The following is a 72,089-nucleotide window of genomic DNA, read 5'->3' on the forward strand; positions in this document are numbered from 1 at the left end:
TTGTGTTTGATTAAAGACTCGCTATTGTTTTAGCTTGAGTAAATCAAAACAAGTGAGAGATATTGACTCCTTGAGATACTTTAATCTAGATTGAGTCTGAATGTCTAGTTGATTCTCTAGCAAAGTATTTCGGAGTTAGTCCATACAGATTGCTAAGCGAAATATTGGGTGGTGTTGTTAGACCCCCGCTTTTCAGTATACATACTGTGATATATCCAGGTATTGGTAGTAGTTCTATAACTCTAATTCAATCATTGAAACATCCTTACAAGACAACAACAGTAATCTTACACATACAAAATTCCCAAGTTAACATCAAATGACTGTCTCACACAAATCATGTAAGATATTCAAGGTAATTTTCACATGATCATCTTTGACTTAATATTTAGTTTCCAACAAATAAATTGTCTCAAACTAAACTCATCAAGTATACTATGAACTTAGCTAAAGCTAAAAGCTTCCAACACATATTTCGAGAAATAGATAAACGAGATAAACTCAGATCAAAATATCAAATGTGTCTAATGTAAAAGTCTATATAGCTATACGACTTAGTCTCTATAAAATAGAATAGAATGGACTTCTGAGTGAGAAATAAGTTTCAGTCTCCACATACCTTTTGTTGATGAAGTTCCTCCAAGCTCTTCATTAGACCTTCTTCTTCAATTGGTGAACGCTGTGAAGTGTAAAGCTCAACTACACACTTCTATCCTAATCCGAGACATAGCTATAAGTAGACTATAAATCAAGTGTATATTTTTGATCAACTAAACTTGACAAACAAGCTTGAGATAACAATGTTTGCGAGTTCGACCGAGCAGTGCTCTAATAATCTCCCCTTTGTCAATTTTAGTAACAAAACTATCAATACATATGGATTACAAAATAAATAAACTTTGTAGCTTCTGATCCATCATGTTTGATTTCCTTGGCTCTTCAAATTCCTTGAATTATTCGTTACTTCAAGTCTTCATCGATTCTGAATATGTTCAACTCAGCATCATTGTTGTTGAAGATCCGTAGCAATAACAATATGTAACAATGCATAATTTTTCGTATTGTTATTCAGTGTCATAGTATTATTATATAGAATTAAAGTCCAATTGCATCACAACTTTTAAATAATACTATGGTGATATGTATCACTCCCCCTTAGTCAATACTTCCATCTTATAATGAAAACCACTCCCCCTTACATAATGATCCGTAAACCATATGTATGTAGTGTGAACTACTAAATAATTCTCCAATTTTTTGTCAATATAAATTAGCAAAGGTACGAAAACTATGGGGTCATAATGAAAATGGTAATGAATTGGTATTTATATGGGTTAGTTTTAAGAATTAATTTGGGGCTAAATTAATCTTTTTTATCAAGTTTGGCACCCTAGCCATTCCTGAAAGGTAGGAAAGGAATTTGATAGGCCCTAAATAAATGGCCTAGGCCCCAAACTAGGAAGGTTTTTTTAGAATCCTATTATAGAGGCTCCAAACATTTTCTTCTAAGGGCTCACAAGATGACGAAAGCGGATCATCAAATAACAATCAACAAAATTCCTAATCCTACTAATATTGTTAATGGCTAGAATACCATCAATTAATTAGTGCTAATGATTGATTAACTAAACTAAAATTAGTAATTAGATTAGACTAATAATTTGATTTATAATTAGTATTAGAAAATCAAAGATGAAAAAATTTTGATTTTTTTTTCTTCTGGAAAAGTGAACTTACATAAACCTAAACCGTAAATAAAAATATACGGTTGAGAGTTCATACTATCCCAACCGTAGACAAATCCAGAGTAACTTATAGTTGAGAAAATTTGAAAATTCATAATACGGTTGGGTTTCTTAACCGTAAACCATAAATACGGTTGGGAGTTCTTGTTTTCCCAACCGTAAAAAAATCCAGGAGAAAATTCAGATTTTTTTTTCCATAAGTTATAAATACGGTTAGGTTTTCTAACTATAAACTATAAATACTGGTAGGAAATATTGGTTTCCCAACCGTACCAAGTTCTGAAACAAATTTTTAAAACTGTAGTTTAATCAAATCTAACCTATCAATGCAATCAAAAGCAAAAAAGAAGTGTGGGTTTTTCAATTCTTACCCTATAATCATTATTGGCTAAGATAATAGTCGCTGAAGAAGAAAAAATAAAATAAAAGGAAGAAAAGGTGATGAAGGAGAAGAAGAGAGGAGGAAGAAAAAAAAAGAAGAATAGTCATTTTTTTAGGGTTTAGTTTCTGGTTTTAATTAGATTTAGGTTAGGCAATTAAATTAGTTGTTAAAGGGTACTTTTGTATTTTTTTTGTAAAATAGGTCCCTCTCATTCACATTTAAGACATCCAATCCGTAGGAGCCCTCAAAACCAAACCTTTGGAGCCCCTATACTTTTTTTTTATGCTCTAACTAGGGCTTTTACGACACAAGAATAATTTTTATTTGATATGCATTTTCCGGTGTTTGAATATTAGATTTAATACTTATTATTTATCGTGTTACCCTCCTTATTTCCGGTCTTCAGTCTACAAATCTTTTCACATATACCCATATATGATTTATTTCTATTTTGAAGCTTTCACATCTTCCCAAATATGTTAGAGTTGTATCCCCAAGCCACCAATTTATCATAATTAATTTTCACACTCTCTTTCCCAAAAGAAAAAGAAAACTATTATAGTGTTTTATAATTTACAAAGGCATCTTATGAGTCATTTGGAATGATGTTGCATTTCTATGTTTCCCTTATTTTAGTGAACGTGCAAAACCAAAACATTGAACTATGTTAGTCATTACATCATCTGAGTTCATTCTTCATGGATAGTTGGGTATGCCTTAAAAATGTCCATATCCTTGTTAAATTTTTTCCATTTAAAATAATCCAAGAAGATTAAAACCCAACATGGACTCAACAATAAATATCACTTTTTTTTATTCTTATGAATTCAATAACACAATAAGATCTCTAGTACCTCAAAACTTCTACACATTCTACGATATTGACCTTCCAAATTCACTGCATAAAAATGATGAAATCATGGTTAGCTAGACAGTCAAATGGTTAGCCGCTGAACGCGATAACAGTAAACTCACATTGAATTAAAATGATGTTAAAAAATTTAGCAAGGAATATTTTTGTGTGAAACTCCTTATGGAATCTCTGGATGCAATAACACTTACAACCAAATTTTGTTAGCTTTTAACTTCTATTGACTATAATATTATGACTCATCAATTGGCATTTTAATCTTGCGTTTGTTACCTGAAAATATAAAATCATGTAAGTGTGCCTAAGAAAACCTCTTAGTAAGGTAGAAAAACATTCTTGATGACAAACTTATAGCGGTAAACATGTGCACATTATCAATATCTTCTTTGCACTATCTTATAGTAGCAAACATGTGCGCAAAAGAAACATATGTTATATTTATAATAGTACTGTTGTAAAACCACGATATCGTTGTCACTGATCCACAAAAGACTAAAATTCTAAAAACCATTGACAACAAAGTTTAGATAAAATATTTAGCAGTGTGATCAAAGTTTGAGAATAAAGCGTAACTCATTCGAGGATAACAAATAGTAATAGGATAAAGACTAAGAATGAGAAGGTTACCTTGTTATTTGTGTGGTTAAATAAAATTAAACAGAAAGAAAAATTATGAGACATTATATCAGGGTGGTTGTTTGATCAAGCCATGTAACTTAGCATGTGAGTATAAAAATGAACTATTAAAGCATCTAAATTATATATAATCGAATTAAGAAACGGATGTTTCTAAACACATGAATATCGGAAGTTTTTTTTTTTTTTTGTAGAATCTTTTGGATGCAACGACTTAAATTAACATCATACGTTTGATATCGAGAAGGAAACAGACAGAACAACACTAACAAATTAGTTATCCGAAGATGGTGAGTCCCCTATCTGATTGGTAGGACAAAAGAATAAATCACATGAAAGTGCTATTGTGCTCCCTGCTGCTCTCCCTACGTTGATTTTAGGAACGCATGAAAATTATCAGAGCACGAATGAAATGGATGATTTGCAAAATATACAACACATTATAATTCATATAAAGAACAAAATACGTAGGTGGTTAATCGTAACATTAGTTGCTCATTTGGTATATGATATATGATTTAAAATTCTCAATATTCATCTCCTCCAGCATTAAGGAATCTTGTTTGGAGTAATCTGAAAATGAAGATGGGAAAACAATATGGAGAAAATAATAAGAATCATAAATGCAAGAGAGTATGAGTAAAAAGAATAAGTAAAACGATCAGACTAATAAAAAATGAATGAGTTTCAATTTTTCAAAGTTTAACCCAAAAGAAAAAAAAGTAAAAATAAATAAGATAGATAACCATGAAAAATAATGTTCAGGGAAGTGAACTTCATGAAAATAACATAATCCATTGAGGAATTGAGAAAAATCCCATCCACTCTCAATTGTGCTTGTCGAAAGCCTGGTGGAACATCTAAAATAAATTATACCATGTTCGATGAAATAACCATAATTTTCTGTTTTTAGTCGCTTGTTCTGATTGAGATTAAACGTTATATAAAAATAAGAAAAGTAAAAAAACATGACCTGGGAGCAAGCAAAAAAGTGATAGTGATGTAAGACTATGCAACTAACTCGATTTAGAAAAACAAAACTAAATTAATCAAATACATATACTATTATGGTTGAAGGACATGAAGGCATTTTATTTTTCACCGGCCACTGTTATTCACCAATAGTTACCACCACCACTCTTTCTAATGAAACAGCTTCCACCACCACTGTCCATAATGCCATAACATTTTTTCTATCACCACTGCTCACCAACTCCACCACAACCACCACTTCGTTATATAACTGTTAGCAAATCTAAGCATTAGTTATAAGAATATATTTATATAATCATTAATAGAGTAATTTATCTATTATAATTTTAATATGACATATTAAAATATTTGTTGTAAAAAAATAATGAGACATTAGTGATATGATAAGTAAATTTTGGCCTTTAGATGTATTTTTAATCTCAATCACAACCATCATTTGTGAGAAACAACCAATTAATAGTTTTCATTGATATAATAGTTTTTGGTAAAATTATTTATTAATGGAATTATTTATTTATTAAATTAATTAAGGAATCATTCATCATGAGCAATTAATGGGCTGACACACTAATAATACAATATTTAAGTTGAACAAACCACAATTGTTACATGGAGAAAAAAAAGTTGAACAAACCATAATCGTAGATTTATCGTTTCCCTATATAAATTCTGACCACTTTTTATCTAGAAACTGTGCTATGTGTTCCAGATTATTAGATTAATTAAAAAAGAATCATTCATCGTGAGCAATTAATGAGACACCAATTAAATAATAACATTTAAGACTAATGAGACACCAATTAAATAATAACATTTAAGACTAGAACGGTAGATTTATCATTTCCCTAAATTTTCGTTTTGGTATAGCAAATGAGAAACTGAATGGAAATGAAGATAAGCTCAGCCCTAGATTTATTTTGATGAAGACAAATCTGAACAGCCACTTACATAAACAAACGGAGCCAAACCGTGTGTTATTTTATTTTTTTTGAAAGAGGGTTCAGTATTATTAATCAACAATGAACTTCTCTGGGATACAGATGCCCCATCGAATCATTCATTACAATTACATTAAGAAAATCCGGACAGCAGTTGATAACTTAGGAATTTGTTTGACCCCTCTCAAATAGTAATAAGCGCCCGGACTCCCCAAACCCGACCTATTCTGCCTTCGGGAAATTAGGCTCAGGCCCAACCCATGGATAACCCATAATATGAGTCCCCTAGATAAAAGAGTTTTATTAGTAGGCCCTGAATTAAAAAATAAATTTAATAAAAGCGAAAAGACTAAATTAGCCTCAAGTATATAAGAGGCGTCACCTACCTTTCTCTCGTTCAGACGCCATTATTTCATTTCCAAGGAGAGAGAAAACAAATCTCACTCACCTGAAACAGAAAGAAATCTAGAAAAAAACCCAAAAAATCAAGAAATCTTCCTGAAATCTGTTCCAAAACAAAGATCGAGATCAAAAACTATTCATCATTTGCTAACCCCTAAATCAGAGAAACAGATCGAAAAAGTTTCAGATTCAAAAACCAAAAAAAATCAAAAGAAACAGTTTCAGATTCAAAACCTAAATCGCCGTTGTTACTGATTCCTGTTGATGAAATACTCCGACGATTAATCACTAGGTAAGTTTTGATTTGAAGCTGTTAGTTTTGATTCCTGTTGTTACTGATTCGTGGGTCGAAAATTTCTGAACTAGGGTTTGTAATGAGATTACAACAAACATAACTCATTCTGACTGATAATTTTACAGATCGGAGAAGGAGAACAATCGTTTGTGCATAAAATCCATGAAATAACTGATTAAATAGAAACAAAGGTAAGTCATGGATGTGATATAACTGATTGATTTAGTGGATTTCATTTCTGAGATGTTACTGTTTGAAAACCCTAGAAACTCTAAGTTGAATTGCAATCAACTAACTTGATTTTATTACTACATCAACTGCAGATTCAGAATCAAATTCTTTTGGAATAAAAATGGTGAAAGGAAAAATGAATCCCCCTAGAAAAGATGATACAATTACAGGTACTAAGTTGTGAAAACTATTGTTGTCATGGTCTCATGTTTATTTCTCATATAATGCTTGTGAATATGTAATTACACAGACAAGGACATGTGTAACTATAAGTTACACACTCAAAATGTAACCACTGACTGTGTTGTGGTTTGTATATTGATTGTGTAACTTATAGTTACACATACCAAGTGAGCCTGTCACCACTGACTTGCCTAGGGATGTGTAACTAGTAGTTGCACATAAAAAATTGGTTGTGTTTAGGATGTGTAACTTGTAGTTACACATAGAAAATTGGTTGTGTAAATTAAAGTTACTCATTAATATGCATGTGTAAGTTAAAGTTACACCTTGTAGAATGTCTAGGATTGAGTGTGTAACTTGTAGTTAAAATCTACTAACTGAAGAAATTTAAAAGTTTCTAATGTAAGTGATGCTTTTGAATGTATAACTACGCAAACAAGGGCCTGTGTAACTTTAAGTTACACATTCAAAATCTCACCACTATGTTGTGGTTTGTATATTGAGTGTGTAACTTGTAGTTACACATACAAATGAGCCTTGCAGAAGTGGCTGTGTAACTTGTAGTTACACATCTTAACTGTGAGTTACACATTCAAGATGTTACCAATGACTTGCAAAGTGGCTGTGTAACTATAAGATACACATTGAAAATCTAATCACTGACTTGCCAATTGACTGTGTAACTACAAGTTACACATGCATAATAACATAACTGATTTGGCAATTGCCTAGATAACTAAAAGTTACACATGCAAAAATATAACCTATGACTGTATTGTGTTTGTAAATTATAGTTGGACATAAAAAAATGACCCCTTTAAACCTTCATATGCATGTAAGTTAAGGTTACACAACACAGAATAGAATGATTCAGTTTGTGTACTTGGCAAATACACATAGTTTGTAACATGATTTTCATTTTGTAGTTAAAAACGAGTGTATTTGATAAGTACACAACATACTGACTCATGCTATTTTTGTGTGTGATGTGTACAGGAAACCTAAGGCAGTCGTTGAATGCAGTAAAGGATTTAGTAAAGGTGATAAAGCCTATAGGACTGACTGATAGGGCTCATAGATATCTTAGGAGAGCTGCTTACGGAGAACTCGTAATGATGTATTACGATGACTATGATACAACTGTACCAACTACAACAAGACAGATAACTACCAACAAACACGGCGTCTTGAAGCTCTTGAACTGCTTTGACATGGATTGTGAGACACCATGTTCATTCAAGTTTGCTGATGATAAGATTATAGAGTCTACACCGGCAAAGCTGGCTGGTATATTTTGCATGCAGAGGATTGGAAGCAGAAAGGGTCAGAAGCTGTTAAAGTACTATTGTCCTAGTGATTTGACTGACAATGTTTTATACAGCAAATACTTCACCGATATCAAATCTACAAAGCATCAGACGACGGTGACTAAGACAAACATTTTAGAGAAGATAAAACAACTTATGGCAAAAAGGAGAAAAAGTGGGAAAAGAAAGAAAGTTGATGAAAAGGATCTAGTTTGCCTGATAGGTCTTTATCTTTGCTGTGTATTGTTTTTTGGCGACAAAAATGCCAATGGAGTGAACGCGAAATATCTTAGTATCGTTGAAACTTATGATACGGTGCTCAAGGTGTCGTGGCCTGATTTAATACACGAGCACTTGTTTGAAGAGATTCATACTAATCTTAGTTGTTTGTCAAATGTGAAGGCTTGTGTGCAATACCTACTGGTAAAAAGCTTGTGTGTAATTTCTATTCCAGCAGTTTTAGTGTTACGTGATGGATATTTTTGTTCAATCGACTAATTAAAATTTATATGTTGCAGTTATTGTTTGCTGAACACACGCCAGCAGGATTAATCCCGAAAGTTGAGAACCACGAGGAAGATATCCCGAGGGTTGGGAGATGGGATATATACCAGATTTCTGATTACATTTGGAAAACAGACATGACACAGTTTTCGGTAAGTGTTATATGTCAGTTGGTTTAGGTTTTGTAAATTTATGGTAATGTAATTTAGATAAAACTTTGATGTAATCAAAATTGTCATGTGTAGCTATAAGTTACACATTTAAATGTGCTTGTGTAATTTATAGTTACACATGCAAAAGATAACACAAGTGAATGCAACTATAGGTTATGTAACATAATATCCTGTTTGTATATATATCCTGTGCTTATGTAACTATAGGTTACACATTTTATATGTATATCCACTTTACATTAGATATATGTGTAACCTTTAGTTACACATATCCACTTTACATTAGATATATCTAATGTGCTTATGTAACTATAGGTTACACATATAAAATGTGCTTATGTAACTTTAAGTTACACATACAACCGAAAAATGTATATTTAGAATGTTCAACTGTTTTTTGCAATCTCTTTTTAACCTCTCCATCTGTTAATTGCAGCCAACTCCTAGCTTTGTGGCTGAGTTTTCACAGCTTGAGAAGCAGCTGGGTATATCAACCGTGGTACCCAGCAAGGACGACCTGCAAAGTTGGCTGAAAGCGCAAACTATTGAGAATAGCCATCTGAAAGAGCAACTGCAAGAAAAGCAAGCAATGCTTAAAGCAGCAGTGTATGCAATTGCAAGAGAAGGGATATCAGAAGGGGACCTTTCAGGAACAGCGGAATTCAAGGTTCACAAATTTAGTTGCCAAATTATGCAAGCAATGGGTATTGATCCTTACAAAGTGACCCAGGAAGAGTTTATGCAACATGAAGATGATGTACATGGAGGTACTGAGCATGGAGCTACTGAGCATGAAGAAGAAGAGTTACAATTAGTTGAGACAGAGCAACAAGGAGATGGAAGTACTGAGCAAGAGAAAGAGAAAGATGACGCGGAAACTTCCTTCCATGAAGAATGTAAGTAGTTGTTCATTTTTAATATGCTTCTTTAACTTGATAGAGGTACCCAATTAGTTGACACTAAGGTCTTTGAACCTTTTTAATTTCATATTTTACTTGTTCATTTTTAACTTGCTTGTTTAACTTGATTAGACTTAATAAATGTTGAGTAAACTGATCATATGGATGTGTAATCCCTAGTTACACATGCCACATGCATGTGTAACTTCTGGTTACACTAGTTAGATGCATGTGTAACTCCATGTTACACTAGGTATCCATGCCATATTCATGTGTAACATGAAGTTACACATATTAGTTATCCAAGCCAGTCGATTACACATGATATATTCTTCTTGAAATTTTATTAAAAAAATTTAACATCATCATCATCATCCTAATTCTCGTTTCAATACTTGTGCAGTTCCATGTATGAGCCTTGCAGCTGGAAATACGCCAACAATTCTGCAAGCTCAAACTGCTGCAGAGGGGCACAAAAGACCACTCAGGACATATAGTTCGAGTATGAAGAGTGTGACAACTTGCAAGACTCCACCAAAGAAAAGGCCTGTCGCAAAGCAAAAGCCCACTCCTACAAATAATGATGAGGAGCAGAAGAAAGATGTTGAAGAGACACCTGTTACGGATGAGGCACAGAAGAAAGCTGCAGATGGTGGAGTTGTGGATGGGGCAGGTGATGATGTAGCTGCAAAAGCCGTAGGTGATGATGTTACTGCAAAAGTCAATGAGGATACACCTGCAACTGTTGGTGACGGTTTGGTTATGACTGCTCCAACTCAGCCAACTCCTGGAACTTTTGATGACAGTTCTGCTTCAACACAGTTTGAGGACTCCATGGTGATAACTGCTACAACACCGCAAACACAGCCTGACAATGCTCAGACCTACAGGTTGGTGCAACTAGGAGCTAACCCGATGATATGACGAATGTTGAAGTGAGTGAAATGATAGATGAGATCGTCAGCAACATTAACAAAACTGAACATGGACCCGCAGTGACGGAGAATGCAGAACCTACCTCAACTGGTAACCACTCTTCCGTTCTATGTTTTGTTTGTAATGGAAGTGTAACTTCAAGTTACACATTGTAAAAGGCATGTGTAGCTTGAGGTTACATACAGTGTGTTTTGTTTGTAATGGAAGTGTAACTTCAAGTTACACATTGTAAAAGGCATGTGTAGCTTGAGGTTACATACAGTACATTATTATTTTGGCTTGTGTAACTTTAAGTTACATACATGTGCTAATTTTACTGAGATTCTGCCTATATTTGTTTGCGCAGCTACAACGCAGGAAAACGTTTTTAGCCTTGGATTAGAAAAAACTCCAAAACCTGCAGGAGAGTTACTGAAGGAAGCTGCGAATACAATAAGAGAAAGGCAACCATCATTCATACAACAACGTGTGCTGAGGAATAGAAAAATCCCAACACAAGATCTGAAACAATATCAAAGAAATTCAAAGAGGATTAAGAAGACAGCTAATGAAGAAGAAATGGCCGCAGTTCCAGAAGTAGAAGAAGATAGAATGGCTGAGGTTGCTGAAGAAGATGATGGAACAATGAGAAACGATGTGAAAGGTTCAGAAGTTATCGAAAGGCTGGAAGGCGAGAAAAAGAATAAAGTGCTTGAATATTTCAATACTCATCCGAAAACGTAAGTAGCTTGACTCCAAGTAGGCTTGATTCTGTTATTGATTGTTGTATTTTACTACTTGATTCTGTTATCTTGATTGATAATAGTTTACTTCTTTGTAATGCAGAGACATTACTTGGATGGAACGCAAAGAAGATGGTAGCGAGCTGTTTGATATATCTGGAGAACTAATGATACAGCTTACAAAGAAAGAATCCTTCTTGGAGTCAGAATTCATCGACTTCTACATTAGCAGATTGAGGACGAAGATGAACTCTAACAGCAAGTATGACAAGGCGATATTCCTGTCGCCAAAAGCATACGTAAGTACTTCGATATATTTAAAATCTTATTGCATTTATAATGTGTAGTATATGTTGTAAGATTATGATAACATACTCAAGATTTTTTTCCAGTGTAAAACCCAAGGCCCTATGTGTAACTTCTGTTTACATAATCACTTGTTCATTTGTAACTTTTGATTAAAAATGTGAGTTTGACATTCCAAATGGTTTTTGCAGATCTCTTACTTGAAGGATTACGAAGAATTCAAGAAATTTTGGATTCCGAAGCTTGCGAAGGAGTATGTCAAGTACAAGAACGATGCAGTCAGACTTTTCGCCCCAATGTGCAACAACAACACACACTACAAACTGCTGGAGTATGACTTGAGGAGCTCTAATCCTTGGTCCTACATGAACTCGTCAAACGTTAAGGAACTCAAGGGTGAACACCTTCTTCAAGCCAAGAAATATGCATTTGCAATTACTACAGAACTGAGACTCCGCTGTCCTTTTGCTCTTGGGATGAATGAAAATGCCAAGAATCTCAATGCGCCCCCACAAGGTACAATTCCTGACTGTCTTCCATGTGTATGCAATTACATGAAGATCAGGATGAAGAATAAACCACTTGACAAAAAATTAACCTCAACTATGATGCTATGGTGGACTGACAAGCTGAACCGCATGAGAGGAAGCATGCTATACAAGATTCTTTCGGATCCATCTAGAGATGTGTAAAGCAGTCATTAGGATTAGAAAAAATTCTATACTCGCAAATATGTTGTTAGCCACAAACAGATGTTAGACTTGGAAAATATGTTGTTAGAAACTTTTAAATTTCGTCAGTTAGTAGATTTTAGCAGTTCTTAGTTTTGCAAAATATTTTTGGGTTGAAATTCTTTGAATTAAAAACTTTTATCTTGTTAGAACTACTACTGCTGTGTGTACAGGTTTCAGAAAGTATGCAACAGGTTAAGTAACTACACATCTTAATTTGATGCAGAAAGTGTAACCTGAGTTTACATATACATTTATCATGTGTAAGCTAATGTTACACATCCATATATTTGAGTGTAAACTGAAGTTACACAAGCCATTGATCGGATTGCCCAATAAATCAAAATAAAGTTACACCAGCATTTATCATGTGTAAGCTAATGTTACACATGCATTCACAGCAGTGTAACTTCCGGTTACACATCCATATATTTGAGTGTAAACAAAAGTTACAGAAAGCATTTGACCACTGATCAGACGTATACAATAAATCAAAAATAGAATAAAATGCATTTCAACTGTGAACTGACAAAATATAAAATCTGAATGAATCATCCTTACACATAATCAACGTTGAAGAAAAATAAAAACGTTTGGTCCATGAAAACCAACATGAAGAAAACTAAAAAAACAAATAATCAAAGATAAATAACAATCAAATCATTAGTTGCAGAAATGAATTTTGTTAGGCTCAAGCTAGTGGGGTGTGAACTTCCGAGGATTCCTGCAACCTGCCTTGTTGTGACCTGTTTCCTTGCAGTTGCTGCAATGAACTTTCCTCTTCACCTTCTTCTCGTGTTTACTTATAATCCTTTTCCCTGGTGGTCTACCTGGTTGCTTCTTCACGGTAGGTGGGTTGACGGTGTCGTCTGGATGATATTCAACAGGCCTGTTGTAGTTGGGAATCGGCTGGATGGCATGCATATAAGTCTTCCTAAAATAGTCGCTTGTAAAATACGGTGAAATGAAATCAATAGCCTCACGTTTAATCTTGCGTATGGCTGCAAGAGCATGAGCACAAGGAAAACCATATACGCGCCACCTGGAAGAAAACAAAAAACAAATCAAAAATCAGTTAGTTGCACATACAAATCATAAAACACTCAAAATTAGCTAGCTACAGGTGCATGTACAGGATGTGTATCTTTAAGTTACACTTGCAAAATAAATTTGTAACTATTATTAACACATGCATATATCTAATGTAAAGTGGATATACACATTCTTAAAAAAAAGAACATACAAAGAGAAGAAAAAAGCATAAGAAACCAAACCTTTGACAGGTGCAAGTCTCGTGTTCGAGGTCCACCATGTGAGACCTTTCACTAATAACTTCAAACACGGTAGGACTAGCAACCAATACTTCCCAAGCCAAACCTTCATCTTGAAGAGCCACAAGCTTTTCTTCATACTCAGGGGTTAATGGAGTCATCATATTAGCACCAATTTCACGACGCTCCGCCATCAAACACATTATTTTCCTCCTAATCTGAAAAGGAGAAAAAAACTCATCAATGCATAAAGTGACAAAACATGAAATAAAAAGACAACAAAACAACAAAACACACACACACACACTCAATTAACCTGATCAAGAAGAGCAGATGCAGGCATCTTCTTGTGAACCAGAACCCAGCTATTGACTGATTCTGCTAGAGTACTAGATGTTCGTCCATACCGACAACCTTTGAAATAGGCATTCGCATATGCTTCAGGTGGGATTGTCTCGATGTAATCAGCCACCCAATCGCAGTTCAAATCTCTAATCTTCTGTATGGCTTTCGCATGGTTTTCAGGTGAGAGTGCGTATGTCGCCTCTCGGAAATGGTCCATCACAAGTGAGTACCTAGGATCTGTTGCAGTGATGGGTATATTCTTCGTCAAATGATAGTAGCAGAAGCTGTGGAACCCATCTGGATAAACAAGTGGAACACCTTGCAAGAGTCCTTCATGGCGATCCGAAAGGAAGGTGATTGGCCTCCCATCACCAACAACTTCTTTCAAATTCCTTAAAAACCACTCCCAGTTGTCGATCGTCTCAGAATCGACTAGTGCAAAAGCAAGGGGGAAAAATCCTACAAAAAAATTGTGCAGAATCGAAAGAATAATAAGTTTCACACATGCTAAAACAAATATGTAACTTAAGGTTACACATGCTAAAACAAATATGTAACTTAAGGTTACAGATGCTGTTTTCTTAGTTACACACTGAGTAAAGTAATGTGTAACTGAGAGTTACACATGTGTAACTGTTAGTTATTTGTCAACTGAAGTTGTTCATAAAAAAAAAACACATAGAAAAAACATACCTTTACCACCATTGATCCCAGTAGCTGCCATCAAGCAACCTTTGAATGTACCAGTAAGGAAAGTAGTATCCAAGTATACCATTGGACGACAAAACCGGTACCCTTTGATGCATGCAGCAAATGCGATGAAAATCCGCTGGAACTGTTTATTTTCACGTTCAAACTTTATCACACTACCAGGGTTGGTTTCCCTTATAGCATCAATATACCATACCAAGTGCGAGTAGGACTTGACATCGTCGCCATAAATCGTATCATAAACCTTTTCCCTAGCATTATATGCCTGGTAGTACTCCATGTTGATCCCATAGTTGGTCTGGAAATCAGCAGCAATTTGCTTGGGCTTCTTGTGAGGATTTTTGCGAACTTCTTCCTCAATCAAACTAGACGAGAAGCTGGTGGAGTAAGTTTGGTTCAAGTTGCGTCCACCAGCACCACAAATGTGCTCAGGGTTATAAGACCTGACCTGAAGAGATTCATACAAAATATAAACAATTCAACCAAAACACAATATGGTGCCAAAAACATCATGTGTAAACCAAAGTTACACATACTGTAACAAAACATAACATATGCTAAGCATTAGCATGACAAACACGGAAAACCTACCTGAAACATTTCGTTCCTTTCATCGATAGAAGCTGCATGGAATTTCCAGCCGCATTTTTCATCTGCACACTTAGCCGTGAACCTAGAACGCTCATTGTGAGTTACAATCATTTGGAAACCAGTGCGAAGACGATACTTGGTAAAAGCAACCCTGACTTGCTTAACTCCTTCAACAAACACATGGCCAATATCACCAAGAACCTTGGGCCAACCATCCGATAACAAAGGTTTCGCTGGCTTACTTTTATCTTCCAAATACATTGCAACAGTAAGATTGTTTGTGGACGAAGACGTACTACTAGACCCATTAGAAATAGAAGAATCTGCCCTAGAGCTAGAGGAAGAGGCCACACGAGGAACATTTTGCAAGAAAATATCAACACTGGTCTTCTGTTTACTATTTGTGATAGATATAAGAGCTTGCAAAGAAAAATCACAGTCAAGCGGAAAATCTTTCCCACTTTCTCGAAAGAAGAAAGTAATACCAAGTGGAGTAACTGCTTCCATTCCTTGCAAACTTGTTCCTTAAACTCATCAAGTTTGATATCAGTATTAACACGCAGGGTAATGAAATCAGAAAAGTAGCGAACAACAGCAATGCAACTAACAGCAGCGCAACTAACAACAGCCATGACAACCTGAAAATATCAAATACACAATAAGAATATCAAAATTTGAAAACGAACGCAATTCACTCGGGGGCGTTGCCCCCTCGTGAGAAGTATATTCTATGCGGCAAGCTAAATATAAGTAAAAGATACAGATGATACAATTGTTTACAAATAAAACATGTTACAGGACATATATATGTAACTTCAACTTACACATTCTTAAAATACAACAGGATATATATGTGTAAACTAAAATTACACATGTTGTAACTAAAAAAACATCTGCATCTTCCTCACACATGCTTAAAAATACAAAGAGGATATATATGTGTAAAATAAATTTACACATGCTGCAACTAAAAAACATCTGCATCTTCTTTAAGCATGCTTAAAATACAACATGATATATATGTGTAACCTCAAGTTACACATACTGTAACAAAAAAAAACAGCATGTATACAAATCAATTTGAAGTTGTTTTTTTGAAACAAAATTGTTTCTTCATACTTCTCTCAGTATCAACAAAAAGTAAAACAACAAATTAACAGATCGCACATGAAAGAACAACAAAATAATTCAAAAAAAAAAATTGAAAACAGATCTGAAATAAAAAACAACATAAAATTCTTACCTAGATTTGTTGTTTTCTTTCTTCTCAAACAATGTTTATTTTGTTCCTCTTCTCAGTATCAAACAAACATGTGTAAGCATCAACAAAAACATGTGTAAGTATCAAAAGTGACAAAAATAGATCGAAACGGTAAAAACAAAATCAATTGAATTTGAAAACTAAATCGAAATCACAATTCGTACCTATTTTGATTTATGTATTCCCAACTGTCTTCTTCCTCTTCTCAGACTCAACAAATTCGAAACAGAACAAAAATCGTAATCAGTAGAAGATCGAGATTCAAAAAATCGATGAGAAAACTAGTGAATCAAGCAACAGAAAAGCTAAAATCGAACAAACCTATTTGTTGTTCATCAATGCAGCTTCACTATCTCGTCAGATCTGAAAAACAGACGAATACACCTCAACGAATTGAGAGAAAATTCGTTTTCTTCTTCTTCTCGTTTATGTTGTTCTTCTTCTCGTTTTCTTCCTATCAAATTAACGAAAATCAGTATGAAACTATCAAAATTCACGAATTCGTCTGAAGAAAAATCTCCAATTCTGTTTCTGAACGAGAGCGGAGAGAAGAAAGAGCTGAATCTGATTTGGTTTTCAGTTTCTGGTAGGTATAAAACGTCTATAAATAGGGAAGGTTAATTTCGGTATTTTTACTTTTATTAAAAATCCTGATGACGTCAGCAATCCGGGAAAATTGAAAACCAGGCCCCAAAAAAAATTTTTCTGGGTCTAGAAATATCAAAAACGGAAAGTGTGGAGTTGAGGGTGTAAGATCCATTTTGTGGGGCTTATATATGGTTGAACCCATATAGTAGGGGTTCTAGTATTTTTCACTTCTGCCTTCACATCGCCACAATGCAAAATGGGATGAAATGTAGGATATGCGTTATCACGAAGGACAAATACTATTGGTAAAGTAGAGAGCGTGGCGAAACATGAGTGATACAGAAAATGACTCTAAAGGGTGTAGAGACGAGGATGATGAACTGGTAGAGACTAGATAGACTAGAGAGAGCAGAAAGAAAGAAAAAGCAACTTAAAGAGTTGTTCATCAGCAACAGGGTTCTGGGTTCACCTTGTTTGTACGCTAAAAATCACAATCCCCAAGAACTCAAGACAAGCTCATTCATTCTCTCTCTCGTCTCTGCAACTGATCACCCATTTCCAGAATATCTCAACTTTTTCGACGAAAGAGAATAGGTTTGAGAAACACAAACACGCCAAAAATCAATTACGAGTATCTCTCTCTCTCTCTCTGATATCCGTTTCAGATAGTCTATCTCACTTCATATTCGAGTAATAAAAACCCCTATCTATCCATCTGTATAGTCATACCGAATTCTTAGCTACTAGTCTCTCTCCCTGCTTTCTTCTTATCCAACGTTTCTAGCTGTCTTATTAAGTCTCTACTGTGTCTGTTTTGATACTTATTAGAATTAGCTCGGTTATGGAAGATATGTATAGCCTCAATCATCATCATCATCATAACCCAAGTGTGAATTATTCATCAGCATCGGATGTGGTATCATCAATGTCTTCTTCTTCTTCTGCTTCTTCATCACCACTATTACAAGAAAATATGCAGCAACTAGTTTCTTCTATAAATTATCAAAGTTTACTATTAAGTTCATCACTAGCTTTTCAAGATCATCACCATCGAGTTCCCATCTTCGGATCTGATCGTTTTTTTTCATCATCATCTGCCAATTGTAATTCAGTCGCTACTGCTCATGAACATCATCAAACAACAATTACTAACCATATTCACCCAGAAGAAGATGATACGATGACGAGTATGAGTATGCAGAAAGCTAAAATTGCTTCTCATCCTCGTTACACTAGTTTACTCCAAGCTTACATAGAGTGTCAAAAGGTAATTATAATCTTAGAAAATCAAACCCTAAAAGTTTATAGGTTGATTTTGGTAGTTGCTTAACTTCTGGGTAGTGCAGGTGGGAGCACCAACAGAAGTAGCAAATATGCTAGATGACATACGTCGTTATCATCAAGACAATATTCATGGTTACTTTTGTAGTAAGCAGCAGCACAGAAATGGTCTTTTTTCTGCAAGTAGACTTGGCCAAGATCCTGAGCTTGATAACTTCATGGTCTCAGACTCTCTAACTCCCTCTTTCAAATCACTACCCTGCTATATATAAGTATATATTAAAGTTCATCATTTTATTCCTAAATTATATATCATTAATTTTTTTTTTTTGAAGGAGACATACTGTGATATACTGAAGAAGTATAAAATGGATCTATCAAGGCCTTTTGATGAAGCAACAAGCTTCTTAAACAAGATTGAGTTACAACTCTCTCATCTGTCTGATTCCAACTCATCCAAGTCCAACCAGCACCATCCTGCACCACCTTCTACAATATCAATAAATCCTACTTGCCTTTCATCAGGTCTCTCTCTCTCTCTCTCTCTCTCTCTCTCTCCCCGATATTCATGATGAAGATTGTTTCTGCTCTTGATAGATTGTCATGCATATGTTTTATCAGTTTTCTAATGAAATTGGTGTTGGTTATTTAGTTATGATCTCGATCTTCTTAATCATTATCTTATTCCAAATTTGATGTTTCTGGTTTAGGGAATGTCTCGGTTTACAACCTGCACAAGGAATTAGCAAATAAACAAACCCTAAATTAATTTCAGAAGATATCTATATTAACTGAAATAAGTCTCCCTGGTTTCTGCATAGCTAGTTCTTTAGTTTTGAGAATGTTTACAAGTAATAATGCCTGGACTTTGAGTCAAGGGGTCTGAAAGCTTAGGAGTAGTACAAACTGTACTTGAACCCTATTTTCTTTTTTTTTGTTTTTTGAGACATAATTTTTTATAGTTCATCATGTTATATATATAGCTTATTTCTGTTCTTTTTTTTCTTCCCTTTTTTCTTTTCTGGTAGTACAATTAGTTGCCTTGCGTCTCTGGAGTCTCAGGTCTCTTGACTCTTTTTTGGCCTGATGATATTTGTCTCTTTCATTTGTTTTTTCCAGTCTCATTGAGAAAGGTTATAGGAGTACTTGAATCAAAATGCAAGCTAGCTAAGGCTTGCATTGAAAAGGTTATAGCCTTATAGGAGTAGTTGAATTTCAATGGCTCTACTTACCTACTTGAAATTTTCTAGGAGAGAGGATTATGCAGTCAATCTCAATCACTTCTTAATTAGCTAGGCTTATTTATTAATCCAGAGGTTAGACTTGGTTAGGGTTTGGGTTCACTTTCCGCTGCTTCCTTAGTTTTATTGGGTATCATCATCAATAATAATAATCTAATTTATCTTTGATGGCATTTACAATGCTGCACTAGAAAGAAAAAGAAGATGACTTTTTATATTATATCAATGTTCATTATTTCATTGTGTCAAGTCTTTTCATTCTACATGCTATTATATTTTTGATTTTACATATAGTTTCTCATAATAATATTTATCTGTGCTTAGAGACCGTAGTTTTATTTTGTGTTGTGTGTTTTATGCAATTGATTTGAATGTGATAAGTTGCCACAAATTCAGAAAGTTGACATAAATTCTAGAGGTTAAAATGAGAATACTTGGTATATATGGAAACGATATTGAGGAAGAAATGATAAGTTACTTTCATCTTGTAACAGGAGATGCTTCATAAAAGAAAAAAGAAACTTGTAGCAGGAATGATAAATATTTCATGTAGTATAATTGCATAAACTCTGTTTACCACTTCCTAATTAGCAAAGTTTTAGCTAGCGCATTTTGTTTTTATTATCATTTAGATACACTCTATAGATTGATTTACACCCATATTGTTAATATTAGTGTCTTCTAGCCTAAAGTAGAATAAATTAACATAGGAAATGTCGTGGCAATTATAGTTAACAATATTAATATGTTCCACATATTTTGGTGTTCATCTTTAAAGAGCTCCAAGTTCCAATGGTGCATGCCTTGGCTGTATATAGTTAATTAACAAGGAGCAGCCTTGGGAAACCCCTAACGAATGGATCTATCTGCCATCTAAAGATAAGAGTAAGAACTATAAAATATTGAGTTCTACTACACCCATATATGAGGGGAAAGAGTGATCTCCTTTGATTAGCTTTAGGAGTTTATTACATGTAAATTTAAAGTATTGAAACTCAAATCTGAACGTCTATAAAATAACATCACATTGTCATCATCATTGTCGTTGAAAATATTCCTAGACAGTGCACGTGATACCATTGCACATCTAAGTACCAAAAGCAAGTAACCAAGTAGGTTGTAATTTGAAACTATTCCTCTCGGGATCGTGTTAGCTTACTAATCTTGTCTTCCCTTGTCATAATCCTCTTCGTTGTAAATGATTTTTTCTATTCCCAAATCTTTGTTTATTGATCATTCCTAATCTTCTTCATCTTTTAAAAGCTGAACGAAATTATAATTGATGGTTGATACTTGATATTGTTATTTAATTTATGATTGTTCGATCTCTGTATCGTAATCCCTTCTTTTCAAGGCTGTACAAAGTTCCAAAATAATGGTTTCTGACCGGAACCATATAAAAAAATTAACCAAGTACAGATAGTGTATGTCGCAGAATATGTTATATAGAAAATAAGAACACATAAATTAGAAAACAGATCGTAGTTGCACGAGTTTAGAGTTTGAATTCGGAATAATTTTCATGATTAGATGATACTTTTATGATAATGATTATTAATATATGTAAGTTTGGTTCGTTAAAAAAAAAGGTTGCGATTCACTGATGCTTAGGATATTTTAATGTTTATGCAACTTACATTTTTCTTCTTTCAAAGTACACAAAAGCTTTTCAATTTTATTGTATTATAGTTGGCTTTGGGTTCGCTTTCTCTCTTTTTGTGCTTTGCATTTAGTTGATCTGTAATTTTGCTTCCTCAGAATGCTTTCTGGCTTCACCCTATGTGGTTATCCATGTGTTGACACTGTGTCACACGGTGATCTTGTCTGCAAATCTAATTAAGTAGGGTTTTACGGATTTAGTTCCATGATATAACAAATATGCGCATGTAGTTAAATTCGCAGGGAAAAATGATCATGTTTCAAGTTTAGTTGTAGTGATTGGCAGTTTTCAGTAGTGTTCAGTCGTTAGTTGTAGTGATTGGCAGTTTCCAGTAGTGTTCAGTCCTTACTCAGTTAGTTCTATAGGTTATTAGAAGGGGGAATGCTAGTTAGTTGGAACCATATATGCAGACTACTACGTTGTTTTTTATTATTTTGGTTTTGAAGTTTGATATGTGTTGTTATTTATTAACTAGTTGTACTGTTGTAAGCAAATATTGAAATTTAACCTGAAAAAAACTATGACATCAGGAATAATGTGTCAACAAAAGGAAAAGGAAAATAAAAAACCACATGGAAATGTAGGATTTTGGTTTGTTGTTTAGAGTACGTTTTCTTTTTCATACTGTATGTTGTTTGTTGGCATTCTTGGTTTTTCTTAGTTGTATTTGCTTAGAAATCAAGGTTTACAACTCTAATTTTTGTTATATCCGTTCAGTTATTATGTTTGCGTCTCTGTATTCTTTATAGTTCTTTTATACATGTCTGTCATCTCTAAACTTCTCTAGCTAGTATGTCTTAACTTGGATTGCATATTTTTTGTCCCCATTTTCATATGGGAATATTGGTGCGAGAAATCAATTCTGGTCTGAAACAAAGTCTGCCCCACCAATTTTAACTTTTGGCTTGGATAGTGAGATGTCTTTAAGTTTGTCTGTTAAACTGAAGTTGCGATGATAAGAATCATATGGACTCCCGCATTTTGCGGCACTAATAATTTTGAACGGAATCTTTATGTTTCCTCATATATGTTCTAGTTTCTTTCTCTCTTTGCCTTCATCATGTAGTGTTTGTCCATAGCAATTATATAGTGATGGACTACATTGTCTAGCTATCTCCAGTTTGGAGTTATATGTGCAAGACAAAACGACAGTGCCTGTCGTCTTGCTTCATGCCATATTCTAGGATTGCTCATCTCTTCTATAAAACTAACATATTTTTTGAAGAATTCTTTCATAGTTTCCTTAATTTTATTTATTTTTATGGAAACTCTTTTAACCAGACTAGAACTCTCATACTTATTACATGATAACTGGATGTTCAATTGTGCATACCATTTGTTAGATGTGGAGGTCAGTAGAGCTGATCTTTGGGGCTATATAGACAATGGAAAAGAAGAAAGTTCTTAGAAAGCTGAGTAGTCATGAGTATATACAGATGATTTTTGTGGCTATACACTATCTTCCTTCAACAAATGCCGTGGCTTTAAAATGTAGGTTCTAGCCTCTAGGGCTTAGATTCTAGAATCTATAAAAGAATCTATAAAGTTTTCCTTGAGATGAGATATTTGAATGGTTGAAAGATATCTGGGATGTTAGTGTAGGACCCACCAAGTAAAAAAAATATTTTGATTACTGAGCAGAATCAGGTTCTTATTTCGGATGCGTGCATTCCGGGTTATCTCTTTATTTTGCATAGTAAAGGCTAGATTTTGTGACTTTAATAGCCGCAATGTCATGTCTTGTCACTAGCTCATAGCCATTACTGCTGCATCTACAGTAAGTAGTGCCTACTGACTACTGATCAGACCTAACATAACTCCACTTGTTCCAAACATTTTACTCTCTCTCTCTCTCTGTGGATATCTTGAAACTTGGCCATTTGGCCCAACAGCTATACACAGTCCCAAACTCCCAATCCCCTGATTTATTTTTTTTCCTCCAACTGGAGTGGATTTTATTTTTATTGTTTGATTCAGAAATCAGAATAGGCTGTGTGGAAACTGAAATAGAACCGAGTTAGAAAATTTGTGAAATGCTGTAAGCGTTTATCTAGGATTTGTCCCTTCAACGTCTTCAGCCTTGTCCATAATATTCATATTTTTGGCTCATGTATGTATATGTCATTGTCAATATTGGCGTAACTGAGATTATTTAGGAACAACTAATACGACTTTGTATTTGGTGATCATATGCAGATCATGAAGCTGGAGGAGGTGGATCATCTGAAGATGAAATAAGTGGAGGGGAGATTGAAATTCATCAAGATCATCACCATAACAATCAGGTCGTGCATCAAACCATGAATAGGGTGGAAGACCGAGATCTAAAGGATAAGCTCTTACGAAAGTATAGGGGATATATTAGTAGTTTGAAACAAGAGTTTTCGAAGAAAAAGAAAAAGGGAAAACTGCCTAAAGAAGCAAGACAAGCACTACTTAATTGGTGGGACATTCACAATAGATGGCCGTATCCCACGGTAAAACACTACATTCTTTGTTTTACAACCATGTGTCATTATAGATTTTGATTTCGGTTTCTCTTAATTGTTGTTATCATTCTAGGAAGGGGATAAAATTGCGTTGGCTGAAGCGACAGACTTGGATCAGAAACAAATTAACAATTGGTTTATCAACCAACGGAAGCGACATTGGAAACCATCGGAGAATATGCAGTTCTCTGTGATGGATAACCACCTCTCAACACCTTTCTATATCGAAGATTGACAAATTGACTTTTTATTTGGCTTATGTTTATCAGATCACATATGATGTATTATTATTCTCTCTCCAGTATGTATGTATGCCCTTTTGCTGAATGCTGATGCATACACTTCCAAAAATATGCTACTTACATGGCTATCAAAAAACGAACAAAGATGTGTAATCTCTTCCTAATTGACTTAAATATGCTTCCTGTATATCGATTCTTTTTTTTTTAACCGTGGCTTATATGTTCTTAGGTGTATAACTTTAATTTTAGCATGAATTTGAAAGAAAATTAGCTCGGGGGAAGACAAAAAAGAACTTGTTACTAGCAGCAATCAACATTGACTTGTATTAAATGAACGGGCTAAATTGGGGCCTAAGCCACTTAATTGGGGCCTATAGCTACATAACAAAGTAGAGTCATTAACTAGTAATTTCTAGAAAACCCTTATCCATTATTTATGTTAATGCCTAATATGTCCTTATTAAATTAGTGATGATTAATTAAGTTAATATTTGTTAAATTAATTAGTGTTTGAGCTTGACTATAGTGTTAGGATTAGAGTAGAAATTCATTTTTCTTTAAGGTTTGGAGGGAAAGAAGAAGTATAGGGAAAAAAGTAGGGCTTGTGATTTTCTTAGAAAAAATGAAACTTTATAGTGATGATGAAGACTCTGGTAGCGATGAAGAAGTGGGTGCATCAGATTATCATGATTTCGATCCTACCGAATTTGATAATTTGTTGAATGAAGAAGTGCATGACAACCAAAGAATGCTTGAGGATATTATTCAAGCACAAGAACAATTTCGTCGGGAAGAAGAAGGTGACGATGCTTCTAATAAACATGTATGAGTTGTAACGATCTACAAACATGTATTTGCATGTCCCAATCACCCAAAAAGGGAATTTTTTTCAAAACTTCAACCCAGAATCGGTTTATTCGATAGCACTACATAAACCGATTCTGGGTAAAATCCCCAAATTGGTTACATTAATCGGTTGTTGTTAGTCACCACATAAACCGATTGTAGTAAAATTTTAGGCGCGATGGGTACATGACGAAAATCGGTTTTTGTTGGTGATGTACATAATCCGATTTCTTCACTTGAATAATCACGTAGAATACACGAAGTTGACAATCGGTTTATTTACGTGTATATGTACTCCGATTTTGGAGAAAAAAAGTTCCAGGACAAATGTGAACAAAAATCGGATTACATGATACGAGACATGAACCTATTGTAAACTTTGAATTTTTTTCGTCAAGTCCTTAATCGGACTTTATAGTTGCACATATAAACCGATTACTGATAATCGGTTTTCTCGACTGTAACATATAAACCGATTTTGGATCCTCAACTTGTTGATATTTGTTGTAGATTGTTGTGACGTTTGAAGAAGATCAACCCAAACCCATATCTCTGTTGGGTCATGATACCTCTGCCCACTATTTCACCGATTTGGAATGGAAAGAAAGAAACGATGCAAAGCAATGGTTTATAGACAAGGGAATAGAGATCAAATGCGCGTTAGTTTTAGGCCGTCATTCAAGTCAAGATCGTTTGGAACTTGTTTGTGAGAGAGGTGGACAACAAGAAAGTCACTTGGCAAAGGACAGACTGTACGTGAAGCCGACGACAAGGGAATACATTACTAAATCAAAGAAGTATGGTTGCCCGTTTAAGATTATAGTTAATAGACCCAAGGGACCCAATGGTAAGGTATACAAGCTCTCTAAAGTGATGAATGGTTGTCATAATCATGATGATTCGGAATCTCTTGTTGGACACACGGCCGTTTGTGGGTTGAAACCACATCAATTGGAAATGATGAGGTCGATGAAAGCGTGTAAACCAAGTGACATCCTTAGGAAGATTAAGGAGGATGATAAGAATAACTTGTCCACTTTGAGGCAAATTTACACGGCAAGAGCGGCATTTAGGAAGAGGGAATGGGATGGTAGAGCGGTTATGGAACAATCTCAGTGGTTAGACGATCAACATGGATACATAATGAGGAAGCAGGTATTGGAAGGCAAAGTGACTCGTATTTTCTTGGCGCAGCCGGAGATGATCAAATTGGCCCAACGCTTCTATCAAAATTTTGTTAATAGATTGTACGTACAAGACCAACAAGTACAACGTGCCATTGTTAAACATTGCTTGCCATACTTCCGACAAGCAAAATTTCACGGTAGCATGGGGGTTTATGGGTCGGGAGAATGATGTGAGTTTTACTTGGATGCTAGAGACATTGAAGGAGATATACCGTGGCGATCAAACTCCGAGGATCATAGTAACAGATAAGGACCAAGCACTAATGAATGCCATAGGAGTGGTTTTTCCGGACGCTAAGCATTTTCTTTGCACATGACATATACAATGCAATATTAGAAGTAATTTTAGGGGTCATATCCAAAAGCCAAAGCCACAAAAAGGTACCGCTCGTGAAAAGGCCGAAGATGAGAGTCTTCAAAAACTAACTCCGGAACAACGAGAGGAGGACAAGAAGAAAAGGAAAGCGGATTATGAAGCGAATGGTTTACTATGAAAGGATTTTCAACATCATTGGGATTTAATGGTACACTCAATGTTCGTGGCCGAGTTCGAATCTTATTTGGAGTGTTTTATTGGGCTATGAAAGAAGGATTACGAGAAACGTGTGGTTTATTGCTTGAAGGAATTGTTGGGTCCGTACAAGGAAAAATTTTTGTATGATTACACCTACCAACACATGCATTACAAGAATGAGGCGACAAGTATCGCGGAAGGATCTCATGGACGTTTGAAAAGCTTGCTTCGAGGGAGCCAAAACACTGTGGTTACGGTACAAGAAGCCATCCATGAATACACCAAGGCTGATATTATCAAGATAACCACGCAAATGGAAGAGAGTAGGATGAAAATCATCACAAGCTACAAGAATTACCATTGGTTGATTAGACGTTTAAACTATAGGGTGTCTCACCGGGCAATCATTTCTATGATGAAGGATTAAAAATATTATGTTGATAAGGAGACGGGGAGAAGAGGAATGGTATGTTCATGAATGACGATGACGGCCTTCGGATTTCCGTGTCGTCACATGATTTTGAGGTACCAACAAGGAATTCCTTTTGAAATCATTGATCCGTTTTGGAAGCAACTAACTTTCAAACCACCCCCAACCGAAGAACCACTCGAATCCTTTGTGGACACGAATATTGGAAGAGAAATCATCGAGAAATTCACAAAAAAGGATGGTTTGGTACGAAAAGTTTTGATGTACGACTTAAAACTAGACGCTAACCCCCATATGGTACCGGTCGGAGAACCAACGGTGCTACCGCCGACGGGTAGACCACCTACCAACATGGATAGGAAGGAAGAAAGGAACGAGTTTATGGTTGCAATGAGAACTGGAAAGAACCCATTATTGAGTCATAAAAGAATCTTTTCTCAACATGAGCGTGAAGATGCTAAATATGAAGAGGCGCAGGTTCCAAAGAAAATGGGTCGACCAAAGAAGGGGGAAAGCGGGACAAGTAGCCAAGACAAATGTTTCAAACTTTCATTCACAAATTGAGAATGAAGAGGCACCGGCTAAGAGGAAAAGGGGTCGACCAAAGAAGGGAGAAAGCGGGACAAGTAGCATACATATGGTCCTTTCAAATGATCCAATCGCTCCTTCGCAACATGAGGATCCAATCGCTCCTTCGCAACATGAGGATCCAATCAATCCTTCTCAAGAAAGTCAAGCGCCAAACAATCTAATTGTTCCTTCTCAAGAGAGTCAAGCGAGTACAACATGAGTATCAAGGATACGTGCATGGAAGGGACAAGCAAGACAAATGGGTTCTATGGTGACTATAAGGGCCGCTCTTGGTGATGGAAGCACGCCTAGGGATGAACGAGGTAGACCCCATCGAACGTGTTACACCATATTCGAGGAGTATTACTCGAAACTTCCTGAAATCGTTAAGCCCTATGTGTTATCTACAGATGACTTGGATGCAGATGGGAATTGTGGTTTTCACGTTGCGTCGGAACAAATAGGCCATATAAGTTTGGCGGACGATGATAACCTAACCCAATGTCAATACTTTAGAAAGATGATGGCCTTGCACTTACAAGAAGACAAGGAATTTTACATATCGATGATGAAGGAAGGAAAAACAAGACAAGACAAAGAAGTGATTTTTGAAAAAATGGTTGCTAGAGTACAAGGGCCAAAGGGGAATGGACCAACTACCCGACAGTATTGGATGTGTATGCCTCTATGTGGTCATCTCATGGTGGAAACGTGGAGTTGCGTTGTTCATATATTTGATAAGGGATCAAGCTATACATACACACCAAAATACACCATTTGGGATGAATCGCTTAAGGATCGGAGAATTGTTTTATTCAACAATAACAACATACATTATGTCGGTCTTAGAGTACGTGATGATTGTCCATTACCATCAGTAGATAGGTTTCATGAGGTCTCGGAGGCCACCAATGAGTGGTTAAAAAAATACGATCCCAATATGAGGCGATGGGAGGAATTGATCGGGGAGGATCAATTCGATGGTCTCCATTTGTTGGAATGAGTATTTTCATTATGTTAAAAACTTGATATATCGGATGCTTATATTTTGTTGCTTTCTTATATTGTATTTTGCAAACTTGAACCAAGCTTAATGAATGAAAGTGGTTTTCTTTTCTGGGTACCTTGGACTCATGAAATTTGTAACAGAATCAGACTTCTAATACGTTTATAAAGTCCAATTTTGGAGGTAGTTTGCTGCAGCTTTTTCAGAATCGGTTTATATGGACGACAATGTAATCCGATTGTTCGAAGAAAAATTTACAGAGATTTTTAACTCAATAATCGGATTACAAATGGTCCAAGATGTTCCGAACCTGAAACCAGAATCGGTTGATGTGTGTATTAGTGTAAACCGATTATAGTTGGTGTTCATCACATCAACCTAGAATCGGGTTATATAGGTTCACATTGAAAACCGATGTAGGCCACAATCGGATTAATATGGTGCACCTATAGACCGACTGGGTGGATTTTCAGAAAATTTAATGAATGAATTTTAAAGATTTAGAGGTAAATCATTGTATAGTACCACTTAGAAGGAAATTTAACTCAATCACTTGAATTGTTTTTTTTTTTCAAAACCCAAAAAGAAATTAGATTTCAATTGTTGTTTGTGATTGATTAGGATTTAGTTTTGATTTTCATGGAAATTGAGTTTTAATTAATGATTTTTTTTTTGTTAATTAAGTTATGATTTTGTATTTGTATTTGTGTTAGAATTATTAAGGTTTCTTTAAGGGTTAATTTAGTATTTTTACAATCTTTTAACACCCCTTATCATTCTCTATTGGGTGGATGAATAAATCCATAGGCCCTAATTAAGTGGCATAGGCCCAAATTTAGCCAGGTTATTTAAAGACATGGAAAGAGAGTGGCCAGCCTGTACCTAACTCACACATTACAGAGAAGACACGGGACAGAGGACTAAGTGACACTTCTACTATTATCCCCCCCTCAAGTTGAAGCCTTGAAGGTGCCTGCAATATTAAACCTTCAACTTGTCTATGAGAGAAGCAAAACTAGGACCAACAAGTCCCTTTGTGAAAATATCTGCCGTCTGATCCAGTGTTGAGATATATTATACCCTCAAAGATTTATTTTGTACCAGTTCTTTAACAAAATGATAGTCAACGGCCAAGTGTTTCATCCTGTTATGAAACACTGAATTAGAGGTTAATGATAATGTACTGACATTGTCACAAGATATAAGATGAGGTGTTGCCAAAAAAAAATGTAGATTCTTCAATAATTGGCATCTCTGCAGCTGTATTAGCAAGAGACCTATACTCAGCTTCTGTAGAACTCCTAGCAACACCATTATGTCTTTTTCTCGACCACATGATTGGATTGGAACCAAAAAAAAAATACAATAACCTCTTGTAGATCTTCTAGTATCAACAGAACCATCCCAATCAGCATCACTAAATCCATGAATGACCAACATTTCTTTTGAAAGACGAATTCCATAATCAAGAGTACCCTTACTGTATCTTAGTATTCTTTTAGCTGCTAAAAAGTGAGTGTCAGTTGGATTATGCATGTAAAGGCAAACTTGATGCTCAACAAAGATAATTTCAGGTCTTGTCCAGGTTAAGTACTGTAAAACTCCAACTAAGGATCTATAAACACTAGGATCTTTAAGAAGAGTTACATCTGAAGCAGTCATAGCAAAAGAAGGTGAAATAGGAGTATAGTAGAACCTCTATATAAGAATACTCCTATAGGAATAACCTCCATATAAGAATAAGAAAATTTGGTTCCGATTTCGGCCAGTTATATTTAAAGAATAAACTCCATATTGGAATAAGTCATATATTTTTTCTGCTCCCGTCTTAAGTAACTTACCTCCATATAAGAATAAGTGACCTAATATAGGTCCTATCATACATCAAAGTTTAAGATAAAGAGATTCCTTTAACAATTTTGCAAGATTCTTTTACTTTTAAGCAGGTATGATGTTATTTTTTGCATTTACAAATATCTTTGATCATATAATTTCGTTTGTCAATTTTCCGTATCATGGTTGAGTCTCGTGTGGACTGTTTTACATAAAAAACTTCATATATTCATACATGTGACACTAAACAAAATTTAACTAATATTTTTATTATATAAGTACATTTTCAAGTTTGTTGTGTGTATCTATGTATAACAAACTATTCTTGATTTTTTTTAGGTAGACCTCAATATGAGAATAACCTTCACATAAGAATATTTTTGTGGGAATGTTATAAATACCCTCCATTTTTGTTGACCTTGCACAAATACCCCCGAGGACTAAAAAATAATTATTTTGGAGTCAACTTGAGAAAGTTGCTTCCACTTTTTGGAAGCAACTTGTATAAAGTTGCGTCCACTTCTGGAAGCAACTTTTGCTGGTTGCGTCCACTTCTGAAAGCAACTTGTGCTAGTTGCTTCCACTTTTTAGAAGGTAGGGTATTTTAAGAAAATGAATAAGGGTATATTTTAAGGGGAGAATTTTGAGGGGTATTTAAATAACGTCCCAATATTTTTTGTCGTCCCTAAGATATTCTTATATAGAGGTTCTACTGTTCCACAAGGTTTAGCACCAGTTATATCAAATTTCTCCAGGAGATTCAATGCATACTTTGCCTTACTTAGGAAAAGATGATTTTGATTTCTTTTAACTTGAAGACCAAGAAAATAGTGAACATAACCCAAATCCTTTATTGGAAATTTTTGTTTTTGTTTTTTTTTTCCTATAAAAGGCACAATTATTATTGTTTAAAAATTACATCGACGTAACAGGCAAACGCGCAACAAGCTGCGCGTTTTCCTGTTATTGGAAATTCTTGTAATAACAGAAATGAAAGGCAAAATATATTATTGGAAATTCCTTTTGCAGTTCAGAAATGAATGTAGCGCAATAGGTTGTAGAGTTACCTGTAATGAGAATATCGTCCAAATATATTAGAATGGTTGTAATTCTTGAGCCTAGTTTCTGAACAAAGAGAGATGAGTCTGCTAGAGAAGGCTTGAAGTCATGAGATACTAAGACTGTCAATTAGCTTTTCATACCAAGCTCTAGGAGATTTCTTTGGACCATATATGGATTATATGAAGCTTGCAAACATGATTAGGTCTTTATGCATCAACAAAGACTGTTGGTTGTTGCATATACACATCTTCTACCAAATCCCCATGTAAGAATGCATTGCTTACATCCAACTGTTTAACTTTTCATTCAAAGTTTACTATCAGAGATAAAACTAACCTTATAGTTGTTGGTTTGACCACAAGGCTAAAGGTTTCAGTGTAATCAATGCCTTCTTTTTGGTGAAAACCTTTTGCCACAAGTCTAGATTTATACCTCTTAATAGAACCATCAACTTTGTGTTTATTCCTATAGACCCACTTGCATCCAACACCATTATGGGATAGATGTGGATCGACTAAACTCCATGTGCTTGCATCCTTTAAAGCAGTATGTTCTTCAACTGTGGATTGTTTCCACTGAGGTATTTTAATTTCCTTTGAGAAACATGGTAGAGTTGGTGGTGGAATAACAATGATTAATTGAGTAGAAAGAGCATGTCTAGTACTGGATACTGTTGGTTTAAAAATTCCAGATTTGCCACCGGCAACCATTTGATGAGCATTTGAAGTAGGATTTATAGAAGATGTGTGATCATTATAAGTGTTTATTGAAGGAACATCTGTAGTTGGAGAACGTGTAGAGTGCACTACATAGACAAAGTCAGATGTTAATGAAGTAAAACTACTAGTAGACTGCGAGGAAGATGTAGTGTCACAATGACTAGTTTAAGTAGGCACTAAATCTTGATCTGAAGAAACTTTGTCAGAAGTATCAACTTGTGTGAATGACTCTGCAGCAATACTGATTCTGCTGGAAATGGTAAATTTTGGTGTGTCGCCGAGAAACGAATCTAAACCCTAAACAAATACACTTCGTGGGAGTACTTTATATTCGAGAGATCAATATGTATATTCTGGACTAAACCATGAAATGGCCATTCCAGCCTTGCTTCGGTCACAAAATGAAGGAGAAGGGTTGATCTTAGGGAGGGAAGCGAAGAAGGTGTTGAGATCAGAACGGTTAACTCTGAAGGTGCGGCTGTTTATGACTTGTATTAGAATGTGGAACTTTCTTGCGGGATGTAGGCTATAAGTTCTTGGTGTTTTCTGGATACTTGTGTTGATAACCCTTGTTGGGTGAAATAGGTTGAAAACCTATTTATACAAGTCATAGTTGAACGCAACCTGATCTCATAGGAAGTGGAAGTAGTTGAGTGATGGAGAAGTGGGGATCGTGTAAAATGTTGAAAACCACGTTTCTACTATGAGGGGAAAAACGGTCGGTTACACCCACTACTTCTCTGCTGCCACTAACTGTTCGCTTTTCCTGACACTTTTTATAATGGGCGTGTTGCGCGCCGCACGCTGTAAACCGCCATACCAGTACCATGATGAACATCCCCAAGTTTGTGACATGTTTGATGTCTCGAGTATTTTGTAGAAAAAGTGCAGCACGTTGCTGAGTGGGTGTTGCCTGCAAGACCTAATTATTCTGACCAATCACGCGCAAGCTAGCCGGCGGGAAACCATATGTGACAAGTCGAGTCGTGAGACTTTCCGCAAGAAAGAAATAACATGTAATGCTCTTAAGTTAAATAAATAAGTTATTCATGAAATCGATATTTATTGGATATCACTTGCAATCGATGCATGTAAAGCGTCGTTTTTAAACAAGCAACTCAAAATAATCGATGCTCATGCAGCATCAACAGAGCCTGTCTTGGTTGGTCGCGAAACTTAATTTCTCATAGGAGCGCGTCCAGCCATCTTTGAGCAGCTGCCAGGAGCCGCTCGAGCAGGTCAACAGGCAAGTAGATCGGCTTTCGTGGAAGAGCGGCGTCCAGTGAGCACGATGGCACCTTATTGGTCGCCCAAAAATAAATCTAAGCCGGTCAATTTGGCTATCCAAGTTGGATGGCTGAGATGATTTGGGGAAGTTGCATATTGCCGTTGATTCAATTCAAGGTTTTTAAAGACGTGTGGCCTTCGTACTTTGACTGGTGGGTTTGTGGCATTGCTGGCGTATTTGGAGCAATACGATTGGTCGCGGCTATTGTTGAGACGCCCGTGAATATGAACGCGCATTTCCAGTTGCTTGAAATCATATCATGGTCGGTCAATTCGGCTAGCGAAGTTGGACGGCCGAGATTGCTTTGCGGCAATTATATACTGCCGTTGGTCGACCTTGAGGTTTTGAGGCCGTGTGGCCAACCTACTTTGGGCTAACGGTTGGAAGTGCTAGTTGCTGGTTGTGAGCAATTTGATTATCCAGGGCTGAAGGCAAGCCGCCAGTGAGCATATCGTCACTTCATTGGACGGCTAAAGTTGGATCTGGGCCGATCTATGATGAGTGCTAAAAAGTGCATATTTCTATATATTTTTCTTGGCATTTAACTCATCTTTTGTGCATTAATTCTACATTTTATCCCATATTCTGTATTTTCATTGTTTTCAAGAATAAATATTTTTATTAATTAATTTTGTATTTCTAGGTTGTAAATAAAGACTAGATGAGTTGCGGAGCAGAAAAGTGGTGAAAAGCCGGGAGGAATTACACAAGGAAGCCGCGAAGAATGTTGTGCACAAGACCAAAAGGCTAGAAGTGGGCTTGAAGAGGAAGAAATTGTTCTTAAAGAAGAAATGGGCTCAGAATTATCCCAAGCCCAACTTATCTCCCAAACCAAAACCCAAATCCATAACCCACTTCTCATGTAGCCGTCAGATTGGATCCATATCATCATCCAACGGTCGCCTCTCTTCGTGCATCAAAGTCTGAAATTCCTGACCAACACTACAGCACTAACTCCATCTCACGCCGTTAGTTTCGTTGTATCTCTTCATCCGACGGTCGCTGAAGGCTATGTTCCATCTTATCGTTGGATGCATTTCAGATGTATCGATCAAACGCCTATCACTCGCCTAACATCGAAATATGATGAGCCCGCCTCACACTCGAACAACCTAACCCTATACCCCGCACCAAACAACCCCTTCTCCTATTCTCCATCGAATCCATCTTCTCCTCCACTCCGCTGCAGAGAAAACCCATGTCCGCCATCACCATAACCACCACCTCAACCACCACCATCTCCTCTCAAATCAACCAAACCACCAACTCCACCTGCTCGAACATCATCACCCCCTCTTTCTAGCCCCCTATTTGATTGATATTGCTTCTCACCTTTCTCTGAAACCCTAGAAGAAAAATCAATCGATTAGGCGAGTCTAGAGTAGCAATTGACACATGGGAATGGAGCAAAGGACCAAGGGGAAGAATGGGTCGAAGTCAGAATCAATTTTCAGAGAGTTGGTGAGTTTTAATTTCACTTTTGTTGAAACCCTAATTTTTGGGAATTTTGGGGATTATGCTTGCATGTATAAATTGAGTGCTTGGGGTGTAATTTAACTATGCCCGGAGTAGCCGGTGCACCAAGTTGTAGAATTTAATTTTAGTTCATGTTCTAAATTAATCTGCTAGGGTTTGTATGAAACCCTTAATCACATGTTAAGATAATTCAAGTTCATATTATTGTTCTTATAATGCTTCATGGCTTTAGAGATGCTAGTTAGCTACATTGATCAAATGAACCTGTGATAAGCTGTACTGTAAGAAGACAGTTTATGCTAGGGGGGAATTAGTGAAGTTGGTTGATAAGTTATCAATTTGAGATCCCACCATAGAATAAGAAATGTGCTTAATTGAGAAAAGAATGAGAGTTAGCTAATTGAACCAAATTAGCCTGTGATAGGTTGTGCTGTAAGAAGACAGCCTATGCTAGGGGTGAGTTAGGAAGATTAACTGATAAATCATTCTTTGGAGTTTTCTTTGGAAAGGAACAAGAACATAATTTGAATAAATATTGCCTTAGCATAGGATTAAGAAGGTGGATTCAAGACCCTAGTAGTGTTACCACAACTGTTTTACTTTGTTTCTTTGGCTCTTTACTTCACTGCCTTTGGCTCCATGCCATTGTTTCACAGTTATTCCTTGGTTCACTATCTCACTGCCACTTAGTTACTTGTTTAGATAACTTTAGCTTAGGAAGATTTCAACACACACCCTAGTCCCTGTGGAATGACCCGTATTTGCACACACATACTACAATCGACACCGTGCACTTGCGGTTATAATTTGTAGGTCTTTTAGAAACCTACCAAGTTTTTGGCGCCGTTGCCGGGGACTTGGCTGCTGTGTGGTTGAAGTTGTTACTGCCCTGTAACTTAGTTTTTCAGCATCTTAGTGTAACTTAACTGTTTTGCATTGCATCTTAGGTTAACTGCATCTTAGTGTAACTTGCATTAGCATCTTGCATATTGCATATTAGTTTGCATCTTAGTTTGCATATCACTGCATACCTGCAAATCATCACTGCATCTGTAGCATTGCCCTGTTGCTTTGCTCATTGTCTGTGATTTTCTCATTTTGACATTGGCTTTGCTCATTGTCTGCATATTTGGTCACTGCATTTGTAGCTTTGCTTAGCCCTGTATCTGCAAACTACTAATGTGGCTTTGCTCATTGCTCTGTAGCCTTCCTCTGAAATATACCTACAAAGCATCACTACATCTGAAGCATTGGTGTGCATCTTAGCAATATCACCTGTACTTAAGCATTGAGTCTTATCATTGCAACTACCATTGAGTCTATGTTAGCTGCAGTTGTCTCCCTGTAGTCAGCTGCACCTTCCCTTTGTTAGTATATCCATCTTGTTGTGCTATGCTTCGCTTCAAAGAGACTGATCTTCTCTTTTGAGCCAACAGGTGCTGCTACAGCCTGCCTCTGGTGCTGCTGCTGTTTTCTGTGTTGCTGCTGCTGCTGTCTTGCTGCCTCCTACTGCTTCTGCTTCTTCTTGTTGCTGTTGCTGTGAACCAAGCCCAACTGGGCTGTGCAACTAAAACAGAACAGCTGCGCTGTGCTACAAGAGTAAGCCTAAACTGTGGGCTTGTGTAAAATTTTCTGGGTTTGTAAATTAGATTGAACTGAACTGTGGGCTTGACCCAAACAAAACTTGACAACCATTTTCAAACCCAGTTGCACTTCTTTTTGGGCTGTGTAAATTCTAAAAGTGATTATGGGCTTGTGAATTGGACTGTGGACTTAGTTACATTTTGGGCCTCAAACTGAAATTTGTTTAAACTGTGGGCTCCAACCATTCGTGGGTTTAGACTCAACTGAACTTTAAACCCCTACATTGTGAGCTTAGACCCAGACCAAAAATTTGAAAAACTTTTTAAAGTTTTAAAACCAACTGACCTCCCCTAATCAAATCGTAAGCCTAAACTAAAAGCCCAACTGGGTTGTGTAATTGTGTTTAATTTGTGGGCTTGCAATAATTTTCTGTTTCAGAACTCTGGGTTGTAACCCAAGCTAAAATTTTCAAAACATCTTCAAACCCAAGTGGGCTTAGTTTTTCAGCGAACTTTGGGCCTTAACCAACTGGGCCAGAACGAATTCAAATCTTCAAACACAACTGGGCTCCTGAACCCAGTTTGTGGGCTTGATTAATTTGTTTTTGAGTTTGTTTAAAACTGTTTTGAGCTTGTTTGAATTTACTGTGGGCCTGTAATTGTAACTCTTAAAACCAAAATCTAGGCCAACTTTTTAAACTGAACTTTGGGCCTCAAACAAACTGCAAACCCGCCTTTTTTCCCTAAAAACCAAAAAGTTTTTCCCATTAAAACCAAAAGGCTTTTTCCCATAAAAACCAAATGTTGTTCATTCCCTTAAAAACCAAATTTTTCCAAAAAAGTCCAATCCCATTAAAAACCAAATTTTCTTGTATAGAGTCTAGTAGATAGTTTCTTAGTTAAATCTTTTGTTTCTTTTGTACATATTTTGCTAATCCAATGTGACTCTTAACTAAAATATGTTGGATTTTTGCCTTGAATAACAGAGTTCTAATCTTGTTTTCGCCGACATCCGGGTATTCTCTTTCCTTTTTCCCTGCTCAGCATGGTCCTATTCGTATGTTGTATTATAATTTTATTCATCTTTTGAAACATTGAGGACAATGTTTAGTTTAGGTTTGGGGGTATAGAGTAGATACTTTGATAACATGTTATAATTGAAAACAGAACTCCCTCTTTTTGAAAAAATTTAAAAAAAAAAAAAAAATCATAAAAATGGAGCTCATTTACCTTGAAATGTTGACTCTTGTGCAAATATGTAAATTTTAGGATTCTTAGTCTAGATATTTAGGCACCCTGATTCTAGCACAATTCACATAGTGATAAGAAACTTGCACGCGCACGATCTACCAATACATGTATAGCCTCGATCTTCAAGGTGTTTGATAGGAAGTTAGATTGCCAATCACTTTAGAATACTGAATGAGACTTGACTAGCTTGTTCTTTGGTTGGCTGGGATAGAAGTTGGAGGATACGTTAAGAAAAGCAACCATAGAATTTGACCGGATGCATTCGATAAGGGCCACCTCTTGCTAAGAGTCATGTAATTATGTTTTTCTTTTTGTTCATGTATCAAAAGTGTCACTATGTTGTAAAAATCAAAGTTATTTCTTACAAAAAAAAAATAATAAATCAAAAAAAAAAAAAAAAATTCAATCAAGTATTTATTACATGTTTTGTCATGTTAAAGACAATATTCTCTCTTGTTCCAAAAATAAAAGAGAGTAATCAATGTAAATAAGAGTCATGTAAAGAGTCATCTTTTTGTTGTAAATAGTCTTGTAATAAGCAAGGAGGGTGCATCCATCGATGTATAACGCGGGTAAACTGAAATATCACCAACTCATTGGGTGAACATTCACAATTCTCGTAAAGCCGGACAGCTAGCTTGGCTTAGAATTCGGTTCTTAGCCTAAAAACTATCTCTTGGTGGTTAGTAGTCATAACTTCAGGTCATTCTAGAAACATGTGTAGATACACTTTACACTCTTATCACATGTCTTTATTTGTTATCAGTTCTATGATTGTGCCTTTGATAGCTAGATTGACATCTCCATTTTGTTGTGAGCTTAAACTGTCTTGCACATGTCACATTTGATGGAATCTGAGCTTATATTTTGACCTAGAACTTTGTAGGTACGTTCTAAGCAAACCTTCACGAGACTTCACTCGTCCACTAGGGACACTTAGTGGTTTAAAAGGCTTAGTGCATACGCTAAATGCATTCGAGAGACCAGCGACAATGGTATAGGTAGGATTTCCTTAGTTTTGTTTTACTTGAGGACAAGTAAAATTCAGGTTTGGGGGTATTTGATGAGTGCTAAAAAGTGCATATTTCTATATATTTTTCTTGGCATTTAACTCATCTTTTGTGCATTAATTCTACATTTTATCCCATATTCTGTATTTTCATTTTTTTCAAGAATAAATATTTTTATTAATTAATTTTGTATTTCTAGGTTGTAAATAAAGACTAGATGAGTTGCGGAGCAGAAAAGTGGTGAAAAGCCGGGAGGAATTACACAAGGAAGTCGCGAAGAATGTTGTGCACAAGACCAAAAGGCTAGAAGTGGGCTTGAAGAGGAAGAAATTGTTCTTAAAGAAGAAATGGGCTCAGAATTATCCCAAGCCCAACTTATCTCCCAAACCAAAACCCAAATCCATAACCCACTTCTCATGTAGCCGTCAGATTGGATCCATATCATCATCCAACGGTCTCCTCCTCTTCGTGCATCAAAGTATGAAATTCCTGACCAACACTACAGCACCTAACTCCATCTCACGCCGTTAGTTTCGTTGTATCTCTTCATCCGACGGTCGCTGAAGGTTATGTTCCATCTTATCGTTGGATGTATTTCAGATGTATTGATCAAACGCCTATCACTCGCCTAACATCGAAATCTGATGAGCCCGGCTCACACTCGAACAACCTAACCCTATACCCCGCACCAAACAACCCCTTCTCCTATTCTCCATCGAATCCATCTTCTCCTCCACTCCGCTGCAGAGAAAACCCATGTCCGCCATCACCATAACCACCACCTCAACCACCACCATCTCCTCTCAAATCAACCAAACCACCAACTCCACCTGCTCGAACATCATCACCCCCTCTTTCTAGCCCCCTATTTGATTGATATTTCTTCTCACCTTTCTCTGAAACCCTAGAAGAAAAATCAATCGATTAGGCGAGTCTAGAGTAGCAATTGACACATGGGAATGGAGCAAAGGACCAAGGGGAAGAATGGGTCGAAGTCAGAATCAATTTTCAGAGAGTTGGTGAGTTTTAATTTCACTTTTGGTGAAACCCTAATTTTTGGGAATTTTGGGGATTATGCTTGCATGTATAAATTGAGTGCTTGGGGTGTAATTTTAACTATGCCCGGAGTAGCCGGTGCACCAAGTTGTAGAATGTAATTTTAGTTCATGTTCTAAATTAATCTGCTAGGGTTTGGATGAAACCCTTAATCACATGTTAAGATAATTCAAGTTCATATTATTGTTCTTATAATGCTTCATGGCTTTAGAGATGCTAGTTAGCTACATTGATCAAATGAACCTGTGATAAGATGTACTGTAAGAAGACAGTTTATGCTAGGGGGGAATTAGTGAAGTTGGTTGATAAGTTATCCATTTGAGATCCCACCATAGAATAAGAATTGTGCTTAATTGAGAAAAGAATGAGAGTTAGCTAATTGAACCAAATTAGCCTGTGATAGGTTGTGCTGTAAGAAGACAGCCTATGCTAGGGGTGAGTTAGGAAGATTAACTGATAAATCATTCTTTGGAGTTTTCTTTGGAAAGGAACAAGAACATAATTTGAATAAATATTTCCTTAGCATAGGATTAAGAAGGTGGATTCAAGACCCTAGTAGTGTTACCACAACTGTTTTACTTTGTTTCTTTGGCTCTTTACTTCACTGCCTTTGGCTCCATGCCATTGTTTCACAGTTATTCCTTGGTTCACTATCTCACTGCCACTTAGTTACTTGTTTAGATAACTTTATCTTAGGAAGATTTCAACACACACCCTAGTCCCTGTGGAATGACCCGTATTTGCACACACATACTACAATCGACACCGTGCACTTGCGGTTATAATTTGTAGGTCTTTTAGAAACCTACCAGTCGATTTGGCTAGACAAGTTGGACAACCGAGATCGTTTTGCGACAGTAATATGTTGCCGCTAACATAAATTAGGGTTTTAAAAACTGCGCAGCCAACCTTCTTTGAACAATCAGTTTGAGACTTTGCTTGTAGGTTGGGAGAGCTCCGATTGACCGAAGTATTAGTGGGCCCACCAGTGTACTTGATGGTGCTTTCCCAGTCGCATCAGGAGGCGTCCAAGCTTGACAAATCTTCCAGCCAAAACGCACGGCCGCGATCGTTTTAAGACTGACATGGGCAGCCTATATTCGATTCCTTAAGGAATTAGGTGTGTCGACCAACCAACTTCCAACTTTAATTAAAATTATAGGCTGTACATTTAGAGCGATTTGATTGGTCGATGGAAAAGAGGGGCCGACAGGAAGCAATACGGGAATGGCTGGCCGATGGTACGGCGGCGCCAGCTAGGGCGAATCGGCCGGCGAAGTGGGCGCGGCCGCGTCCCTTTTGCTGTTGCCTTTACCTACCGTAATTCCTCTTTATTTCTTGTTTTTCGACTTTTGGTAGGATTTTTCTTCTACTAGTCCTTGGCGGATCAATCTCCTAGCTTACCTAGGTTTGGTCTCGACCAATAGGGTTCGAGATATTGCGCAGGCCGCAAAAACCTAATTTTTGTATGTTACTAAAATTAGGTTAAAAAATTGAATTTTGTGAGCTGTCACAAAATTAATCAAATTTGATGATTTTTGTGCGTTGGCACAAAATCACTAATTTTATTCCCAGAGCGCAGCGCAGCGTGCTTCCGAATAAGTACTTTCATGCAGATCTTAATCCTGACACTTCGGGAGATTCATGCTACTCAGTTGTGAACGAACATTAATCGTCATGTCATGTCAATATTAAGAGTTCAGCTGGGGAACATAACATAGGAAAAAATACTCAGCAAGCCAAACATTAGTGAATAATGCAGGCGAGAGATTAAATACTCATTTGGCTCTATACTGGTGAACAATTCATCTAGGAGCTTGAGTTTCAATACAATATGAAGAGCGGCATAGACACTCATCAAATTTTAATATATTCTTCAGACTCCTTGCGGAATATGGGCATATCAAGGTTTACCATTTCTGACACCGGGTCAACTAGACAGACTTTTATAGTTTTCTCCCTAAACTAAAAACCATCGTCAACATTAAGTCCCCTGCTTTGCACGTAATAGTGACATTGTTGCGGGGTAATCACTAGATGGTGACAGACGAAAACAGATTAATAAGATGAAGTCGGTAGATGTTACCGGAGAGATATCAGTTGGTTTGAACTTCGTTGGCAGTCGTACTGGTAAAGCAGCTGTCAATCAGGGGCTGCTAACAAATTACCGCTCATCGAACATCAATAGTAGGAAAAGAAAGCGAGCATGTCCAGTCAAGGCCTTTGAGATCAACCGGGTTCTCCCCCATCTTCGTGTACACCAACCAGCAACAACATAATTTCATCTTGTCTTCGTATTTTGGTTGTGAGTGTAATATCCACGAGTAGTTGATCAAACTTGAACATTTAGCTCAGTGTGAATGACTTTCTTTGTTAGCGGCGGTAGAGCGAGCGTCAACGGTAACAAAGCAATCTCCAATAATTATGATCAACAATAATGCGAGCAAGGAGAACTCAAGGTAGGTGCTCTTTTCTATTTTTCACATGTAACCACCCAATAGTAACTAGGAGCGTAATTTATTTATTTTTGGATAAGATGTCACTCGGAGATATTCCTGCTGCTAAGCCAGGAGGCATTAATGATTCCCAAGACACGCCAAATATAGATGATGACTTCTTCGAAGTGTCCTGTACGACTGTTAAGACTCATCCTAATCATTTGACGGTTCTTCTTCCTGGACCTGAGGATGTAGAAGCTGTACCATCGATCTTCTCCGGAATGTGTAATGAGGTTTTGTCTCCAGAAGAATGAGTTTCTAGACTCTCCAGTGGATTTCAAAATTTTCCAAACTCCATCGCTCAATTGCAAGAGGCCTTGACTTTAAGTTGTTTGGTGTCTGGACTTATGAGTCGCAATTAAAATGTTCTTTAAACTCCTGAGCATTGACTGGAACGAAATTGTATTTATTTTGACTCTTTAGCTCATAGGCATACTCTTTCCCTTATGATTGCGATGATGATATGATTGGAATGCTTGTATGGGAAAAATCTTCCGGAGCCGTTGAGTGAAGTAGACAAGCTGAGAGGCGTTGCGTTGTCGACGTACTGCTATCAGGTCTTCAAGAACTTAGTTCCAAGCGACATCCTTTGCACCATCTTCTGAATCTTGGATTGTTGTATGGAATGGGATGCGATGAGAAGTCCCCAGTTACACTTCTGTTTGGTTGCTAGAGATGTATTTTTGAGTCGGATTGGGAATACAATGCGGTCTTGTAAGGAGGTGTATATACATACTAGATTCGATGGCATGGCCAGTTATGTGAAAATATCTCTGTGGCGTATTTTTGGAGTCTTTGATGCATGTGTACGTCTTCATTTTGAGAAATTCCTGCGGCTCGTAAAGCTTCGACAGTGATGATGCTGGTATCAGAAATAATCTGATTGAGGGACATGAAGGCATACGGTGCTAGAAGTCCCTAGGTATAATTATCTTGAGACTATTTTCTCCTGAAATATGTACTTCCATTGTATTTGTCGGTAAGGTGGTTGACGAATTGACGAAAGCGACAATCTTTTGGATCCGTCATTTGTTAATCAACGGGGGGGAGTCTCACTTGATAGACCTGTATCGTGTCCAAACTTCTGGCAGCCATGCACCCCTTCCATAGGAAATTGGAAATCTAGAAATACCGATCTGACTTTGTCGACTGATGTGGTTGTTGATGCTCAGCTTCGTGCAAACCTTGGGTAGGCGGTACTGAGTTCTGAGTAGGTAATGTGGCAAGACATGATACTGTTGGTCTGGCTTTCTGAGTCGCGACTTTCCTCTTTGACTCTACATTGATAACCGTGCTTATGGATGGTTGAACCAAATACTGCTTGTCAGTCAGGCGTCTTCCAGATAGGGAGGTGATGATATCCTTACACTGTTGTAGATGGGGAAAAACAAGTTGCTGTGTTTTTAAAGAATTTAGGAGACGACCATGCGGAGGAAACTCCTTGAACCGAGCGAACTTTCTAACCTCACACAGATGCATTGCAAAAAGGGAGTGCTTTTAATTCGAGAGATCAATCTGTAAGACTCCGGCATAAACCAAGACAATGGTCGTTCCAAAGTCAATTTGGTCAGAAGAGAGGATGGGTCGATCTATAGGAGGGAAGCTGAGAAATGTGTGAGATCAATGGTGATCGAAATTGTAGGTGTGTTGTGTATTCTGCGTGAAGAAAAGATAAGTTCTGATTGATTGAATTTGCTCTGTTGAGAGTAATTTTTTCAGACGATGAGTTCGTGTGCTATTGTTTTACGAAAATTGTTTGTTGTTTCAATCATGATTCAGAGACTTATTTATATTGCTAGAATTGTAAACACTTTGATCCCATGAAGTGTGACAGTTGCTGGAGTCAAAGAGTGGGGAAGTGGAAATCGTGTTTAAACCAGTTACTCATCGTGCGGAGACTTGGTTGATTTTCCATCCACTACTTTGCTAACTCCTCCAACTAATTGCACGACTTGCTCACATTATCATCGTGTGTATGAACACACGTGTCGTAGACCGCCAGACCAAAATCCTAGTTAATATCCCCCCCATGTAACACGATTGATGTCTCGTGATTGTGAGTCTGCAAGGCAGACGTGTATTTAGTTAGTCATTTGCTGACTTCATGGGATGATGAGTCCTTGTATTACTTAGTCGAACGTGATTTGCAAATGTTCTAAGACTCATGAATCGAACGTGTCTGCTGAGACAAGGGTATAAGTCTCGAGTAAATGTTGATAGTTAAGGTGAGAAAATATTGCTCATTCGATGGATTGTTGAATATTGATAGTTGAACCAATATTCCTTAGTCTGAGCAAATATTTCTCATCTGAGGAAATGTTGCTTGTTTGATGAATTATTGCAGAACCAAATAAAATAATAATTTAGATTACTGGCAACTGAACCGAGTATAATTAATTAAAATGTTGATCATGGGATCAACGTAAAATTATTAACGTTTGAATCTGGAATTATGAACCTTGGATTCGGAAACCCTAATTTCGATCAATTCCTGATCAATTGATGATTTATTGAAAATCAACCACGGAGTGAAGGAGGGACCAACTTCATGGGATGATGATTCGACCATGTAACGCCCAGATGCTCTGGTGAGCAAAATACCAAAGTCTCTTGAAGATCAGTTGGTGAAAAGATGATTAAATGCTGGCTTAATCATTCATTGAAATAATGCTCGTCTGAACCTTAGGTGATAAACCTAATTAATTATGAAGAGATGAAGGACCGACCAAGGGGTCATGATATCGGCCTTGGTTGGTCACGGGACCGAATGACGATCTTTTCATGAAATTCCAAATTGTTTGGAAGAGCTTGAACCTAATTTGAACAAATTAGGTCAAATGATGAAAAAGTATGGGATCTGTAGTTGCAGGAAATCCTACACTACACCCCTCATATGATTTCATTGTTGATCAACTCATTTTTAGGTTTACACTCTTAATTTTATTGATAAATCTTTGAATGTTCTTACAAGAAAGATAAAGAAGTCAAGAATGATCTCTGCTCTGAACTTTCTCTCTCCTGTTTACTTGTTTCTTACTCAAAGAAGCTCCCCCCTCTCTTTACAACTCGAACGACTATTTATAAGAAAATACATAGTGGATGACAGCTAATCTGTCCTTTATTTTCGGATATGATCTGCGATATTCTCGCAACCTTACAATTGTTAATTTCACAAACTCTCTAATCTTCGCAGGACTATCACATCTTTCTCGTGATCTTGGATGACGTCATTTGTTCTATCATTTCTGAAACTGTTTTGCGACGTTGTTGTGCCGTGTCATTGATAATTTCGCTGAAACATTATCATCGCGAGATTCTGATCCTACATCTTGCCTCTTCTCATATCTTCTCTGCAAAGTAGAGAATGATATGAGAAATGCCGCAGCTGCTCATCTTTTCATATTCTGCATTTATCACACGTATTCTTTCGTCCATTTGTTTCTTGACACGTCTTCTTTAACCGCAACTTTTCAACCGCTCACGTCTCTTCGCCTTAATGGTGTTTATTTCTTCGAGTAAAAAAAATCTCCTTTATATACTCATCTTACTCTTCTTTCTATTTTTCTTTTTACTTTTTTTTTTTTTAATTCTCTCGTCTCTGCAATTCTGTTATTCTTCTGCAAGTTCTGCTGCTGTAAGTTTTTCTTCCTTCAATCCATTTACTTTCCATACATTTCCATACTCTATATTCAAACATGGCTCCAAGTGGTCATAGATATGAGAAGAATTTACAAGATGTCCAAAAAGATCTTGCTGATAAAGGTTTCACACTCTCCACCATTCCTGGTGAGAATGCCAAATCAATTCTTTCTGTCAAGATTTTCTCTGATCAATATTGTGATGATCAATCAATCATAATTTCGCTAGGTCAGATTCTCGCAGGTCTCCCCATTCCTCTTTATAACCTAGATCTTCCTTTATTTTATGAAATTCTCGCTCATTCGGGATTTTCGCGAGCCATCTTCCAACTGAGTGGGGACTGCATCCGTCTAATGCTAGAGTTCGCTAATCGTGGTGCTGGTAGAGGATCTCTGTACTCCAAAGAACTTAGGGATCCTAAGTTCGCAAACCTAAAAATATTTACTGAGAAGTATACAATGGTGAATTTCTTTGAGAACTATGAACTTATCTCCATGAAGAAAGAGAATACTCGCTGGGGTATTCGTTTAAAAAGGAAAGATAACATTGATGAAGCAAAAGTTCTCATGCAAGATATTGACTGGCATTCTGGTAAAAACACAACTCCTCGCCAATCTAAATATGATAAATGGTATGTTTTTCCTTTAATGCTAAAGGGATCCTACATTGCTGGGTCAAATGTTCTTCCTGCGAACCTCGCTGCTTATCAACCTTGGGTTTTCTCTTGGCCCGAAAAGGAGAAAGAGGTATGTTTCTTCTCATTTAACTTACTTTATATTTCTTTATTGATTTTTATTATTCTGTTCGCTAACTCTTGCGACATTCCGCAGATCCAAAAACTGAAAGATAGTTATAACAGGACTGGGAAACTAGTACTCTGTTAGCTCTTCGCTCATACACAGATGAGGTGAAAAGAAATTTTCTCTTATGATTTTAAATTTTCTTCAATTTCTCTTTGATTTTAAACAGTATACTGTTACTTCCATGCTTCCATTTCTTATTTATCTGTGTGTGAAGATTATTGCTGAAGTAGAAGAATCTGCCGATGTTGCGAAGATTGGTGATAAAGGTAAAGGTGCTCTTCGCAGGGAAAAATCAACTGGTCCTCCTCCAAAGAAAAGGAAAGTTCGTTCTTCTTCCCTTCAAATATTCCTCCTCACGAAAATTCCGAAAGTGACAAGGGTGATGAGGACAATATGATCTTGCTGCAAGTGAAGATTCTCCACCTGAATCTTCTATGGCTAAGCTTTCTGGCCTCTTTTCTGATTCTCTACAAGGAATGGGAGATAGCCAATTCGCAAATACCTGCAAAGCTCTCGCTACCCTTTGCGATGTCCCTTTACTGGATGGTGATAGCTCTCTTCGTGGAGTTTCTAGATCAGTGACTCCCGACTTCTTGCATTCTCTCAATAGTCTGGTATACTTTTATCCTTTTACTTCTTCATTGTTATAACTCAAAATTTCTTTCTATATTAATATTTTTATATTTTTCGCAGGCTGGAAAAGCTTCTTTTGTTGCCTCAGATCTAGAGAAGACGTGAAAATCTTGAAAAGAAGAATCTTCAATTTCGCAAAAAGAATGAAGAATTGGAAGCTGAAGTTAAAGGTCTTCGCGAGAAAAATAGACAATTAGAAATTGATTCTTCTCGTATAAGAACAAAATCTAGTCTTCACAAGCTAATAATCAGCTTTACGGTATGTTACTTTTCTCTTTTCCTTTATTCATTCATCCTGTTGTTTTATCTTATTTAAATGATCCTTTTTGCAGACATTTATGGTCTTTCTGATGAAGCTACCCTTCTTCGTTCATTTCCTAATGCCTTGGATAATGATACCCTTCTTGACGTCTTAACAATTCCTTAAATAGCTTCTCAAATGATAGAATTTCATCTCTTTCTCTAAATGACTTAGATCTAAATTTCGCCTCTTAGAAATTGATCATAGATCTAGTTTAGGCTTAGCCAACGATTTAAGCGTCTCCTTATTGATTCTAAAGAGAAAACCAATGAGTTAAGAACCAAAATTAGCGGTCTCATAGATGATAAGGATCGTATCTCTGATCAAGGTGCCAAGGCTTTGGCGAAATTCCAAGAGGCTCTCTTGAAGTTCAACTTGACGAGATGAAGCTAACCGCAAGAATATTGAACTCTGCGAAAGGGAAAATCAAATTCGTTCTCGTCTTCTCATAAGTAGTGAGGATGAATTTTTGGGCTGCGAAAATTTTAGATGATGCTAGAAAAGATTTAGGCGTAAATGTTAGTCTCCAAGTTGAACATACACCTTGATTAGAGATATGATTTCTGACAGAGAAGGTTGCTAATTGCTCTTCTTTACTAATCTTTTGCTTCTTATGAATTTTCATCAAGTTAATAATTGATTGTCTTTTGTTCGCAGATTCTGAAAATAAATATCGTGAAAAGATTGAAGAACTTGAAGCTGAAAAGGAGGAACTCGCAAAGAATCTTTCTTCTCGCAACGACAAGTATTCTAGATTAAAGAATCAAATCAAGATCACTGTTGCGAATTTTAAGAATGACGCTATGCATTTTCGCAATCAAACCATCCAAATGGTTTGTGATGATCATAATATCCCACATTCTGATTATCCTTGTCTTTTAGAAGAAATCCCACAGAATACTCCCAGTTTGATTATCTCTGATAGCGAAGCTGACGATGAAGAATCTGATAGTGATGGAAGTTCTGATGGTGATGAAGATTCTGACGCAGATGAAGAAAGGAAACAAGTCTGATGAAGATAATGAAGGATTAACCAAGAAATAGTCTTTACTTCTTTCTTTGATTCTTTGTAATACTTGTACATTTATTTCTTCTTTCTGTATATTTGTGTTTCTTTCATTTTGACCTGCAAATTAAAACAATTCTTCTTTGCAATACAGTTAATCAATATAATCATTAATTCTTGAATTTTGAGTAAATCTCTCATATGGAGACAAATAACATTTTCTAATTTCATACATTCCCATACTTGCCTCTGTTATTTGAATCCAAATGAGAGATTTCATAAAAATTCTTATTGTATAACTTCGCAACTTTGCGAAGTGAATTTTGTTTCTTTTCAAAATCTCATTCCTGTGTGGTCTTATTTTGCCTTCCTAATTAAAGGTCTTATTATGCCACCTCTTGTCATTGCGACAAAATCGCAGGACGTCCTTGCACTTTCATGCAAAAACCCATTGATCTTGCCTTAACTTTTTCTTTTGTATTATGGCCTCTTCAGGAATGTTGCGACAATATGACAGGCCTAAATATTCTTGCGAAAATAAAGCCCCATGACATTGCCGTCTTGCGACGAAATCGCAGGACGTCTTCGCACTTTCATGCGAAAACCCATTGATCTCGTCTTATCTTTTCTTTTGTATTATTGCCTCTTCAGGATTGTTGCACAAATATGACAAGCCTTAATATCCTTGCGAATAAAAAGCCTCATGACATTTGCGTCTTAAGACACTTATCAGCTCCCTAATGGAGGGTGCCGCCCTTATCTCCCCCTGGTTGCCCCTTCAAGGAGGCGTACTTCTACCATACAAGGTTAGCTCCTCCCATCCAGTCTTAACAACAACCAGTTGTTTTCGCAGCCTCTTATCCCTTTTACCTATAGGGTTTATGGTTACGAGACTGCACCCTAAGTGGGGTTTTCTTCAGGCCGAGTGCAGTATAAGCCAAGACTTGTCAAGAATGGAAAAGTACGCTTCAAACGTCTATGGAACTCTTGACTCAACCGTGTACCTCGGCGCCTTGATCAGATCTGCACTCCTTGGGAGAGTCCTTATTACCTTAGTCGCCCAACCTAAGTCATATGCTTAAGTTGAGAATCCAAGGTGCCTCTCCCGGATGGGCTTCATTGACCCCAAATCTCCATGACTCAGGTTCCGGCGACGGTGTAGCCTTTCCCTGAGTCATGCAATAGGTACCCCCTCATATGACGTACTTTAGGTCTTATATTTGCCTCTTGCGAAATTGTATTCGCGAACTAGGGTGTACGCCATAAAGGTTCTCCTCTTTCTCTTTTGTCATTCTTCTCTGATTATTTTCTGTAAATTTCATTATCTCTGCGAGAGTCTCGCAAATCATTATATTGTATATGAATTTCGCAATCTCAATTTTTTTGTTCAATAAAATGTATTTTTGAGAATTTTACTTATTGCGAGATTACCGCAACAACTTAATCATTCATACATTTCTTGTTTTTATTACTTTTGCCATCCTCTGCTTCTTTACTATTTTCTGCTACTGGTTCCTTGGTAGTGGTATGTTCATCATTTTTATTCTGAGTTAGCATTAATTTTGCAACATCTCTTCTCCTTTCCTTTCGATTGTATCCACCATCAACCTCTCACTTCTTTGTACATCTTTGATTTTGTGTTGCCATTTTTCCTTCTTGTTTGCTCTTCCTTCGCAAGATTCTATCTCAGTTTCGTAACATCTATTTCCTTCGACCCAATCTCCCTTTATTATTCCTACACCATTAGGGTGAGGGAATTTGATGCATTGGTGGAAAGTTGAAGCTACACCTAGAATCCCATGTATCCAAGGTCGACCAATTAACGCATTGTAGGGTGATTCTACATCAACGACACATAATGAGATTTCAGAAGATATTCCCTTCAATGGAATTCGCATAGTAACCTCCCCTTTGGGCTTGTTAGCAGTACCATTAAAACCATATATCTTATATGTTGATGGTATAAGATCATCATCTCTTCCACCCATGGTTTTATAAGTATGATAAAATAAGATGTTCACAGAGCTTCCAGTATCGACTAGAATTCTATTGATTGCCCATGAATCTTCAGCTTCAGCTTCATCATCCTCATCTTCTTTCGGTTTTGGATTAATTTCTAATTTTATTACCAATGGATTGTCATGCACCTCTTCTCCTTCGGGAATTTCTTCTGCAGTAAAAGAAATGATCTGTTTCTGCCATTCCTCTAGTGGCGAGATTTTCGCATTTTCATAATTTCTTTTCCATCATTATCTCTTGCGAACACTCTACTCAAAACATTATCATGAAAATCTTCAATTGTCTTATATGAATGTACGATAGAGTGACAGAATAGATTTTTTGCTTTTGCACCAACTTCTATGAAGAATGTTTCTTTCCTTTTCATCGTATTCACTTTATGATGTTCTGGTGGTGGTGGTAATGGTTGAGATTGTAGATGCCCTACCAGAAAGTCATTTAGTTTTCCTTGATCTATCATTCTCAAAATAATTCTTTTTACATTTCTGCAATCGTTTGTGGTATGTCCATGAAAATGATGATAAAAATAAAATTCATGCCTTCTGTGGTTTGGAGGTGGTTCCGTTCCCATGTTCCACGGTGTTGGTATATTTTCCATCAAGATTATGGCTTCCCATATCTTCTCCACACTTGCATTTAGAGGTGGCATCTTGATTTCTTCCCATATTACCTTGTGACTTCCTTGTCCTTTATTATAGTTTTGCCTTTGACCTCCATAAGTTTCTTGCGGTTGATCGAGCCTTTGAATCTTGTTATTTCCTCCACGATTGTAGAATTTTTTTTCTCTTTCATACTCTTCTTGATCTCGGCTCCCCATAGCTACCAATTTCTGCTGATTGTTACTTATCACCTTCTCTTGTTGTACTTGCGAAGTATTCGCCACTGTGTTTATTAGCTTGGGTAATAAGCTTGCATTCGCTGTTTGTGAGCTGGTGTTCGTAACTGGATATGATTCCATTTCATTTTGCCTTTCCTCTAGAGCAATGTATTCTTCTTGAAGTTCTCGCAATTCAGTCATTGTAATCGTATTCTTGACTCTGAAAATTTGGACATACAATAGGTTTGTTGCAAACATAGCATTGATAAATGATAATATGAGATATCTCTCATCTACACGGACAGCCATTTCGCTACACATAGTTCTCAATCTTTTAGTCAAGTGTTTCAAACTTTCGCCAATCCTTTGTTTTAATCCAAACACATCTTCTATACCAGGTCGTGAGGAATTATTACTTATATATGCCCCCAAGAATGTAGTATGCAAATGATTGAAGGAGGTTATTGTATTCTTTGGTAAACCTTCAAACCATTTTAACGCTTCTCCTGTTAAGCTGGATGCAAAATATTTGCACAATACCGCATCATGATTTTCCCATTGTAACATGCACCTCACATAGGCTTTAATGTGCTGAATTGCACAAGTTGTTCCATCAAAAATGCTGGTTAATGCGGGCAAATTGTATTTCGGTGGTATTCCTCCTAATTGTACTTCCCTTGTAAATGGAGTTTTCGCAGCTTCTTCTATTGCTTCATCCAATTGTCTTCTACCTACTTCTCCTCTGTTATTCAGCATTTCTCTCATTTCTTCTAATTCTTTCAAGATTTGTTTATTTACACCTGAATCTTGATCCATTGGTTTCTTTAATTTTGCTTCTCTTCTTCTGCGTTCACGTCTATCTTCTCTCGCGAAATTTTGCATCTCTTATTCATTATCCTCATCTCGTCTTCTTTTGCGATTCTCTTCCTCATCTCTATCTTGAATTCGCAAATGATGATGTCTTTCATTTTCCCCTCCATAATTTTGTTCATTTCTTATCAATTCAATTCTGTTTCTTTCAGCTATCCTCTTTACTCTGCCATACTCCTCATTGAGATTGTCGTTATTCCGGTTTTGTGTACGCCTTCTTTCTCGATTGTCATGATTGTTCTGGCGAATTGTCTCCTGGAGCTCTTGTTCTTCCAATTCCGCTCTCAATCTTTCACGTTCGCATATTAAACGTGCTTGTTCAGCATAATGTCTTTCAATTTCTTCTTCAATTGTCTGTTGATTTCTTTGGGTTTCTATCACATGTAAAATTCTTCTTCCTTCCTCTTGATTTCCTTCGCCATCTTGGTTATTTTGTCCCTGATTTTGTCCGTTCTCTTGATTTCTTCCAATTTTCCCATCATCAAAAGTTTCATTTTGTGGAATGTAACGATCATCAGTTATTTCTCTATTTTCGCGATATTCTTCATTAGGATTTGATATTTCTTCTTGAATATTGTTTCCAGCATTGATTGTGGGTGAATTTCGCCTCATTTCTCTTCTAGTCGATCTTGAATATGATTTTGTAATACTTCTCGATCTTCTATTCTATAATCTTATATTCTCCATCCTTAATTCGTGATTTTGCCTTGTTAAATTCGCACGTTCTTCTGCCTCAGCTCTTCTTTCTTCATGTATTCTTCGTCTCAATGTTTCTAACACTCCAATTTCCTCACCTCCATGAATTATTCCTTCATCTACTTCTTGATTTCTCTCTTCCTGTCTATAATTTCTATTTTGTTGTTCTTCTTCTATTTCTTCTGCTGAATTTGATCGCCAAGTGTGTACGGTCACCCTGTCATAATCTGTATTCCTCTCTTGAGCTAGTGTTTGTTGAATTGGCGGTTGAATTTGATTTTCTCTATTATTTCTCATTCTAGTAGATTCTCCCATTTCACTTCTTTCTCTTCTAGCATTTCTTTTACTTCTTCTAATAGTAGTCGGTTGTTCGGATGTATTTCTTCTTCTATCCATTTCTTCAATGTTAACAGTATTGCAAGAAATTATGAAGAATTCTTAATCAATCACTTTAAATTTTCACAAATCTCAATATCAATCTTTAGATTTTTCTAGAATAATCTTCAACTCCTCCCTGTTTCTAGCGCCATTATGTAGTTGCAGGAAATCCTACACTACACACCTCATATGATTTCATTGTTGATCAACTCATTTTTAGGTTTACACTCTTAATTTTATTGATAAATCTTTGAATGTTCTTACAAGAAAGATAAAGATGTCAAGAATGATCTCTGCTCTGAACTTTCTCTCTCATGTTTACTTGTTTCTTACTCAAAGAAGCTCCCCCCTCTCTTTACAACTCGAACGACTATTTATAAGAAAATACATAGTGGATGACAGCTAATCTGTCCTTTATTTTCGGATATGATCTGCGATATTCTCGCAACCTTGCAATTGTTAATTTCGCAAACTCTCTAATCTTCGCAGGACTATCATATATTTCTCGTGATCTTGGATGACGTCATTTATTCTATCATTTCTGAAACTGTTTTGCGACGTTGTTATGCTGTGTCATTGATAATTTCGCTGAAACATTATCATTGCGAGATTCTGATGCTACAGGATTGGCCTCTTGCAAGACAAAGAGCCAACCTTGGTCGGTCAAGGTAATATGCTCATGTCACCAAAGTGTTCGTGTCTCAGTCCTGAGAATTTTGATATTTTCTGGCGTGGATTTGAGCATTCATTTGAGAAAATATGAAGAATTCAGGGTTTTTACTGAAACTGAGGAATTTCCATGAGATGATGGAAATAATAATAAAATAAGGGATTGAAAGGTGTGGGATCGGCCACGGCTAGGGCATGGCCGGACGGCTAGCATGCCCGGTCCCGTGACACCTTTCTCAATTTTATGTAATTTCCTTGATGTGAAGGAAATACCATGAAATTGAGGAGTTTCATAAGGTTAAGGAATTTCCATGAGATGATGGAAATAATAATAATAAAATAAGGAATCATGAAATGTGGGACCGGCTATGGCCAAGGCATGGCCGACCAGCCAATAAGCCCGGTCTCATAGCACTTTTTCTAATTTTATATTATTTTTCATGATGTTAGGGAAATACTATGAAATCAAGGAGTTTGTTGAAATAAAGGAGTTTTCCTTAAAGTGGAGGAGTTTTCATGAGATGAAGGAAACAATGATAATTAATAATAATAAAATAAGGGGCGTGTGGGACCGGCGACGACTAGGGCATGGTCGGCCGGCTAGGGCCCGGTCCCGTGAGTCTTCCCTAATTTTATATCTTTTCCTTGATGTGAAGGAAATATCATGAAACCAAGGAATTTCATGGGATGAAGGAAATAATAATAATAAAATAATAAGGAATTCAAGGTGTGGGACCGACCACAACTAGGGCATGACCGTCCAGCTAGTGAGCTCGGTCCCTCGATACCTTTCTTAATTTTATATTATTTCCTTGGTACGGAGGAAACACCATGAAACTGAGGAGTTTCCTTAAAATGAAGGATATTTGTTCAAATGAAGGAATTTTCATGAGATCAAGGAAAAATAATAAAAATAAAATAGAGAATTAGGCGTGGGACTGGCCACGACGTGACTGGTCGGCCGGTGGGCCCAGTCCCCTAGCGCCTTAGATAATTGTTAGAGCATAGCTCGGCCAACCTCGCATGCGTGGCTATATCAAGCATGTTTTTCAATTTTAGTGATCAAAACTATAAGTCTTGATTTCTAGCCTACATAGCTAAGTCTCGGACTAGGATAGAAAAGTGTAGTTGAGCTCAAGGACTTCATGGCGATTCATCATACAACAACGAAGATCTATACAAGGAACCGTGGAACTTCATCAACAAAAAGGTATGTGGAGACTTGAACTTATCTATCACTCAAAAGTCTATCTCTTCTATCTCCTACTTCTTATGAGACAAAAGTCGTATGCTATATAGACTAGATCAGTTCGCGAACCCGGGGAAGTTCTCTTTCCGAGAATTTCTGCTGAGTTTGGAAAACTCAACCGATTAACTTAAGTCCGCGAACTTGTTTGTGAACTTAAGAGGTTATGATCTAAAGATGTGCTCTGAACATGAAACATTAAATTACTAAGTAATGCTTTATGCAAACCGTGGCTATAATGTTCATGAGCCGATTCAATCGAATCGATTCATCTTTGTTTCAATTGTATCTTGTGTAGTTACATAAAATCTCATAGCAATTGAACAACTCTTTAACTAGTTCATTTGAGTCAATTGAACTAGTTATGGTGAAGAAGAACAAGGTTAATATGAAATGCTCATATGGTTAACCTTTTGGGTTACTATGTTGAACCAACATACACGTACACATTTGGGCATGGTTTTCACGAACCCAGTAAACGTTTACCCAAGTGTGTGTGACAAGCTAAGTTTTCGATCTAACGGTTGAGAAATATTAGCTTGAATCCAAATCAGGTTTTCATCTAACGGTGAATAAGGATTGCTTTGTAACTAAGGCAAAATCCTGATTTGAAGGCTATATAAAGGAGACATCTAGCATTGTGCAAAAATAATCCCCACACGTATGTGTGCTACTAGTGCGCCCGCTAGAGTCGATCTCCATTAACCTTTGATTTTCTTCTCTAAAATCAGGTTAATGACTTAAAGACTTCATTGGGATTGTGAAGCCAGACCGATACTACTTTATCGTAGTTATGTGATCTGATCTTGCATCTTCTATCGTACGAGTACAATCGATTGATTTGCTTGAGATCGTGAGAGTTCTCCGATAGGCAAGATAAAGAAGTCACAAACATCTTCGTCTCACTGTTTGTGATTCCTCGACAATCCGCTTGTGTAGTCAGGAAGGATTGTAAGAGGTGATTGATTAATGTAGGTTGTTATTATCAATTGGTTCCTGCTCACCTTTATTTTATATCAAAAGACGGAACAAAACCTAGGGTTTATCTGTGGGAGACAGATTTATCCTTTGATAGACTTTTCTGTGTGAGACAGATCTGTTTATTATCAAGTCTGTGATTTTGGGTTACATCAACTCTTGGTTGTGGGTGAGATCAGCTAAGGGAATCAAGTGCGCAGTATCCTGTTGGGATCAGAGGCGTAGGAGTACAAATGTACCTTGGATCGGTGGGAGACTGATTGGGGTTCAACTATAGTCCAGTCCGAAGTTAGTTTGCAGTAGGCTAGTGTCTGTAGCGGCTTAATACAGTGTGTATTCAATCTGGACTAGGTCCCGGGGTTTTTCTGCATTTGCGGTTTCCTCGTTAACAAAATTTCTGGTGTCTGTGTTATTTCTTTTCCGCATTATATTTTTATATAATTGAAATAATACAGGTTGTGCGTTAAAGATCATCAATTGGAAATTCGACCTTTGGTTGTTGATTGATATTGATTGATCCTTGGACATTGGTCTTTGGTACCATCCAAGTTATCTCTCTTTGACAAAGACTCGCAGATTTCCATTTGCTTGAGTAAAGATCAAATCGAGAGATTGAGATACAAACTCTTTGATATATCTTTTTATTGATTGAGTCTAACTGCCTAGTTGATTCTCATATAAAGTATATTGGAGTTTGTCCATACAGATTGCTAAGCGAAATATTGGGTGGTCTTGTTAGACCCCCGCTTTTTCACTAATATTTTTTTATTATTATTTTTCTTCCTATTTTGCATAGGTTCATCGTTTCTTCGTATTTTGGAATGCTCGTTTGTGCATTCAGGTGCTCGTTAGTGTATTATTGCTGAGTACACTTGCACCATTTTGGTCGGGGCTTACTCGATAGCGGCTCAGATGCCCGTACGTTGAATATTTATCACTAACCCATGAAATTCTGCTTGGAATAACCACGAATTGAAGTAATGAAATATTATGAAGAACGTAGAAGATTTCCGAATATTTAGTTAATGAATTTAAGGATTAGAGATAATTAATTGATGGATCTATACTAGCAGGCATGCTGTCTAGGAACATTAATTATCTGAAAGTCGAGTAATATGAGCTTGTTGAAGCGTCATATTTTTTTTATATAGTCAGGGAAAACATTGTTACATCTTGAAGACGTTATTTCTCTATACTAGCAGGCAAGCTGTCTATGAGCCGTCCAATCGTTCGATTCTATATAGGAGTAATTACTGAAATTTCTCAGTATTCATGAGATATGCCGTTGCCTCAGCTGAGAGACTACACATCTATATATACTCTGAGAGACAGTATTCTCAGTCAGAGATTCTTGTGGCATGAGCTTTCATGCTTCGATGAGAGACATGAGCCTCAATACTCATCTGATTGCTGGATCAGGAACATGAATAATTATGGTTTTACGATTTTAGCCCTTGTTGAAAATCTACCATCTACATTAAGTCCCCTGCTTAGTGAGGTACAATCATGTTCCTCAGTCAGCACTGGATGGTGATTTTCCAGTTATAGAGGAAATAAGTAATTGAACTTAGTCGTAAGATAAGATGTTACCGGATTTTTGATTGCATGAGAGAACCATGGCTTGAACGAAGATCAAAGTGGCATGATAGAGCATTGTATAAAAAGCGTAAAGTGGTATAGCACCGCTGTTTTGGTGATGGAACCTTGGTCGTTTTAGGATTCACGGGTCCGGGCCCAAAAAGGAAATCCTTATGGAATTAGGTTTTGGAAATAAAATTTGATATAAAAGGGAATAGATACCTTTTTTTTTAATTTCTCCTCCACACACAACCCTCTACCACCTTCATCCCCTCACCTCCTTCACGCCAGCAGCAGAGGACATCAGGAGAAAACTTTGCCGGAACTCCGTCGCCGTCCGATCGTCACCACCACCGGCCGGCCATATTCCGGGCGGCAACCAGGTAACCGATTTTTTTTATTTGTTTGTTGATTCATGGGTTGTTCATGCTAAAGTTATATACATGTGCATATATGAGTGTGAGTTTTGTAGAAAACCCTTGTTGTTGTTTTTTTTGAAAACGTATGTTCGTCCGATCGTTAGTTTAAGAAACTAGTAACAATCCCTGACTTAGGAGAGATTTTTTTATAGACCTGTGTCTAGTGATAAAGTTTTGTCTATGAGATTTCATGAAAACCAAAACTTTATCTTGATGTATGAATTTTCATGAAATCGGAATAAACCTTCGTTTAAAAGACGGACGATCATACGAAGGAAAAGATTTTTTTTCTTAACGTGAGTTTTTGCTCACACCAAAAATAATGAAATTTTCATGAATAATTCACGTTATATATACATATATATACATAATTGAAAGTCAAAGTCTGACCTCGAGTAATATTTAAAAGTGAACAATTATTTATGATGAAATATTGTTTAGTTCGTAATTCTATGGTGAATGCTCACACAGTGAAAATTATGCTCATGATTTTATGAAAATCAGGTTTCGATTTTTAAAAGTAAACGTTTTGCTTATTCTTTGCAGGTTCGAAGAAGCGAGCAAGTTTTGAAGTGTTAACTCATTTATCACAATTACTACTGTTAGTGGAATCGTAAACAAGTAAGAGTTAAGAGTTACCATTTTGTAGATGCTTGCATGAGCATTTTTATCATCTAATTGCTTCATTTCATCGTTTCGTTGATGTCTGCATCTTGTATGGATGATATATTGAAGTAGTGTTTTGTGTGCATATTACAGCTCGCAAGGATGTCTGACTCCCAAGAAAATGATGTTTCCAGAGACGATACATGCATGGATGAGACTTCTGTTGGTGAAGAAGAAGAAGAAGAGACACCTGAAATCAAGAATGTTCCGAATATAGATGATGCGTTTTTTGAGGTTCAGCAGGAAACCGAAAACGTCTCAAAACCCCAGCGTATCGTCTTCTGATAAATCCCAGAAGTGTTACTCAAAAGAATTTGGTGACTCCTAAGACAGTGATCCGATTTTTTCTTGAAAGAGGACTTTTCCTTGCATCAATCATAGATTTAAGCTTTCTCGACGACCTTTAGAAAAATTCTCTGGATGAGCGAGACATATGTTGGGTTTCCCTCGCGTTAGAGCTATGTTGAATCAGGCACAAGTAACAAGGGCTATTCAAGCATCTGGAGACTTGTTCATTTTTCATGACGTGCGAGGTATAGTGGCTCTACTTGCTCGTTGGTTCATTCCGACCCATACCTTCATATGCAGATGGGGAGAATTTACCATCACCTTAGAGGATGTAGTTTCTTTGTTGCATCTCCCAATCACGGGCAATCTCCCTAAGGGTCTCTCAGCTGAGGAGACGGCAGTTTCTAACATCTTGGAAGCAGAAATGGAGAGGATTAACAAGGTGTCCAGCAAGTGTTGTTATGCTCACTGGTTGACACGCTGGTGGCCAAGAGATGAGGCTCCCGATAGTCTCATTGACAGTATGCTATGCATTGTTGCTTTCTTATGTTTATGGCTGTCCAGAGACGTATTTGAAGATAGTGGAAATTTGTTGAAGCCGTTCGTGATTCTCTTTGCTATAAAGATGGCTCAAGGTGAGAAACTTCCAATAGGTAGCCTATTCTTGGGTTCTTTGTACTCTAACTTAGACTCCCTGATTATAGACTCCAGTGTATCGAATGGCTTTATGTAGATCGAATGATATTCCAATACGATGTTTCTTCAAGCTTTGATGTGGGAACATTTCAAGAATTACGCACCTATTCCACGTACTATCTTGCAAGGACCGAATGCTGATGCTCGTCATATTTTCTCTAAGAAACATAATGCCAGGATTATGCGCTGGTCTACAAAGCATCCTCAGTTCAAGACACGTCTCATTGATGTGTTAGATAATGAATCTGAGTTTGATTTTCGCCCATGGGTGTCAATTCCTTCTTATATTTCCCAGCTGACAACTTTCAATACTGGAGAGAGTATGGCTTTGGCGTCTGGTGCAGGTCTGAATGATGGCGAGAGATCTTTTACGTTGAGTTGCACTCCTGGTCACTTGATATCAGCGATATATGGAGAACTTTCGGTGGAGGAATACAACATTGATAGAGCAGATCGACAAATGGGTATGGATCAGTGTGTTCCGACTTTTCGAAGAAGGAAACCATCGGTCGAGCAACTTAGGACCCATTTAGACCGTACACACGTGGAAGGAAGCGATTATTGGTTCCCTTGCTCTGAGAGAATTACGTATGTAACTCCAGGTTATGTAGACTTTTGGAATCAACAACTTGAGCGGTTACATGATTTCGTATGGTTTTCCAATCTTCGGTGAAAGATCCTCCCTCTGTTGAGATGATTTCTACTCGACCAAGATTGAAGCATCTCTCTGGTGGTGATAAATGAAAGACGTCTCTAGGATGTTCACAGGTATGTACCTTTTGTATAATCTTCATGAAATTATGATAATTGTATTTTAATCATTGCATCATAATTTTACCACAGGACGGTCGTAACGTAAAACTTCGAATCCATGTAGACTTCTCAGAAACTGAAGCGATTATTCATGGCGGAGAAGGCAGGAGCAAAAATTATAAGATGTTACCTAATACCATAAAGCCCCAGTTGTTTCGTTGTTGATTTGTCAACATTTCTTTTGTCGTGACTTCTTCTTATCCGCATAATTAGGATTATAAAACTCATATTTGTTATTCCTTTGTAGAACTTTGCTCCATCAAGTATTGACGGCCTTCAATTCTCTGTTGCTGAGCAAACGGTTTCTGACTCGAGTGTTGAAGAAGAGGCTGACATAAGTATTTCTTCGTATAACTAATTATGATGCTTTGTGGATAAAATACTAGTTGTTGAGAATATATCCAGGAGGATGTTGCCATGGTAGTGGAGAATACTGGTGATGCTCGTTCATCTTCGGAAGTTGGTGACGAAGCGGATTCTCAGAACTCAAGACCGAATGAGAGTAATGATGCTCTTAATACTGATATAGGAAATCACGGCTCTTTGAATGCTTCAGATACCACCCAAGTAAGTATTTCTCTTGAATTTTATCCATAGGAGTATAAACTTGTTGATTTATGAATGAATGAATGAGAACTCATGTGAATATACGAAAAGTTTTGCCGAAATATGTCACCAGAAATTCCAGAATTCAGCCCTTTAGCAAAAACGTTGTAGAGTCTTCATACGATGTCAGATTTTTGCAATATACCCATGTATCCTTATGCCCAGGAAATTACCGCTTTTAAAGATTTGTGCACGTTTAGGGGCTGAAATCAGTGAAACAGTAAACTTCCAGGAGACCTTCAGGAATTTTTCAGCTGGCATGTAGTTAGATGTTTTGGCCACATATTTTCACTCGTTCATCCAATCGTCATGAAATTTTAATATGTTGTAGAGAACATACATACTAAGAGAATGGTATATAACTCAACCTTATATTCTTCACCAATTGCTCCCAGTTCGTCGTATTATACAGGGAAGTGTAAAATCTCTTCAGATGAGCTCGTTATAAAACGTGTTTTTATTACTTTCACGGTATTTTCTCGTGTATTGAATGCATAATGATGAGATTTGATGATGTTAGATCACTTATATGCTAGAGTTTATGATTTCCTTTGGTTTCCATGTTTAGATTGCTCTAATCTCATGTAATCTTCGTATTAGGTACCAAATACCGAAGTTGAGAATAATGAAACCAATAATGATAACTCGAGCAAACCTTGGGTTATTGATGAAGATACAACCATATCTGCACTTCAAGACCATGAGAGGGTTGTTACTGATGCTGTTAAGGAGACCGAGACTTCAATTGTTGTTGTGGCGGAAGAAACCGAACCACGAGTAGAAGAAATTGAAGAAACTGTTGCCATGACTGTAGAAGTTTCTCCAGTAATTGAAAATCGTATAGTGGTGCATGAATATCTGAGTGCAGGAGTTGCTTTTAATCCTCCATTTGATGCATCACTCCCATACCACGAACTAGTTGGTGGATTCAGCGTACCTATTGGATATGCCGACTTGTACGAGAAGATATAGAGGAGATTTGGTCACATCATCGTTACCAGAGATCCCAAGCGTGCTTATTCTTTAACTATGCAAGTAAGTGTTATCTTGCGTGTTGTAAGTGATATACGTGCTAGGGCCAGAAATACTGTTACTCCAGATGTACTCTTTGATTGGGAGTTCAACTTGGAGAATTCTGAGAGCCTTGGCTTCAACGTGAAGTGGCTTCGTAAGAAGATAGATGCTATCAAGGACTCATCCGAGAATAACATACCTTTTCCCGATGATGCTGTGATGGAGAAGGAAGACAGGATTGCTAGGCTGACTGAAGAGCTGAACATGGAGAAGGCAGCTTTATAAATCTTGAAGGATGCAGAAGAGCGAAAATCTTTCTTTGCTGATTTTCTTTGATTTCTTTCCATAATATCTTGAACTTCTGAGAGATGTGAGGTTTATTTTCTGGTTTTGATTGGTTTTGGATAAGTAGATGATTGGGGATTTTCTTTTGATTTCATAGAGATTTTCTTTAAGTAAACTGAATTTTGATAAATTGCTGAATTCAAATTACTGAATGCAAGTATTGCAAACATTTTGGAGGAATTGAAATACAATGAAAGAAAATCCTAAATGCCAAATATTTTGGGCGTTCGTGTCTTGAACACCCAGTACCTCGAACGTCCAACACCTTAAGCGACAAAGGCCTTGAACCAATTCTCGTGTATTACGGCCACACTATCCTTGCTGTCCATGTTGATTAATTTGTAGTATCCACCAGCAACATATTTTGAGATCATGAAAGGTCCTTCCCAGTTGGAGTTCTTTGCATATTGATAGTTACGCTTAGTTGCTTTGAGAATTAAATCTCCTTCCTCGAACTTGTTAGACTTGATTGTCCGCGGCTTGAATATCTTCTGTTGGTTTGGAATTCTTCGTGCAATGGAGTTCCATGTTGTTGAAGACCTCCAATCTTGTGGCACGTATGGACATTCGTGCAAAGGAGAATATTTGGGATACTGCTTGTTGAATTCAACCATTATTTCAGCAACGATAGTATTGGTGAAATCTACGACTCAGAGAGGCTTTGCATCAAACCACTTGGTAAATATTGTTGAGGTGAGGTTATCCATTCATAGCATTTTTCAATGCCTAAGTTGTTGGTGGAGTAAAGTCCTCGAACCAAAGCAACATGTTTGGAAACTGATAATATGGACACATGAGGAGGAATAAGGCTTTCCTGAGCGCGGAACCTTTTAATGAAAGCATTTGCGTCTTCTTCGGGCTTTTGTGTCAGCTCCGTCAAGGTTGTGATTTCCTTCAGATATTCAAGCGGTGGAATATCTTCTATTTCTTCTTCCGAATCAGAGCTTTCCTCAACGGAGAAATGTGCAATTGAAGTTGAAGGTGTTGGGGTTACCTTTCCAGTATGAATCCACGCATGTCCAAGGATCATGTCATATCTTGGAAATTCTCGGATTATGTGAAATTTGGTTTCTGTCCAGGTTGAGTTTATATCCACCTTGAGAGTAATGTTGAAAAGGCGAGGGTACCCAAATATACCTCAAGCTAAAACTTTTCCTACCTATAAGTCCTTTATCCGAAAGTGATTGTCTATGGACTGAGTCGAGACAATACAACTAATTGGTTTACACTTCGTGTGATCGTCTATGGATACAAGATCGAGACAATACAACAACGAAGTATGTTTAGTTGATACAAAGGTTCAGACTTAACCAAACACAATAGGATTGCTTATCAAGTAAATAGGAATCAACGTTTGTGCGATTTACTTTAATTATAATAAAACAATTATAATGCGAAAATATAAAGTAAATGACACAGCAAGATTTTGTTAACGAGGAAACCGCAAATGCAAAAAAACGCCGGGACCTTGTCCAGAATTGAATACTCTCAGGATTAAGACACTACACAAAATTACACCAACTTCGTATAGTTGAGACCAAGCAACTAAACCTATATCTCACCTAGTTCCGTATGTATTCCCGAGCCTCCAACTTATAAATAAGTCACGTACTTGGAACAATTCCTTTGGTTCATATTCCAAACAGTAAAGGAACAACAAATCTGTTTGGTATCAACTCTATTCAACCAAGTGATATGAGTCGGACAAAGGCTCTTCCGTTTATCTTAACATAAACTCCTTCGTCGGGTCCTTAGATCTATCTTATGTTCAGTTACCGAAGTAATTGTTTAACATTAAGCCAACAACACTCTTAATCCAAAGAATTTTGTTGATGCCGATCTACTCAATTAATCAATCTAATCTACCACAAGAATAAACCGATTATTAATTGGATCCCCTTTTCCCAAAACAAGTATTGTGTATACAAAAGATTATAAAACCCAAGTCAGATCTTCAATATCTTCTTTTTCTTTAAATCTTCTTAAATCTTCAATAAAAACCTGCACACAATCACTTGAATCTCTTGAGATCAATCACGCACAGAACGGAGTCTGTTAACAAGGGATTATCACAAGATCGTCTTTAGAACTCACAACAGTCTAAAGATCCATGTCGAAACTCTGAACTAGTTTGAGTGAATCTTATATCAGAAGAGAAGATTCTCAAGAATAAACAAACTAGGTGCAATCATATTTCAACCACTGTTAGTCAATCAAATCAATCGAAAACAAAAGATAAACCGCAATTATCTAGTTTCCCACCAACGGTACACACTAGAGCTTCTCAATCCCAAAGAAGACTTAAAACTGAGCGACCGTAAGAGATTTCGCGTAATTAGGTTACTCTCCTCTCCGAATAGGCAGCTACACCAGTAACAACAATAAAAGAGGAAGTCTGTTGTTACGAAGGATTAGTTTGATAGAAAGGCAACCTTCAAGTATTTATAGACAAGGAAGTTTGGACACCAAGGAATTTCCAAAACCGAAAATATTCTCAAGATATTCATTAAAGCACAAATTTGGTTTTCATAATTCCTGGAAATGCTTTGTCCAAAAATAATGATCGAAATCTCTCGGAAAATCTAATTAGTAAATGCACATTACTAATTCTGGAATTTTCCTACCAAATGAAATTAATAACCTTAATTAAAAGATTCTTAACTTACTTATGTTTCGATCCTGGGATTCTCTTCCCTTAGCCGTTAAGGAATATCTTTGAACAATTAAAGAAATAAACATTCACAGCACATGTTCAAAGTATGTCGACATCCTTACTTTGTAAGTTCTCTTTCACACTTACAATCTTGAAACCGATTTGCCACACTTCCAAACAAGTTTATAATTGGTTCATCTGACTTTCAAGAACTATGTGATTGATCAAACCAACATTCAATCACAATCATGGGTTTAACGGTTCTACCAAAACAAGTTTCGGTTTTACCTCCATGTGAGTATTGTGCATAGTCACACTAGCTTTCCAAAATTCGGTTGACTAGGTACTAGGATCGGTTCCCCACATATATATGGTATCTAACTTATATGTGTTGCACATGTCCATATGATCGGTTCCCCTTTGTGATGTACTGCACCTCTTACTAGGATCGGTTCCCCTTTTCCATATTTGGTCAGACAAAACACAAACCCGATCATACCATCTCAGGTGATTACTTAAGATCGGTTTCACTAATAAAAGTCATACCAATACATAAGTCAGGCCTTTGTGAATAGTTCTACCAAGAACACAAACAAGTTGTGAGTGGTTATACTCAATCACACATATTGGTTGTTCATAAGATATTCAATGAATAACAGAACCAATAACACCTGTCAATTTCCTTTTCGGTTCACAAACAAGTTTATGAACTTACTTCCTTGGAACACATGTAAACATTGTTCCCTAGGATGAAAACCTCACCTCATACCCATACATAATCACAATAGCATTCAACCGATTATGTCGATGTCTTATCTACAAAGTTTAATGGTTAAGCAATAAACCTCGTATTGTATTCCTTAATACTATGTCTATCTAGAGTTCAAAAATGCTTCGCAGTTATGTTTTCAATATGCACGACTTGAAAGATACGTTAGGGAATGAAACAGTTCAAGTCAAATATCACTAACCTCAAGTGGAAGGATGATTATTGTTGTTGTAGCTCCTTGCTTCTTCACATTTTCATGACTTCGCAATACTTGTAATGTCTCATATCCTAATACTTTCAAGCTAACCTATACGAAGTTGAATCTAGTACATAATCAAGCGACTCTTAACATGAGTTTTGATTCACTAAAATATGACAACCAAACTTGACATACCAACGCTTGGTGGGTTCAACCAAGCCATGCTCTAACAAATGTGTCTGTAAGCATCTCTAGGCGTCCCTTCGTGATCCATGATTGATACTGGATCATGAATGGCTTCTTGTCATGTGATACCAGCGGCTCTAAGAGTTTTCAGAGGGATAACATTGACAGCAGTGCCAACATCAATCAACGCTCGTTTGAACTCATTTCCTTTGAGATGGACTGTGGTGAGAAGTCTACAGTCGTACGTTTCTTTGTATGTTGTTGAGGTCTCAGGAAATGTCTCCTGGATCAATAAGCGTTTCCCTGACACGATGTGGTTCAATGCAGCAAACATGTCTTTTCTTTGAGCCTTTGATAAGTACAGCAATTCGCAGACATGCTCGATTAAGGATTGAACTGCTTCCTTGACGGGTGGTTCAGAGAGAGTGAAGGTTCTGATCTGGAGAGGGTCTCTGTGCACTCCTTCAGTCCCCAAGTTAAGTTCTCCTGATTCGACTTTTTCTTGGAATATGCGCTTCAATATTCTGCAGTCCCTTGTGGGATGATTGACGAATCTATGAAAGCGACAGTAACGAGGATTTTCCATGTCTTATTCAGTTGGTTCTTTCTTGACATATGGTAACTTGATTGCACCATATTGAACCCAGACATCTAATAATTCAATCACCTATTCGATGGGAAAAGGGAAATCAGGTGCTTCTTGATCATCCCCTGCGCGTTGTGTGGGAGCTTGTGCATCTCGAGTTTGATTATCTTTCCTTTGTGCTTTTGAAGGGGTCGGAGAATTATGATTGCGCTGCGGTTCGGATTTTCGTTTGCTCCCTTATGCAACAACATTTGTGGAAGGTTGGAGGTTATACTGTTTGTTGATTAAACGTCTGCTACCTCGAGTTTCTCGTGGTTCTTCAGCTTTTGTGGTTTTAGCTCTCTCCAATAAAGCAGGTGCAGTAGTTGCAGATCTCTTAGCCGCTTCATGAAGTTCTGAGAAAGTCTGGAACCTGAGATTTTCCAATAAAGCCATGTAGACTGGAATCATTCCATTGATGCACAAGTCCACGAGTTTTTGTTCTGTGACATTTGGATCATGACAGTCCAGAGCTTGAGCTCTGAACCTTTTCACATAATCATTAGGATGTCCATTGCTCCTTTGAAACATCCTTCCAAGATCAGAGAGGGTGACTTGCTCTGAAACAAATAAATATTTCCTGTAGAAAGCGTTAATCATTTCTCCCCAGCTTGTGATACTCCCTGGTGCGATGTTGTTATACCAGGTATATGCTCTGCCTTTCAGAGATTTTGAAAATTCCTTCATACGGACGACATGGTTGTGCTCATGTTCGCCCAAATGCTTCCAAAAACCGGGAAACATGTTCTCGAGCATTACTTGTTCCATCATAAAGTGTGAATGTTGGAGAAGTATAACCTTTTGGTAGAGGAATCCTTTGTGTAGCAGCAGGGTATGGAGGTTGGTGACGATGGACAAATGAAGTTTTATCTTTTCCACGGTCCTCCAAGAGGCGCTCCAAGTCTTCACGGGTGATGAAACTGGATTGTTCCTTCGCTGGCGGATTGTCTGCAGCTTTAGCTTTAGGAACTTCTTCATCATCTACTACATGGATTGGAGTGACTTCAGGATCAGCGTCCGAAGATGTTTCTTTATCTTTTCCTTTCTCCTGAGTTTTCTCCGACATCTTGTCTGTGAGAGTTTTGAGATAATTTCATAACTCTTTCTGAGTGGCAGCCATGTCAATCTGATTCTTTGCAAGAGTCTCTTACATCTTCATGAGATCACCTATGGTAGGCGGGTTTTCTCTGACTTCCTCAAGAGACCGTCTGAAGAGAGGATTGTTCCCGAGGTTGGTTTGAGGAGGAGTGGTACCGCCAGTGTCGTTGTTAGGAGCCGGAGCAGTTTCTGAAGTACCACCAGTATTGCTAGTGCTAGCATTGTTTGGGTTAGGGTTTGTAACTGAACCTGACCTAAGATCAACCATCTTGTGAAAATGTAAGATTACAACCGAGAGAATGATTTCCCACTGTGGTCGCCAATCTGTAGACGGGGAAAAACGAGTTGCTGGTTTTTAAGGAATTGAGGAGACGACCGTGCGGAGGGAACTCCTTGAATCGAGCGAACTGTCTAACCTCACACAGATGCACTGCAAAAAGGGAGTGCTTTAAATTCGAGAGATCAATCTGTAAGACTCCGGCCTAAACCAAGACAATGGTCGTTCCAGGGTCAATTCGGTCACAAGAGAGGATGGGTCGATCTGTAGGAGGGAAGCTGAGAAATGTGTGAGATCAATGGTGATCGAAATTGTAGGTGTGTTGTGTATTCTGCGTGAACAAATAAGATAAGTTCTAATTGATTGAATTTGCTCTGTTGAGAGTAATTTTTTCAGACGATGAGTTTGTGTGCTCTTGTTTTACGAAAATTATCTGTTGTTTCAATCATGATTCAGAGACTTATTTATATTGCTAGAATTGTAAACACCTTGATCCCATGAAGTGTGACAGTTGCTGGAGTCAAAGAGTGGGGAAGTGGAAATCGTGTTTAAACCAGTTACTCATCGTGCGTACTTGGTTGATTTTCCATCCACTACTTTGCTAACTCCTCCAACTAATTGCACGACTTGCTCACATTCTCATCGTGTGTATGAACACACGTGCCGTAGACCGCCAGACCAAAATCCTAGTTAATATCCCCCCATGTAACACAATTGATGTCTCGTGATTGTGAGTCTGCAAGGAAGACGTGTATTTAGTTAGTCAGTTGCTGACTTCATGGGATGATGAGTCCTTGTATTGCTTAGTCGAACGTTATTTGCAAATGTTCTAAGACTCATGAATCGAACGTGTCTGCTGAGACAAGGGTATAAGTCTCGAGTAAATGTTGATAGTTAAGGTGAGAAAATATTGCTCATTCGATGGATTGTTGAATATTGATAGTTGAACCAATATTCCTTAGTCTGAGCAAATATTTCTCATCTGAGCAAATATTGCTCGTTTGATGAATTATAGGTAACAGAACCAAATAAAATATTAATTTAGAATACTGGCAACTGAACCGAGTATAATTAATTAAAATGTTGATCATGGGATCAACTTAAAATTATTAGCGTTTGAATCTGGAATTATGAACCTTGGATTCGGAAACCCTAATTTCGATCAATTGCTGATTTATTGAAAATCAACCACGGAGTGAAGGAGGGACCGACTTCATGGGATGATGAGTAGACCATGTAACGCCAAGATGCTCTGGTGAGCAAAATACCAAAGTCTCTTGAAGATCAGTTGGTGAAAAGATGATTAAATGCTGGCTTAATCATTCATTGAAATAATGCTCGTCTGAACCTTATGTGATAAAACCTAATTAATTATGAAGATATGAAGGACCGGCCAAGGGTTCATGATACCGTCCATGGTTGGTCACGGGACCGTATGACGATGGTTTCATGAAATTCCAAATTGTTTGGAAGAGCTTGAACCTAATGTGAACAAATTAGGTCAAATGATGAAAAAGTATGGGATTGGCCTCTTGCAAGCCAAAGAGCCAACCTTGGTCGGTCAAGGTAATATGTTCATGTCACCAAAGTGTTCGTGTCTCAGTCCTGAGAATTTTCATATTTTCTGGCGTGGATTTGAGCATTCATTTGAGAAAATATGAAGAATTCAGGGTTTTTGCTGAAACTGAGGAATTTCCATGAGATGATGGAAATAATAATAAAATAAGGGATTAAAAGGTGTGGGACCGACCACGGCTAGGGCATGGCCGTCCGGCTAGCAATCCCGGTCCCGTGACACCTTTCCCAATTTTATGTAATTTCCTTGATGTGAAGGAAATACCATGAAATTGAGGAGTTTCATAAGGTTAAGGAATTTCCATGAGATGATGGAAATACTAATAATAAAATAAGGAATCATGAAGTGTGGGACCGGCTATGGCCAAGGCATGGCCGACCGGCTAATAAGTCCGGTCCCATAGCACTTTTCCTAATTTTATATTATTTTTCATGATTTTAGGGAAATACTATGAAATCAAGGAGTTTTCCTTAAAGTGGAGGAGTTTCCATGAGATGAAGGAAACAATGATAATTAATAATAATAAAATAAGGGTCGTGTGGGACCGGCAACAACTAGGACATGGTCGGCCGGCTAGGGCCCGGTCCCGTGAGTCTTCCCTAATTTTATATCTTTTCCTTGATGTGAAGGAAATATCATGAAACCAAGGAATTTCATGGGATGAAGGAAATAATAATAATAAAATAATAAGGAATGCAAGGTGTGGGACCGGCCACAATTAGGGCGTGACCGGCCGGCTAGTGAGCTCGGTCCCTCGACACCTTTCCTAATTTTATATTATTTCCTTGGTACGGAGGAAACACCATGAAACTGAGGAGTTTCCTTAAAATGAAGGATATTTGTTCAAATGAAAGAATTTTCATGAGATCAAGGAAAAATAATAAAAATATAATAAAATAGAGAATTAGGCTTGGGACTGGCCACGACGTGACTGGCCGGCCGGTGGCCCAGTCCCCTAGCGCCTTAGCTAATATTTTATTATTAATATTTTTCTTCCTATTTTGTATAGGTTCATCTCTCCTTCGTATTTTGGAATGCTCGTTCGTGCATTCAGGTGCTCGTTAGTGTATTATTGCTGAGTACACTTGCACCATTTTGGCCGGGACTTACTTGATAGCGGCTCAGATGCCCGTACGTTGAATATTTATCACTAACCCATGGAATTCTGCTGGGAAGAACCACGAATTGAAGTAATGAAATATTATGAAGAACATAAAATATTTCCGAATATTCAGTTAATGAATTTAAGGCTTAGAGATAATTAATTGATGGCTCTATACTAGCAGGCATGCTATCTAGGAGCATTAATTATCTGAGAGTCGAGTAATATGAGCTTGTTGAAGTGTCATATTTCTTTATATAGTCAGGGAAAACATTGTTACATCTTGAAGACGTTATTGCTCTATACTAGTAGGCAACCTGTCTAGGAGCCGTCCAATCGTTCGATTATATATAGGAGTAATTACTAAAATTGCTCAGTATTCATGAGATATGTCGTTGCCTCAGCTGAGAGACTACACATCTATATATACTCTGAGAGACAGTATTCTCAGTCAGAGATTCTTGTGGCATGAGCTTTCATGATTCGATGAGAGACATGAGCCTCAATACTCATCTGATTGTTGGATAAGGAACATGTATAATTATGGTTTTACGATTTTAGCCCTTGTCGAAAATCCACCATCTACAACTGCATCTTTGAAAAGTGGTGACTTTGTCGCAGTTATGGCTTCTTGGTTGACTGTCTCTTTTGAGTTGAAAAGGTTCTTGACAGTGAAGGGATTCCATGTTGAGCCTCAGTCCCCAAGTGTGATCTACGTGGTTCTATCTTGTATGGTCGATGGGTTGACCATGATAAATATATCACCATCTTGTATCCGTACTGGTGACTCTAGTACTTCCTCCATGGGAAACTAAAATATGCACAAGTTCGGATTACCTTTGTCCGTAGTGGTTGTTTCTA

The 72,089-nt window shown here is 37.1% G+C and overlaps 2 protein-coding genes across 2 annotated transcripts; both read left to right on the forward strand.

The window, feature by feature from the left end:
* The first annotated feature begins 7,850 nt into the window (after positions 1-7,850).
* LOC113296332 lies at positions 7,851-10,483 on the forward strand. Its single transcript, XM_026544639.1, has 4 exons — positions 7,851-8,406; positions 8,502-8,639; positions 9,097-9,556; positions 9,963-10,483. Exons 1-4 carry the CDS (start codon positions 7,888-7,890, stop codon positions 10,481-10,483), a joined length of 1,638 nt encoding a protein of 545 aa, XP_026400424.1. The 5' UTR covers positions 7,851-7,887.
* A 6,850-nt stretch (positions 10,484-17,333) lies between these two features.
* Positions 17,334-24,142, forward strand: LOC113300132 (homeobox protein knotted-1-like 6). The gene is made up of 5 exons (XM_026549317.1): positions 17,334-18,288; positions 18,368-18,523; positions 18,638-18,827; positions 23,400-23,680; positions 23,766-24,142. The coding sequence occupies exons 1-5, from the start codon at positions 17,863-17,865 to the stop codon at positions 23,925-23,927; spliced, it is 1,215 nt and encodes a 404-aa protein (XP_026405102.1). The 5' UTR covers positions 17,334-17,862; the 3' UTR covers positions 23,928-24,142.
* Positions 24,143-72,089: the final 47,947 nt, after the last annotated feature.

The sequence above is a fragment of the Papaver somniferum genome, chromosome 7, assembly GCF_003573695.1.
Source record: "Papaver somniferum cultivar HN1 chromosome 7, ASM357369v1, whole genome shotgun sequence".
Lineage (NCBI taxonomy): Eukaryota > Viridiplantae > Streptophyta > Magnoliopsida > Ranunculales > Papaveraceae > Papaver > Papaver somniferum.

Excerpts from the sequence above, each read along its gene's own strand:
- LOC113296332 (XM_026544639.1), top strand. The coding sequence starts at position 7,888 with ATGGATTGTGAGACACCATGTTCATTCAAGTTTGCTGATGATAAGATT. Across the intron at positions 8,407-8,501 it reads CTTGTGTGCAATACCTACTG|TTATTGTTTGCTGAACACAC; the intron begins GTAAAAAGCTTG and ends TATATGTTGCAG. Across the intron at positions 9,557-9,962 it reads AACTTCCTTCCATGAAGAAT|TTCCATGTATGAGCCTTGCA; the intron begins GTAAGTAGTTGT and ends ATACTTGTGCAG.
- LOC113300132 (XM_026549317.1), top strand. The coding sequence starts at position 17,863 with ATGGAAGATATGTATAGCCTCAATCATCATCATCATCATAACCCAAGT. Across the intron at positions 18,289-18,367 it reads CTTACATAGAGTGTCAAAAG|GTGGGAGCACCAACAGAAGT; the intron begins GTAATTATAATC and ends TGGGTAGTGCAG. Across the intron at positions 18,524-18,637 it reads CTGAGCTTGATAACTTCATG|GAGACATACTGTGATATACT; the intron begins GTCTCAGACTCT and ends TTTTTTTTGAAG.